Source organism: Gossypium raimondii, chromosome 10, assembly GCF_025698545.1.
Source record: "Gossypium raimondii isolate GPD5lz chromosome 10, ASM2569854v1, whole genome shotgun sequence".
In the NCBI taxonomy this organism is placed as follows: domain Eukaryota; kingdom Viridiplantae; phylum Streptophyta; class Magnoliopsida; order Malvales; family Malvaceae; genus Gossypium; species Gossypium raimondii.
In genome coordinates, this window is record NC_068574.1 from 48,033,120 (window position 1) to 48,105,208 (window position 72,089).

At 33.4% G+C, this 72,089-nt stretch overlaps 1 protein-coding gene across 5 annotated transcripts; it reads left to right on the forward strand.

Moving 5' to 3' along the window:
• The first annotated feature begins 47,050 nt into the window (after positions 1 to 47,050).
• On the forward strand, positions 47,051 to 52,774 carry LOC105777303 (uncharacterized). Of its 5 annotated transcripts, none has more exons than XR_001128243.2 (13): positions 47,052 to 47,685; positions 48,064 to 48,490; positions 48,588 to 49,239; positions 49,583 to 49,623; positions 50,093 to 50,161; positions 50,373 to 50,473; positions 50,636 to 50,714; positions 50,889 to 50,987; positions 51,101 to 51,169; positions 51,292 to 51,341; positions 51,463 to 51,544; positions 51,705 to 51,810; positions 52,253 to 52,774. XR_001128243.2 is itself a non-coding variant. In XM_012600488.2 (13 exons), exons 1-13 carry the CDS (start codon positions 47,240 to 47,242, stop codon positions 52,368 to 52,370), a joined length of 2,328 nt encoding a protein of 775 aa, XP_012455942.1. In that variant the 5' UTR covers positions 47,054 to 47,239; the 3' UTR covers positions 52,371 to 52,774. The 5 variants fall into 5 exon arrangements, 2 of the variants coding, with proteins under 2 accessions (XP_012455943.1, XP_012455942.1); XR_001128244.2 differs by having other exon boundaries at positions 51,292 to 51,379; positions 51,716 to 51,810; positions 52,253 to 52,307; XM_012600488.2 differs by having other exon boundaries at positions 47,054 to 47,685; positions 51,716 to 51,810.
• Positions 52,775 to 72,089: the final 19,315 nt, after the last annotated feature.

Here is a 72,089-nt window from a genome sequence, read left to right on the forward strand (position 1 = left end):
TTTGGGATGAAATACTAGGTCATTAAATTTACCTACAGCAACGTGTATCGATACCTATTCAGAGGGTATCGATAATTTTTTTATAACTAATACTGATTCCAGTGATCGTTGGAGCAGGAATATCAATATCTAAGGGATTTATCAATAATTTTCATAAACTTATCGATACCAGATTGATACCCATCAGAGGTTACAAATTCAAGAATGTCAATTTGGTATCAATTAATAGTGAAGGTATTAGTATCTTGTAGAATATCGATACTTTGACAACAAGTATTGATAGTTTTTGTCCTAAATCAATTATAATTTGTTTGAAAATGATTAAAACCATTTCAACTTAATTATATGAAATTGCTTAACTTTAATTTTATTCAAAAACAGTTTAATTTGTTTTATCAAAACATATTATGCAATAAAGCTTAGTTTAATAGTACCTCAGAAGATTGCTTGAAGTGCTAGGTATCTTTGCTTAAAGAATAAGCATATTAGTGGTGGATAACTCTGACATCTGTAACCCCGAGAGATTGGGTAAATTTGGGATTCTTCCAAACTGAGTTTAAAAAGAATATGTCAACCGATTATACCTAGAAAATAAGAAAATAGACTTCATGGAACTGAGATAGGGAGACATATTAGTAGCTGAATATGAGTGTGAGTTTATTCGCCTTAGTAAGTATTCCAGAGAGCTCTTAACTACTGAAGCAAAAATATGTACTCGTTTCAAGTAGGGATTGAATGAAGACATTCATATACTTGTGTGGGCATTAAAACTGAAAGAGTTTGCTGTTCTGTCTGAGCGGGCCTAGAAAATGGAAGATATGAGAAATGAAAAGAAACAAGCTAAGTCTAAAATTAGAGATATCGAAAAGCGCAGTATGACCAGATCTTTTCCAACACCTCCATCCAAAAAGACGAAAAACTTTCAAATTCATTTTTCCACTCCTATAAGAATTGCAAGAAGAGAAATGTCAAGATAGAGTCATCAGCCTGTTGGATCTAGTGCTTGGAGTGTAGTATGTTTGTTTGTAAACTTACAATTCTTTTTCAAATAAATTAATTAATAAAACAAGTTCATTAATTAAATTAATATACTTTGTATGATTGTCCTGAAATGGTTTTCGCACGCAAAGCAAAATCGAAGCAAATTTTGCTAAGTGGTATTACATGGTTAGATCATAATACAAAAAGACAACTTATACTAGTAGATGAACCTAAATATACCCTTAGTCTAATTAGAAATGAGCAAACCAATTGAAAGACTAATATGCCATCTATCAATTCCAATTTGGGAGATGCTTTGTCTTTGGCATTGGAGCGGGTAACTCCCAAAAGATAGAGACATAAAAATGATTGACTAGATTGACAGTACATCAGACCGGACCCAAGAAGAATAGATCATGAATCTTTTTATGGATTTATTCACTTGTGATGTTCATAGTGTGGCATACCTAAATCTTGAGTGGATAACAGCCTATGTTTACGTTACTCATACACTTTGATGTAAGTAAAAGCTTCAGTTCGAATTGATAAGGAACCGAAAGCTGGTGCGTAGAGCATACAACTTTTGCAGCATGTAGTGTCATTCAGAATAGTGGATGTCATAGCCTAAAACATGGGTAAATGATATCCTTTCATTGGCATTATATGGTTGATGAAAAGTAAACGTGGCCACGGGTGGTTCGTCTTTGTGATGGATGACTTGATCACTATATGATAGTGGTTGAGTTTTCATGAAGAAGGATGTAATGGTTACTATGAGATAAAATAGGACCATGATGGGAGAATGAATATTATCCCAAAGAGAACAAGGATATCCTATTAGGGTAACACACTTATGGCAAGGTCTTTGGATGAGCACTGAGTAGTTGTTTTCATAATGGTATGCTGTTGGAGAGAGCTTAGTCACAATACTATAGTGGAATTAATTTGTGACTAAATGAGTTTATAATTAATAGGAAAAAAGCTGGAACTTAGTTATAAATCATTTAAGCCTCAATTGCATATGTCCAATTAGTCCATCCGCTAGCTTATTAAAACTAGAATTGAATTGTGTGTTTGAATCAAAATGAACGGAATGAATAGAAATAAAGAAATGGAAAACATTCAGAAATGATTATAATTTTCTCTAAAATGGAGAAATGAAATCATTTGAAAATGAATGTGGTTTTCTCAAAATGGAAATGGAATTGAAAATGAGAAATGATTCATTTGCAAATGTACATGGGTTACTCAAAAGTGATCGAAAGAATCAATTTATGTTTTTGAGCTATTTCAAAGCTCAAAAATGAAAATAAACTATCATGTCATAGTGAACAAGTTGAATTGTGAAGTATTAAATATATTTTTTTGAAAATTTTACTAGGGGTAAAATTGTCATAATTGTAATGGAGATAAAATTGGGATGAGAAAATTATTTAAATATAAAATATTAAAGTTTATTTTGAGAAATAGAAAAATAGAATTAGTTGGATCAAATTACAAACTACTGGGTCGAAAAGTTCGAGAAGTACTTGTAATTGGATCCAATGTGAGAGAGGCCCAAAATCCCCTCATGGAACATGTAAGGGTGGAAACCCTAGTTGGAATACTAAGGGATGTCATCAACCCTGCTCATACTTTAAGTAGGAAGTTATTTTTTTATTGGAAATAAATCTCTCTAATTCAACAAGGGTTCTACCTTCTGTCCTAATAAATAGATGACACTGGTAAGGTTATAAAATAGAACTTTAAGATATTGTTTCTACCGAAAAATAGCGAGAATTTGTTCTCAACTGTTAAATATATTTTTCCAGAATAACATTTCTATTTGTTTCTATTTTGAATAAAGAATTTTCCTTTTCATCCAAAAAAAAAGGAAAACATTTTCTATTTTTGTGTTTTGATTTAATTGGTTCGAACCGACACTCGAAGTAGTTCGTGGTATGAGAATAGCGGAGAATGTCATTTGGTTGAAAGTTGAAAAATGTCAAGGATCCGCATATTTAAAAACACAAGTATGATTTTTGTTTAGGGTTTATTGTTATAAATATCACAAACTGAGTCAGTTTTCAAAATTTTAGTATTCTGTTGTGCAAGTAAATCATTTTTAAATCAATTTTTTTCTAACACAGCGATATCAAGCGACGTTAGTTGCTAGTATAGGGAGTGTTAGGAATGTGAGTAAACCAGTTTGCGAGCACTATTGTAAAATAATTTCTGAGAGTGTAGTCTGAAAAAGGGAGCCTGTTTCAAACGTGGTTCCACTGATCATTTCATGAAAGACTATTCGAGGAAAGCTGAGACTGGTATAGATCAAGCTTCAAAGCCAGTGTCAACTCCACAGAGGGGTCGAAGACCAAGAATTGGTGATAGTCTGGTATCAATCGAGGTGGAACAAGAGATACATCAGTGAGATCCGAGGCTCGAGTGCCTACTAGTACTTTCTCCTTATTTGATATATCTATGAATGCATTGATTGAACCTGGATGAAATCATTTATGCATTTGTAGCTCATTAGTAGCGGAAAGAAACATACCTATAGAAATGAAAAAATTTGATGTTCGGATAACTAACCCTTTAGGCCAAAGTGTAATTGTCAATAAAATTTGTAATAACTGTCCACTAAAATTCTAGGGCTGAGAGTGTCTAGCTAATTTGATGTTGTTTCCATTTGATGAATTTGATATAATAGTCGATATGGATTAGTTAACTCTTCACAATATTGTGGTCAACTGTAAACAAAAGAGAATATTGCTGTAAAGTGTGGATGGTGAAATATTAAATGTAGAGGCCGACAGACAGATTTAAATGTCCAACTAACATAATATCGAGAATGTCAGCTCGAGAATTGATTAGAAATGGGTGGAAGTGTATCTAGCCTATATTTTGGATATTAGATTTTTGAAATCCAAAATATATCAAGTTCCAAAAATTTAAGAATTTATAGACTTATTTCCAGAAGATTTTTCAGGTATACCACCTGAGAGAGAAGTTGAATTTGCTATTGAAGTAGCATTCAATACTACAATGATTTCTTTCGCATCGTGTAGAATGGATCTGACTTAATTGAAAGATAAACTGAGAGAACTTTTAGATTAGGAATTTATCCAACCGAGTGTGTCACTATAGGGAGCTCCAGTGTTATTTGTGAAAAAAAAAGACGGAACCCTGAGATTGTGTATCGACTATTGCTAGTTGAATAAAGTAACCATAAATAACAAGTATCCATGTCCCCGATTTAATGATCTGTTTGATTAACTGAAATGAGCAACCTTGTTTTCTAAGATATTATCAACTTAGAGTCAAAGAGTCAGATGTGCCAAAAATAGCATTTCAAACTTGATACGGACATTATAAGTTTTTGGTAATGCCATTTGGGCTTACTAATACCTCTGCCGCTTTATGGATTTGATGAACAAAATCTTTCAGTTGTATCTAGACCGGTTTGTCGTCGTGTTTATAGATGATATCTTGATTTTTTCGAAGAATAAAAAAGATCATGATCAACATCTGAGGTTTGTGTTACAAAATTGGAGGGAAAAGCAATTATATGCTAAGTTTAGCAAATATGAATTATGGTTGCGAAAAGTGAGATTTCTAGGCCAGGTGATATCAGCTCGATGTATTCGAGTTGATCTGAGTAAAATCTCAGCTATCATTAATTGGAAACCTCCAAAGAATTTCATCGAAGTAAGAAGTTTTTTTTAGGATTGGCAGGATACTATTGACAATTCGTTAAAAGATTCTCAATGATAGTCCTTCCGTTAACAAAATTTCTATAGAAGAATGTTAGTTTTGTTTGGTGAAAAAATTATCAGCAGAAATTTTAAAAGTTGAAAACAATGTTAACTAAAACTCCGATTCTATTCTAGCCTGAATCCGAAAAAGAATTTGTTGTGTTTAGTGATGTGTCACTCAACGATTTAGGCTATGTACTGATGCAAGAAGAGAGAGTAATTGCTTATGCTTCTCGACAACTTAAGTCGTATGAAAAGAATTATCCTACTTACAATTTGGATTTTGCAACCGTAGTTTTTGCTTTAAAGATATGAAGATACTATTTAGACGGAGAAAAATGTCACATTTTCACTTATCATAAATGTCTAAAGTACTTGTTGATGCAGAAAGAATTGAATTTGAGATAATTCAGGGGGCTTGAGTTGCTTAAAGACTATGATTTCATCATTGACTATCATCCGAGAAAAGCCAATGTTGTAAAAGCGATGAATAATTGTTCGACTTTGGAGTGAGGTGACTCTATTTTAGTTGAATTGGGAGCTATACTTGTATTTCTTCATAGGATTTGGGAATTGCAAAAAGATGACACTATGTTGCAAGTGAAACGAAAACGTGTTGAAAGCAACCAAACTAATGAGTTCGGTTTAGGTGATAATGAGAGTCTATACTTTTGAAACCATTTGTGTGTACCAAAAGATTCAAAATTAAAGCAAGACATTCTACATGAAGGCCAATTTAGTACTTATGCGATGCATCTAGGTGACAATAAGATGTATAATACTTGAAATCGTTGTACTAGTGGTCAGGAATGAAAAAGGAGATCATTGAATACGTAGAAAAATGTTTGCTATGTCAGCAAGTTAAAGGAGAAGATTACGTCCCATCAGGATTATTGCAACCTATAGTGATTCTTGAGTGGAAATAGGAGCAAATCACTATGGACTATGTATTGGGATTTTCGTTAACGCCAAAGAAGAAAGATGCAATTTAGGTAATAGTTAACAAGATGAAAAAATTAACTCACTTTATTCCTGTGAGAATAGATTAATCATTTAAAAAATTGGCTGAAATTTATATTTATGATATTATAAGATTGCATGGAGTGTATTTATCTATCATTTTAGATTGAGATCTGAGATTTGAGATTTACCTCTATATTTTGGGGTAAACTACATAGAGCTTTGAGCACTAAATTAAATTTAAATACAACATTTCACCCTCAGATTGACAATCAGAGTGAGTAATTCAAATATTCAAGGATATGCTACGTTGTTGTGTGATTGAATTTGAAGGCAGCTGGGAAAGATTCTTACCATTAGCAAAGTTTACTTACAATAATAACTATCAGTTGAGCATCAAAATGAAACCTTATGAAGATTTATATGGTTGTAATTTTTGAACTCCTCTAAGTTGGTCAGAGTTGAATGAAACGAAGTTAGCAAGAACTGATTTGACGTGAGGGACAAAAGAGAAAGTCAGATTTATTCAAGATTATTTTAAAGTTGCTTTTGACCAACAAAAGTCCTATGCTGATTTGGAAAGAAAAGACATTGAATTCGAGATTGGGGATAAAATCTTCCTGACAGTTTCATCTTGGAAAAGGTTCTACATTTCAGTAGGAAAGGGAAGCTCAATCTGAGGCTTATTGGGCCATATGAAATTCTCGAGAGAATTGGGCTTGTAGCTTATCGACTAGCTCTACCTTTAGAACTAAATAGGATTAAAAAAATTCATGTATCGATGCTATGAAGATATAGATCCGATCCCTCTCATGTGTTAACTCTCGAAGAAATCGAACGGTAGCTGAGAAATAAAAGCTTGGCATTAGTAAAAGTAATGCGATGACGTCATGGTACAGAAGAGGCTACTTAGGAGCCGGAGGAAACTATGAAATCTCAATACCTTCATCTTTTCTCAGGTAAATTTCAAGGATGAAATTTTTTTACGGGGAGAGTTGTAATAGTCTGATTTTCATTGGTATTGAGAAATACAGTTTTGGAGCCCCATTTTTGTAAATTAAGCTAGTAATTATTAAATATTAATATTTATGAGGATTTTATATTATCAAATTAAAGTTTGATTCGATAATTGTGTCGAATTAGTAGTTAATTAAGACTCAGGACTAAATTGTAAAAGTCCAATTGCAATAGGTTTTTAATTGGCCAAGACTTAAGGACTTAAATAGCAATAGCCAAAGGTCCAAAATGGTAAATAAATCATTTTAATTTATAAGATAGTGGATGATGATGTTGTCTTCCATTAATAATGTTAATGGTAATTAGAATAAATTAATTAAATATTTAATTAATTAACTAAGGTTAATTAAGATTTAATTACTGTATAAAAGAAAAAATTAATGGAAAAAGACATCATCTTCTTCATTCTTTGTTTCCTGATTGCCATCCATGGAAGGAAAAACTTAAGGGATTCTAAAACATTTGGCCATCAATTGGTAAGCTCAATTAAGTCATTTTCTTGTAATTTTTATGTTTTTGAGGTCATGGGAGCTTGATTTCTTGAATAATTAGGCTTGAAATTGTTAGATTTTAAGTTTGGATGGTGAAAAAGGACTATATTACAAATTTTAATTATTAGTTTTGTACATAGGGATTGAATTGAATAAAATGTGATTTTTTTGTGAAATTGTGGTATAAATAGAAAGTAGAGGGTCCCTACTGAATATATGTGAAGTCAAATTTTAAAGAAAGACTAAAATTGAAAGTTATGTCTATTTTGAATTGAAACTAAATTGACTAAAACGTAAAACTTTAAGGTATCGAAAAATGAAATTATATAGGTTTATTCGTGTCATGGCATAATATGAAAATGTTTGGTATTGATGGATTGTATAAGATAATTGTTTAGATCTAGATCAAAGCGTAGATAATCGAGGAAAAACTAAAATTGTTGATTAATCCCTAAAGAATAAACTTGTTTATTATTTTGATTATGTAAGTTCATATGGTATTTATTTACTTAGGTTGCTATGTATTTGATTTGTATATATATGTTCTATTTGATTTGGTATCAAAGGTAAGAAATAGATTAAATCGAAAAGTGACGTTTATATATGTAATAGATGTCTGTGTGAACTTAGTAAATGTTAAGATATGTTTGGCATGCTAATAGGGTCTTGTGTGCACTTATACGAGATTTATTACAGATGTTACCGAGGTCCAACATTTGTTACGGGTTCTCAAATATATGTGACATAGGTTTAGCTCAGATAAATGTGTTGTTATAAAGGTTTAACCTGGATGGGTGACATGATATGTATAAATTTAGCTCAGATGAGCAACTAGTGTGATGTAGATACCTGTGTATTTGAGTTCGTTTACTAGGGTTCATTGGGCAAATATATGAAATGAGAAATTGAAATGGGATGAAATGAACTTGATGTTCAAATGGAAAAATATTGAATGAATTGAATATGAAAAATGGTTTAGAGTAATTCCTTTCACATGTATGTGATTGTATTACCCATTGATTGAACGAGTTTTTGAGATTAGTTATTTAAAGTGACATGAATTGGCATGTTGAGTAATTGTGGTATCATACGGTTTTGATTATAAGTTAATGTTCACCTTGTTGATGTTTTGATTTGTCATGTCTAGCCAAACTATGCCAACTTAAGGTAGCTTGTAGTATCTAGATAAAAAGATAAAGTATTTCTTGTACTATACATATGAACATACTAAGAGTCCCATATGCTTACCTTGTTTGTTTTCCTTTTTCCTTATAGATCGTCACCTTGCAGAACTTGTTAAACTAGATCATCTCAAAGCTCACACTATGACTGAATCGGTAGTTATATGATCATTTTGAGTCTAGGGTTGTGGCATATAAATAAGTGTCTTGGTGTCGTCTTTAATGTATAAAAGTCTTAATGATTTGAAAACTGTGACGACTATAGTATATAATGATTTTGAATGTTGGCCATGGCATAATTTGGCAATTTTTGATGCTTTTGGGAAGGAAAGATATGGATCTATTTAAACTTGGTATGTTATTGTTGGTAGGATGAGATAAATAAAAATGGCTAAGTTGGTGCCTAGTTAAAAATGGTAAGTTTGATTGTCGTGCTTGAAATATGTGTTGGTGTATGGTTGATTTGGTTCACTTTAAGGTGAGAAGAAGTATGTATTAATATTTTTTGTTATGCTTTAGTGTGTTTTGGCATAGGTTCATTTGGCATTTGATTGAATGCATTGAAATGAATAGTTTCTATTTTTATAATAGGTTGGATTCAATCTGAATTGGTCTTGATTAGAAATGACTTATTTTGGTATGAAATGTCATGAGTTTCGAATGTTTTAGGTGAACATTTTAACACCACAAAATTGGACCTAGAAGTTTCGAGGGTATTTAAGAATTTTAGCCTATGTGCTCGAACTTTCGTAAGTTTGGTAACCGATAATGTTTTTGACAAAAGGATATTAGGATATTAAATCAATTTTTGAAAATGAGTTTTAAATGTCTTTAATTTTGAAAATAGGAATGATTTGTAAAAGAGTCCAAACTGAGAGTTTTTATGAAGATTTTGCCCAAAATTTTAAAATTGAACCTAATAAACCCCCATTCCTAGTATTATTTCACAATAGTATTTCCTCTTTGCTTGTTGTGTCATCCTTTGATCTTCTCTTGTTTTTCCAATTGCTTTTGCTTTCTAATCCCTAAACCCTATTGATTTTCAACATCCTTGGTACTATAAATCTCCATTAAAACCAAGAAAACACCCAAAAACTTCATTAATTTCATCATATTCTTCAAGAGTGGATTTGCCAAAATTTCTTCAAAGTTTATTTTTCCTGCATTCAAGGTAACCAATCATCTTCCTATTAATTTTAAATGTTATATAGACTTTTAAATTAAATTTTTAGCCATTAAATTAATGGTGGATTTCGGGTTTGTGGATTAAAACTTGGTTTTAAAGTCTTTTTCAAAATTTTTTAACTTAATTAGAAGGTTTCTAAAGTTACTTTAAAGTTTCGTTAAGGAATTCTCGAGTTTTAATGAATTTTCGTCATAATGGCTAAAATTTGTCGAAAAATATCAATACCTTGAAATGTGTAGTTTTGTGTAGTTTAAAGGTTGAGAATTAGATGTAGATGAATATGTAGATGAACATAATTTGTTTCGTGCTAAAATATTGAGTGTAGGCTGACATATTTGAATTTAAATCTTCCTCTGTTGAAGGTTTCGATTAATAGTGAACGTAGCTTAGGCTATTATTTTTTATTGTATAAGGTGAGTCAATGAATGAATGCTGATTGTTTGTCTGTGTGGTTTGTCTTGTTTAAGTGTCGAAGTCAATAAGAACTTCAACGAGTAGAGAGAAATGCAAAGAAAAGCTTGCCTAAGCTTTTCGCTCTTTGACGAAAGCATATTTTGGGTAAGTGTTTTGAAATTACTGCTTGTAGATGATTCATTATGTAATTGGAAATTTAGAGGTAGCCAAAACCCTTACTCTAAATTTTGAGTGTAAGTGTTCTCACGCTCGTGACTAAATGTGATTTATGTATGCTTGTGAAATTATGAATATGAGATGCTAAGATATATGCTAGAAGTTTATGATGACTGATGTCAAGATGAATACGAGGGTGTGTTGTTCATGCCATGTGACAGCAAATATGAGGGTATGTTATTCATGCCATGTGATAGTGATTATAATGTGCTAATGATGTGAATATGCGGTGAATATGTGCAAAAAATCGATAAGTAAATATGTGATAATAATGTGGATATTTTGGCCTTGTGATATTATGAAATCGTTGGATATAGTCTGCATGCTATAGGATTGTGAGTACTCACCTTTGTGATGTGATTTTTGGGGCGTTGAGGCCTAAGGATAATTTTCAGAGAGATAAGGGAATGTGAGCTAGGGATATGTGTGTTTGGTATGTTGGAGAGGCTAGCTATATGATTCACTTATGGGATATGTTCAACTCTATGAGTCATTTCGGTGTGTTGGAGATCTGTGTATTCGATGAGTGGTGAGAGTCCACTTTATGTTTCATGACCTCAAGAGCCAAACTATCATAACATGTGACTGAAAGTGATTAAATATGATTAATGTGTGCTATAATATATGCTTAAATATTCATGTAATTAATGTGTAAATATTCATGAAAGGTGATTAAATGTGTAAAATATGACGTAAGAGTAGAAGCTGTTATGGTTATGTTGCATGTCTACTTTGTTATTGCATAATAACCTGTTCGTTATTCTGAGCATTCACTGAGCTTGTTAAGCTCACCCACTCTTTATTAACCATTGCAGATAAGTAGTGCCAGTGTGAGCAATGTAGTCTCGAGGGGTGATCCAAGCCAGAGTTTTAGTTGCTATTAGTAAGTGTTCTTTTATTATTTGTGTTTTTAGGAATAAAACGCTATGTGGTAGATTTTATATCGATTTTGCTATGGTTTTTAGTTGATTGCATGCCTAATAAGCCCGATGATTTGTGGACTTAAAATATGATGTTTGGGACTACTATTTGGAACATATTGATGTTAAGTTTATGAGGTAATTGATGCATGACTTATATAACTATTTTGGTATGATTTATATGTTGATATATGCTATGTTTTTATGGTCTAGAACAGAGGTATTGATATTCGGGTTTTAAAAATGATACATCTACGATTTTCAAAAGTGTAGTATACAATTTTGTAAATTGGTATCAATATTTTATCATGAGTATTGATACTCGAGGTAAAATCATCTATACATTTCAGTAGTACCGATATTTTTCGAAAGTTGGGATTTTAAGTCAAGAAACAGTAAGCTTGTTTGGTATTGATTTTCCAAGTGGTATCAATACCACTTGACAGAATTATCGATACTTCTTTTCCAGTATCGATACCTACGTAATAGCTTTGAGAAATTTTCTTAAGTGGTCCTAATGTAAGTTTAGTACTTATTTTATGTTTATGTAACGAATGCTTGGCATGTTTTATTGATAAAAATTAAATGTATAACTTACAATTCATGTGAATGCTATGTTAAATAAAATAAAAAAAGATGCATGCGTAAAAAAAACGTGACGATTTAGAATGAACATAATGCAACACGGTGGTGTAGCGTCCTAGTATTCCGGCTTGACGACCGGATCGGGTATAGGGTCAGAGCCTATGTTCAATAACACTTGGACCTAGGTGATTGTTGTTGGTATGTTGATTGGGGTTTCGTAACCCATAGATTCGTAAAAAAAGATACATGCGTAAAAAAACGTGACGATTTAGAATGAACATAATGCAAGACGGTGGTGTAGCGTCCTAGTATTCCGGCTTGACGACCGGATCGGGTATAGGGTGTTACATTTGGTGGTATCAGAGCCTATGTTCAATAACACTTGGACCTAGGTGATTGTTGTTGGTATGTTGATTGGGGTTTCGCAACCTATGGATTTAGAAATCCAAGTAATTGAATTATACTCAATGTTTGAATTGCATGAGATATCTTTTGTTGTGATGCATGTGGGGTAGGAACGGAAACACATTGCTTTTAATCCTAAAATTTACTTGCAAGAATGAGACTTGGATCATTGCCTTCGCCACTCACACCTTTTTTTATTTGTTTGTGTATGTTAGATTAGTTTGATATGCCTCCTAAAAGTGTGAATACGAGAGCTAGTGCTCAGGAGGAGGGTACATCCTCTGCACCTCCTATGCCACTACGTAGGGTGAACATACCTAATGAGGGTGTAGGCCCTCTGATGGAAGCAATAATTAGAGCATTTTAATGGGTTGTTGGTGCTAACCCTACTCTTGCACCTGCCAATCATGCGTCTGTGAATCGTGGTTTGCCGCTTAAACGTATTCGAGTGTTAGGTGGTAAAGAGTTTTTTAGAGTTAAAGGGACTGATCCGACCATAGCTGAGTACTGGTTGGAAGGAGTTGAAAGGATCTTATAGTAGATATCCTGTTCTGACGAGGAGAAATTGGGTTGTACAGTGTCCTTACTCGACGGTAAAGCTTATCGTTGGTGGAATACTGTTAAGAGAGGTACGACTGTTGACCCTCTGACTTGAGATTACTTCATTAAGGTTTTTAGGAGGAAGTTCATGGCGACTAGTATATGGAAGCTCGTAAACAGGAATTTTTAGACCTTTTGCAAGGTGGTTTGTCTGTGGCTAATTATGAGGTAGAGTTTGTGCGCCATAGTCAGTATGCTCTTGAAATGGTTTTGACTAAGAATGATCATTGTAAGAGGTTTCATTTTGGGTTCAATCAAGAGATTCGGGTTTACCTGGTGGCCTAAAATGTTGAGTTGTTTGGTGAGCTTGTGGAAAAAGCTAAAGTTGTTGAGGAGACTTTGGCTGAGCCAACTCGTTTTGCAGTGGCTTAGACTGGTAAGAGGGCTTCTGATGGTGCTTCTAGATGATTTCCTAAGAGGGTGAGATAATTATAGTATTTGTAGGAGGCGAGATGTGGGTTTCGACTGAGTCAGTCTAAACAGTAAAGTAACATTGTGGCTAACACTAGCGGTTCGACTGGTGGTTCTAGATGACTGCTCTGTGCTCATTGTGACTGTAGGCATCTTAGAGACAGCTTGGACTACGAATTGTTGCTCACACTGTTGCTTCGCAAGTTTTATCTTAAGGTCTAGCTCTGGTTTATGTTGTTAGGGAACCTGAAGATCAAGATCTGACTGATGTTATTATAGGTACTTTCACTTTGCAATCTATTCTATTATTTTCCTTGGTTGATTTTGGTTTTACGCATTCGTATATTTTGAGTGAATTAGCTTGTAAGTTAGGGATTCCTGTGGAGGTGATTGGTTTGGGTATGACTGTAATTAGTTCCTTTGGAGATAGTGTTATGGTAAATAAGGTTTATCATAGTTGCCCCCTCATGATACAAAGGTATGTTTTCTTTATTGGCCTCATGGAATTTCCATTTTATGGTTTTGATGTTATTCTTGGATAGAATGGTTGATTGAACATAAGGCTAAGGTAGAGTTTGATACGAAGCGAATTACCTTGAGGAATTATAATGGGTTGGAAATTGTTGTAAAGGGTGAAAGACCGAGATTCCTGTCTAATGTGGTTTTCGCTTTGAAAGCTAAAAATTTGACGGGGAAAGGTTGTGAAGCTTACTTAGCTTATGTGATGAACTTGATTAGTAAGGAGTTAAGAGTTTAGGATATCCGAACCGTTAGGGAGTTTTCTGACGTGTTTCCTGAAGAGTTGCCTAGCTTACAACTGGAATGAGAAGTGGAGTTTGGAATTGAGCTTTATACTGGTACTGCACTGATGTCCATTGCATCCAATCGCACGGCACAAAAAGAGCTCAAGGAGTTAAAAATTTAGTTGTACGAGTTGTTGGATAGAGGGTTCATTTGATTGAGTGTATTACCGTGGGGTGCATCAGCTTTCTTTGCGAAGAAGAACGATGGCACGATGCGGATGTGCATAGATTATAGGCAGTTGAATAAGCTGACCATTAAGAATAAGTATCATTTGCCTTGGATTAATGACTTGTTTGATCAATTTCAAGGTGCGACGGTGTTCTCGAAGATGGACTTAAGATCTAGGTATTATTAATTGAAGGTGAAGGAGTCTGATGTGTTGAAAACTGCTTTTAGGACCTGATATGGGAATTATGAGTTTTTGGTGACACCGTTTGGATTAACTAATGCCCCTGCTATGTTCATGGGTTTGATGAATCGAGTGTTCCACTAGTGCTTGAATCAGTTTGTGGTGGTATTCATAGATGATATTTTGTTGTGTTCTCGTTCTGAGGAAGATCATGATGAGCACCTAACAGTTGTTTTGCAATTTTTGAGGGATAAATAGTTATATGCAAAAATAAGTAAGTGTGAATTCTGGCTTAAGGAAGTTACATTTTTAGGACACATGGTATCGACGAAGGGATTTGAGTGGATCTTAAAAAGATGAAGGCAATTTTGGAATGAAAGTCGCCTAGGAGTGTTACAGTAGTTCGAAGTTTCCTAGGTTTGGCCAGTTATTATCGTAGATTCAACCTGACTAAGGCACCTGTGTTGATTCAACCTAAACCTAGAAAATATTTTATGGTTGATAGTGATGTTTCGTATTCGGGTCTTGTTTGTGTTTTGATGCAATAAGGTAAAGTTGTGGCTTATGCCTCGGGATAGTTGAAAACGCATAAGCGGAACTATCCTACCCATGATTTGGAATTAACACTTAAGATTTGGCGTCATTATTTGTATGGAGAAAAGTGTGTGATTTATATAAATAATAAGAGCCTTAAGTACCTCATTGCCCAAAAGGAGTTGAATTTAAGGCAACGGCTTTGGATTGACCTTTTGAAGGATTATGATTGTGTGGTTGAGTATCATTCTGGTAAAGCAAATGTTGTTGTTGATGCATTGAGTAATGACAGAGTTGTGGGCTATGTTTGTGCGCTAGAGTTTGGCTAGTGATGGTGCTTTGTTAGCTGAACTTCAAGTGAGGCCGACTTTGTCTCAACATATTAAGGAGAAATAGCTGTTCGATGGAGATTTGTTGAAAAGGGTTCGTCAAGTTGAGCAAGGTGTTAGGGGAGACTTTGATTTTGATGCAGAAAGTATATTGAATTTTCGAGGTAGATTGTGTGTACCGCAAGATGTACATTTAAGACAAACAATCCTTACTGAGGCACATGGTACCCCTTACGCTATGCATCTCGATAGTGGTAAAATGTATCATGATCTCTATGAGAATTATTGGTGGCCTAGATTGAAGCGTGATGTTATGAATTTTGTGGCTCGATGTTCAGTTTGTCAAAAGGTGAAAGCTAAACATCAATTTCCTTCAAGTTTGTTGCAACCAATTACGATCCCTGAATGGAAGAGGGAAAGGATTACTATGGATTTCGTTTTGGGTTTGCCTTTGATACCATCGGAGAAGGATTCAGTTTGGGTTATAGTAGATCAGTTTTCAATGAGTGCATATTGCTTGGCAGTGCGTAGCAATTATTCTTTGTAGAAGTTGACAGAGTTGTACATTGCGGAGATTGTACTTCTTCATGGTGTTTTGATTTCTATCGACTCTAATAGAGATCCTCGTTTTACTTTAAGGTTTTGAAAGAGTTTGCAAGTGGCTTTGGGATCAAAACTTACTTTCAGTACGGCTTATCACCTCCAAACTGATGGCCAGTCTGAGAGGGTAATTCAAGTGCTAGAAAATATGTTGCGAAGTTGTGTAATCAAGTTTAGTGGTAGTTGGGAGTAATATCTTTCTGTAGCAGAGTTTGCTTACATCAATAGTTTCCTAGCGAGTATTCGCATGGCACTGTTTGAGGCATTGTATGGTAGGAAGTGTAGGACTCCTTTGTGTCGGACGGAGTTAGATGAAAAGAGGGTCATGGACCGGAATTAGTTTGAGAGACCGAAGAGAAACTGAAGTTGATATGTAAGAGATTGAAAGCAATAGAAAATAGGCAGAAATATTATGCGGATTTGAAACATCTAGACATCGAGTTTCAAGTTGGCAATAAGGTGTTCTTGAATTTTTCTCCATGGAAAAAGGTTTTAAGATTTGGAAGAAAGGGTAAATTAAGTCAAAGATATATTGGGCCTTATGAAGTTGTTGAGAGGATTGGACTAGTAGCGTATCAACTTAAGCTGTCGCTAGAACTTGAGCGAATTCATGATGTTTTCCATGTGTTTATGCTTCAAAATAAACGTTCAGATCCGTTGCATATTGTGCCAGTAGAGGGGATTGAGGTTTGATCTGATCTCACTTATAATGAGGAGCCGATGGAGATTTTAGCTCGTGAAGAGAAGGTTTTCCAAAACAAAAGGGTTCCATTGGTTAAGGATTTGTGGACCAACCACAAAATTGAAGAGGCTACTTGGGAAACCGAGGAAGCGATAAGACGTTAATATCCTTATTTGTTCAGTTTAGGTAAATTTCGAGGATGAAATTCTTTTTAGCGGGGGAGAATTGTAACACCCCAAAATTAGGCCTAGAATTTTCAAGGGTATTTTAGAAATTTTAGCTTATGTGCTCAAAATTTCGTAAGTTTGGTAACCGATAATATTTTCGACAAAGGCTATTAGATATTAAACCAATTTATGACAATGTGATATATGAATGCTTGTGAAATTGTGAAATTATGAACATATATGAGATGCTATGATATATGCTATAAGTTTATAATGACTGATGTGAAAGTGAATATGAGGGTGTGTTGTTCATGCGATGTGACAGTAAATATATGGGTATGTTATTCATGCCATATGACTGTGATTATAATGTGCTAATGATGTGAATATGTAGTGAATATGTGCGAAAAATTGTTCAGTAAATATGTGACAATAATGTGGATATTTTAGTCTTGTGATATTATGAAATCATTGGATATAGTTTGCATGCCATAGGATTGTGAGTACTTACCTTTGCGATATGATTTTTGGGGCGTTGAGGCCCAGGGAAAGTTTTCGGAGAGATAAGAGAATGTGAGCTAGGTTTCATTCACCGGGATATGTGTGTTTAGTGTTTTGGAGAGTGCTAGTTATATGATTCACTTATGGGACATGTTCAATTCTATGAGTCATTTTGGTGTGTTGGAGATCTGTGTATCCGATGAGTGGTGATAGAGTCCACTTTATGTTTCATGACCTCAAGAGCCAAACTATCATAACATCTGACTGAAAGTGATTAAATACGATTAATGTGTGCTATAATATATGCTTAAATATTCATGTAATTAATGTGTAAATATTCATGAAAGATGATTAAATGTGTAAAATATGATGTAAGAGCAGAAGATGTTATGGTTATGTTGCATGTCTGCTTTGTTGTTGCATAATGACCTGTTTACGTAGTCGTTATTCTGAGCATTCACTAAGCTTGTTAAGCTCACCAATTCCTTTTTAACCATTGCAAATAAGTAGTGCCGGTGTGAGGGGTGTAGTCTAGAGGGGTGATCCAAGTTGGAGTTTTAGTTGTTATTAGTAATTGTTCTTTTATTATTTGTGTTTTTTGGAATAAAATGCAATGTGGTAGATTTTATATCGGTTTTGCTATGGTTTTTAGTTGATTGCATGCCTATTAAGCTTGATGATTTGTGGACTTAAAATATGATGTTTGAGACTACTATTTGGAACATTTTGATGTTTAGTGTATGAGGTAATTGATGCATGACTTATAGAACTATTTTGGTATGATTTATATGTTGATATATGCTATGTTTTTATGGTCTGGAATAGAGCTATCGATATTGGAGTTTTAAAAATGATACCTCTGCGATTTTTGAAAGTGCAGTATACAGTTTTGTAAATTGGTACTGATATTTTATCATGAGTATTGATATTCGAGGGAAAATCATCTATACTTTTCAATGATACCAATATTTTTTGAAAATTGGGTTTTTAATTCGAGAAACAGTAAGCTAGTTTGGTATCAATTTTCCAAGCGGTATCGATACCACTTGAGATAATTATCGATACCTCCTTTCTAGTATTGGTACCTACGTTACAGTTTTGGGAAATTTTGTTAATTGGTCCTAAAGAAAATTTAGTACTTATTTTATGTTTATTTGATGAATGCTTGGCATGTTTTATCGATAAAAAGTAAATGTCTAACTTACAATTCATGTGAATGCTATGTTAAAAAAAAGATGCATGCATAAAAAACGTGATAATTTGATATGAACATGATGCTAGCCGATGGTGTAGCATCCTAGTATTCAGGCTCGACGGCCGGGCTAGGTATAGGATGTTACAAACTTATTGAAAGGTTTGATTGGAAACTTTTGATTAGGTACCAAATTGTGCATTTTTGCCAAAACTAGGGTCCACCTCGCAAAGACCACCCTTCCTCTTCACTATGTCTCCAGACAGTGAGGTCGCGACATCAAACGACATAAAGTTGTGACGTGACTTACTATTTTGGTGACATCACAATGTAGAAGTGATGAAGTTACGATGTCGCTCCTGAATTTTTAAAACTTTTCAATTTGGTTCTATTTCATGCTCGGGTTGTACATGAGACCCCCAAATCATTGTTTAACATAAATTGAATGTGATTGAGGCATAATTGTACATGTTGAATGATTAAATCCTACATAATTTTCTATTGTTGTTCCGATAATCAATGTTTTTCTATTGTTGTTCCGATAATCAATGTAGCATTCCGTAGCTCGAACTTGGCGATCAGATCGGGCTAGCAGTGTTACAATCACCCAAAAAATTGGTCGAAGCATCTTAAAAATTGCTTTCAAATGTTACCTTATACAATCTATGATATTGATTTTGAATTCTCACGTAAGTTCAATCTTTTCTTTCAACCAATTGAATCTTCTCTACTATTCTTTAACTTACGAATCATACAATGAGTTTACATCATTCCAAACACAAACACATGGTTTGAATCGGAACTTTCTAAAGAAAAAATGATTCCTGAACAAACTCTCTCTTTTAGCTGTATAAGTAAATTGACAACTAAGGATTTTTAGTTCTTATCAATTCATTATTTTTCATCAATCATCAACCTTTTCTCTTCGGCCATTATGAGATATTTATAAAGAGATGACCTGAGTTGTAATTATTTGGAATTACTAATAAAATAAAAAAGAATATTAGTTTGAGTATTGTTAGAGTATACCCAAAGACCAATCATGAGATGGTTGTAATTACATACTCATTTTACCTCGTTATTAATATAAGGCATTGACATTATTATTCCAGTTTCTCTTTAAGTGTGCTAGGGAGTCTAATTCGACATATCAAATTACAACAGATCATGCACTTTATATTACCTTCGAGTGCTACATTTACATGCATCTTGGTGTGGTGTAGTTTATGCTCTTATGAGCTTTTTGGTGTGGTGGATGGATATTTTGGCTACCTTACAAGTTTAGAACTTCGGTGCTAATTGGTGTAGTGGAGGAATCCTGTGTATTCGAGTCAGTTTTACTAGAGTTTACTATGGGTGAAAATGACTTAAATGTTGTAAACTTTAAATGTTACTATAAATAAATAAAAGCAAGAGTACTTGTTATAAAGTAAATGTCTTGTAACTAAAAGAGATGAAAATAAGGTAAATGAATCTGTGAGACAAAGAGAATTTCACATGATAATGAGCTTTAATAGTATGCAGCCTAGTGAGCTTACCTTAAATGATATTAAAGAAATTGATGATTTAAGAATGCTACAGTTGAAAAAGATGAAAAAGATGTATATGAATCACTTAAAGAGCAACAATTATAAACAGGAAATGTGAAAGAACATGACAAGATACTATGGACTCTACTTAAGAGTCTTAAAAAGATATTTTCATTAAATGAATTGGTTAACAAATTGTTAATTTGTAAGTTAATCCCTTACACTTTGATAAAACAAAATGAAACAACGAATAGTACTAAAATGTGGCTTGACTGAAACTAGCATGAAATCCAAAGGATGGGCTCAACACTAATAAGGACTAAGATAAGCAAGTTTATTGTAACACCCTAAACCCAGCCTAGGAGTTATGGCCGAATCTGGCGGTGTCACATTGAGGTGTTTAGCGTAAAACTTGTTGTCGTTGAAATCTTTAAAATCAATTAATCATTTTGTTATTAAACGGTGATTCCAAAACGGGTTGTTTAGTTCCAAGTGCGCATCATTAAAAGCTAATCACTTTTAAAACGTTATAAATTTTCCAAAATCTCATTTATTGCGAAAGTTTTTATTTTTTTAGAAATGTTGCAAAAACGTGGTGTCTTTGAAAATAGTTACCTTTTGAAAACCCGTCTTTTTCTACAACTAGCAATCTATATCAAACTAAATAAATAAAAATCTCAATTTAAAGTTTATAACTTTAAAGAGGCCTTTTTACGTAAAAATACCCAATTTTAGTTACTTATAAATCAAAAGGTAAAAACGAAAGCTGATGCGATTGTGTGGCGATCATCGAGTCCCTCGCAGCACCGACCCGCCTACAACTGAGGATTACCTGTACAGTTAAACAGAGGGGTGAGTTTAGGAAAACTCAGTGTGTAATCCCCTAACAAGCAAACAGTCAATTAAACAGTAGATAGATGCAGTTTGGGCCTAAGCCCGTTACAGTAGTAGTCCAGTTCAGTGTGGGCCTAAGCCTTTTCCCGTAACAGTAAACGATTGGGGCTGATCCTATCACAATGCTAGTAATCAGTAGGGCCTTTGCCCAATTTCAGTAATAGTATCAGTGGGGCCTTGGCCCATAGCAGTAACAAATATCAGTCATGCAGTGAACAGTATGTAATATCATTAATCGATGCAGTAACAGTACAAAATCATTAATCAGTACAAATATGCAGTTAGAAATCCTACCCAATCCAGCCTCTACACACCACTCCGTCCCGCCAAACACACCATGTGGGGATAAAATCGACCCACCCAGCCAGACACACCAAGATTAGCACCGATTGTGGCACTAAACAATATTATAGCAAAGCTGCCAGTAAAATAAACGGCATATAGCCATCAGTAGGTCCACAGTCGTCTTGGGTGACCCGTGCAACCTTACCAGTACGGTACACTTCCTCCAAATATAACAACCCATCCCCATGCAATATATCGTGACATAATATCATACGTGTATGCAAAATGTTATGCTTAATCATAGTCATACATATCATAGAGCAAATCAGTCATACATAACATAAGGCCACAACAATCATTTCATTTCTTAAGGGTATAACAGTCATTTTACCCTATGGGGGTATTTCAGTCATTCTATCTTATGGGGGTATTTTGGTCATTCTACCCTATGGGGATATTTCGACCATTTTACCCTATGGTGGTATTTTGGTCATTTTACCCTATGGGGGTATTTCGGTCATTTTACTTTATAGGGTTACCTTATGGGGTATTTTGGTCATTTTACCTATTTTGGAGTCTCGGTGCAAATATTAACCTCTCGAAAGGTCCACAGTCGCCTCGAGCGACTTAGGTAACCTAAATAGCCATAACAGTATAAATGGGCCCAAGGCCCATTACTTGGCCCAAGTGGGCCCACACGCTCATGCGGCCCGTTTAGCCCAGATTTCGCCACGGCTATGAGATCTACATAACCCAGTCCATTATTTTCCACAAATCGTAAATTTCATCTGTGTGGGGCCCACGATCCCATTGAGCCCACACGGCCCATTTCGGCCTAACGTGGCCTATTACGACCTAAGCCCATGAAAATGCTCATGGAGGCCTCCATAGTATATCGCCCATGATTCGTGGGTTTTACTTACCACACGAGCGATCGCACGCTCGTGTGGTCTCAAACGCCGTATTTTCGGCTTTTCAGCTTTTGTCGTTCTACAGTTACAATGGGGTGTTTACATACCTGATGCGATTTCCAGATTCCCTTCGTTCCGAACACTGTTATTCTGAAAATCAATGATCATCACACTCTTGGTTCCCACACAATGTGCATATCAACCTCGACCACCACCTACACAAAAGTCACCATCTTTATATTAGACTCATACTTGACAAACCATCTCAATTGCACCCCACTTACCACTCAATATTGTTTCTCAAAAAGTAACAGATGACTCCTTATCATACCATAACCACTTACCAACAACGATAAAACAGATTTTAGATTAGAGATGTAGCATACAAAGAACCGAGAATCGGGATTAATCTCTCAGTATTCGGCCAATAGAGAGTACTTGAGGGAGAGGAAGAGAAAAATCGTGCGCTCCCAATTGATCAACGAACCCTTGCTAAAGCTGAGAGCTATTCGACAGGGCTTAAAAAAAGAAGAAGGGAGAATCGACTAGGAGAGAAAACCGAAAAGAAAAATGGTGAGGGAGGAGAGAAGCTGTATTCGGCTAAGGTTGAAAAAAAAGGAATGAAACCCGAATTCTAACTCTCACCAAAACGGTAAAAACCCCAAATCCCAAAAATCCCTCCTCCAATTCGGCTACACACTCTCCATCCACTTCCTGTCCCTTAATTTTCTACTATTATCTCTCCACAACAACAACCTCTCCAAATCCCAATATTCTCTTCCTTAAATCTCTCCAAATATCCCTCATCAATTCTCTCTATGACCAGTTTAAACTCCATTTAGCAGTATTTCAATCTAACTCTACCACCTACACAAATTAGGCAACAAAATAAATACTCCTTTTTTGATGCACCACCACTCGAACCTTAAACCCCATGTACACTCCACATTCCCCTTACCACTAGACCAACAACTCCTCTATATCATATTTTAACAACAATAATTTAAGAACCTACTATCTAGATCCAAAGATTTTATTCACTTAAAATAAAAATTTTGCATAAGCCAAGGCTTGAACCCCTAACTTCTCAGACACTTCCAAACACTCCTAAATCACTTAACCATTGAAGTAGACATTCATTTATGTCATTTCCTTGCACAACTAAATATTTATGTGCAGTCTCCTAACTGTTCCCTTGTTCAAAACCTATTTCTTCTAAGCCCAAAATTCGGGGTGTTACATTTATCCCTGGCTACTTATTGAGCTTTTTAAGCTCACGCATTATTTGTTTAAAACACGTAAGTTTAGACTTACCAAGAAGTGATGTTGTTGTCTTGGGAGCACTGCATCATCCATCGAGCTTCTAAGGTTTTAATTTAAGTTTTTAAATACCATTTGTATTTGATTATTGACATGTATACAAATTCTTAGATTACTCAAGCAATTGTAAAGTTAAATGATGAACTTGAGCCTCTTTTGCATTTCTTTTAAACAATTATGTGTCTTTTGTTTTTGATGTGTTCATGCTAAGGTTTTAAGCTTAAATGAGTTTAAGTTTTGAGTTATAACATGATTTATGTTGGAATGATATGGTGATGTTTGGGATATGTTTTAGAGTGATTTTAAGTGTTTTGGGTGAACTAAGTGAGTCACGCCGCGACCTCAATGCTCGACGTCAAGACTTCTCTTTTCTCACACCGTGACCTTATTAAGTTAGTCATGTCGCGACGTCAAATGTTCCTCTTCAAGACGTTGTACCTATTTTGGCATTGCTCTATTTTAATTGGTTTTGAGTTCCAACCACCTCCGGTTAACTCTGAATAAATCCTAAATGATTTTAAATTGTTTTTAAAACTTTAAATCTTGTCTAAAACATATTTTAATTATTTTAGAAAAAATTTTAAACTTTTAATTCTTAAATAAACCCAAGATTTCTTACTCATACATGATTCAATGACATCTGCCATCTGTAACGATCGTTTGAAATGGGTGAGGGGTGTTACACCTAATCTAGTTCCTCCTATGTCTATGATTGGCTCGAGCATGGAAGAATCTAGAGTTGAGGTTTTCATACTTGAGCCAAGCCACTCTAGATCTTTGTCACCAATACTACTCATCTTTATCATGCAAATTACCCAGACCTTGTTGCACTTCAATTAGCATATCCGAATTACGACCATTTTGTGGAGGAATCATGAATTGATTCAACTGATTTTTAAAATAAAACATTCTCCCCCTCGAATCATTATAACTCATTTGTTGTCATGCTGCTACGTTAGATCCCACAACGTTTAGTCGATTTATAACCTCCCCAACCTGGCTCGAAAGTTATAACTGAATAATGGAAATCACATTAGCCATCGAAATGGCCCAATAAAACATTCAATTTTCAATAAAGCCAGAAATGCCCATTAAGTAAAAGATTCAAACCTTACAATTCTCAATTTTAGTTCAAAATAGTCTAAAACAATCGTTAAGGAACAATTTAAATAAACCGAGCATAAAACATGTTTAAAATGGAAAACTTTCAAATATCCACAAAAGTATCGATACCAAATAGAAAAGTATCGGTACTTATTTAAGTATCAATACGATTTGGGCATTCTGCCAATTTGAAATTCTAAAACACGATCAATCGGTATCGATAACTTTTATAACTATCGATACCAATTTGGTATTCTGTTTGTTTTGAAAATTGTTTATTTAGTCAAGTATCGATACCAAATGCCAGGGTATCGATACCTTTTCTCAGTATTGTCGAAAAATCAATTTTAGAAAACAGTTTTGGTTTAGTCTCAAAAATGCTTATTAATTTAACCCATCTTAGGAAAAACATTAGTTTAAATAAGTTTAGAAATTGTAGAAAAATCATATTTGAACCGTTTTTTAAAATAATTTGCCATTCTTTATGTTTTTAACTAGGTTCAAATTTAATATAAAAAATGTACAATGCCAAATCCCCAAAACTTATGAATAATAGAGTCCATGCCACAATCTGTTAAATAAATCAAAACCAAATAGTTTATAAATGGTTTAAAAAGCACATTTAATTAAAACCGATGACCGTGCTTCAAATGTCGAGACCAAGCCTTAACCTCACAAGTTATTTAGAAAGTTGGGAAACAAAAGGATGAGCTATAAAGCTCAGTGTGGTATTAACACACAAGCAATAAGTATATAAAATAGTAGATAACAACATACAGGTTCGCAGAATTCAATACATATATTAGATTATTAGTCTCATAGTGATGCCAGTAAGTATGTATGAATAATAGTAAAATTTTCCCTACCCATCCATCCGCTACACTCCACAGTAAAATTTCTCATAACTCCTCCATCCATACACACCATAATAGGTGCGGGTAAACCGCCAATAGATTACAGATGAAATGCCGGTAAATTTATGGATAAACCGAACCGCTAGAACTCCATACTGGCATTAAATGCCTACAAAACTCCACGCTCACCCAACCCCATGCAATAGATTGGCATATCATGTGAATGATAGAATTAGTAACAGTATTAGCATGCTCTTAATCATGTGATCATTTTCAATTCAGTGTTCAAGCAACATTAGTAAGCATTTATCCCTATAATTTTCAAAATCAACACCAAAATATCATCAAACACATACTCATCAATAACAAAACAGAAAAATGGCAGCAAACTCAATCAAACTTACGACACTCAATTGAGTTTTCAACCAAACAGAACTCACAGTTTTTCAGAATCTTAACAGCGAATGTACCCTTTTTAGATCCGTTGCTACTTGTTGCAACTAAAACTGTTAGAATATTATACTAACTCAAATAGATAAATTCAACATTTGTAACTCAAAAATAGGCAGTTATACACATGGTCAAACCATACACACACGACAAAAAACACGATTTAGACATACACATGAAAACACATATTATCAGATTTGGCATAAAAGTATCAAAAAGATCCCGAAAGAATCCGCTTAAGTAAAATGGAAGAGAGCGATCCATAACTCTGTTGCGCATTCAGAAATGAAATCTAACCAATAAAAGAAATCTCAGTTACCAACCTACCGCAATTGGGAACTAAATTAGAACTAAGTGATCAAGATGATTCTGCCAAGAGAGTGAAAAAATTGGCGACAACAAGGATTTTAAACGAATGTGGTAGATATGGTGTTCGAAATAGAAAGAAAAGAAAAAGGAGATGAGAAAAGAAGAGAGAAGAGGATGACACAAGGAAGTAGAAGGGAAAAGAGAAGAGAAGAAAGGGAAAACGACTAGGGAAAGTGTAAAAGAAAACAGAAGGGGTCGGTCAAAGAAAAACGAGGTTTAAATACCTAGGGTTGGATGGCACACTAGGGTTTACTACACTAAAAATTACAAAGGGATCGATACTCGTGGGTAACGTATCAATACTTATCGATAAAATTTTCGACATTTGATAGACCAAGCCAAAACAGATACCCAAAAAGAAAATTAAAAATAATCTGATAGTTACAGATTTAATTCCAAAAATTTTAACCCACATTTCGAGGTGTGACACGATCAACTATTGTTCTCTCGGCCTTGTGTGCCCAACACATTGCCAAGCTTTCCCTGTCGGCTTCTTCATTTTCCCAACACTCTTCAAGTAAAAAATCTCAAAAGTAATCAATAATAATTGCCTTAGTTCTTAACTTGGTGCTGACCTTAGAACCACTGCCATAATAAAGACTCTTAATCTAGTTCCTCCTCGATCTACGATTTGAGAATGAAGTTGCAGTCTCTATACTTGAGTCAATCAACTTTGGATCTTTACTGCTAGTACCAACCGTCTTTATCAATCAAATTAGCCAAATCTTGTTGCAATTTACGTAGCATATAAAAATAAGGTCCCGTTGTGGGGCATTCAAGAATCTATTTAACTGATTTGTAAGATAAAAAATTCTCCCCCTCGACTCATTGTAATGCATTCTCTACCATGATGCTAAGTTATGACCCATATCGTCTAATCGATCAGTCATTGGTTTCTTTGCTTCGTGTGCTCAACTTATAGCCATGGTTTCCCTACAGTCTTCTTCCTTTTCCCAACACTCCTCAAACCAAAAACTCCCCCTCTACCTATACTGAATAGCCATGTGCCCTATGGATTTTCTATCCAACCATATAGTATGATGATTTGATACAACCTAATAAAGAACCTCAACCCTTGAATTCAAGTGAGATAATAACCAATCCATAGATTTTATAAATCTATCTAAAGTTTGTTTTACCAATGTGATCTCCTTACGATAATTTGTCAAAGTGAACCAACCCACATCATATTTATTTTCCACTACACATGCTTCTTCTAAAGCATTATTGAATTTTTCCAATACCACTCTCACTTTTTGGTGTCCTTCTTGTTTTTCACAATTAGAAAGGATCTCAACCACAAGTCACCCAAGGGAGAGAAGAATGCCCCTTAAGTGATCTAACTAGCTACCAAGATTCCTCACGATTGTTAGCATCACAATTGTAACACACCTTACCCAATTCAACAATCGTCATGGATAACTAATCTCACATTAATAAAATTTTTACTTTAATAAAAATTTTATTTTATCAGAATCAAAATGTGCGACTTAATAAAATCCCATAAATAAATTTCAATATTTTCAAAGCTTTAAACACATTTTAAAATCATATGAAATCATTCTCGGAGTGCTAGGACAAAGTGAAGACATAAAGCGAAATTTCAATAGCTCAAAATGACCAGAAATGCAAAATTTCAATATGTCTTGAGACATGATCTTGGGGTTGTAGCGTTCAAGCTACTGACTTGTATGTCTCAAGACCTAGGAGTAGGAGACTAATTTTTTTAGACTGCAAATGACATCCAGATCATATTGAAACTTAGATATATCGTTCCAACTTATTGCATATCAAAGTAGGCACTAAAAGGCCAATAAGTTTGCATGTTCATTAAATGATTATCACATAGGCAACCATGTGACATATCATATCATCTCTAAATCAAGCCATGCAAGAAACAACAATGCGTTAAGCAAATTTGCTTTGTAAGAACTCATGAAATTTACTCAACTTATTCGGTGTGTGATATTCAAACTTATACATGAGAATAAAAATTCAAATAATATCATGAACACAATTATAAGAGCTTAGCTACACTATACCAAATAAACACTTTAAAAATAGCCATGGTTGTTAGTTACACTTAACACCTACAATAGCTCGTTTTCACTGGTGTTAGAAACAGTGGTTTTGGAACTCCATTTCTGACATATGAGACAATAAATATTATTATTTAATATTTAAAAAATTAGTATGAATTTTAATTAGATTTTGTTCCTTTAAATTTTTTTATTGGATAAATAATTTAGGTACAAGTGTAACAACCCTAAAGTTAGTAATGTTGGAAAATAAGGTAACGGGCCTCATTTTCATAAACCGAGCCCATAATTATTTTTATTATATATTTAATAAGTTATTATATAGGTGAATTGAAATTTGGATAGGTAATTTTTCCAAATTAGTGACTAATTAAGTACAATGGACTAAATTGTAAAAGTGGTAAAAGGTTCATCACTATAGATTTTAATTGCTTAAGGACTTAAGTAAAAATTAGACCAATGAATAAAATGGAAAATAAGCCATTTTAGACATTAGTGGATAGTAGGTGATGATTTTAGTTAAAATGTGTTAAATTATATTAAAATAAAATATTATAATAAGTATAATAAATAAAATAAAAGAAAGCAAAAGAAATTATTCATCCTACCTTTTCCTTCACCAATTCTATGGATAAAAATAAATAAGGTTCTTCACGTCAAGCTTTAGGTCCCTAATTCTTAAGGTAATTTTAGTCATTTTCTTGTAAATTTTATGTTTTTAGTGTCCTAGGAGCTTGATTTAGCTAACCCGTTGATTAATTTGTGAAACTGTTAAAGTCTTAAAAAGTTTCCATTGATGATTTCTTGAAGTGCTTGATGTTATTTGGTTATATTTGAAGCTTATATATGAAAAATGACTAGTTTGTAAAGTAAAAACTTTTAATTTTGAGCATAGGGACTAAAGTGTAAATATTTCAAAATTTACATGAAATTTCTATAATTATTGAGATTAGAGGGCTCTAGAAGGATTAAATTGAGATTGGTTTAAAAATCAAAGCTCAAATTTGAAAGTTATGGCAATTTCAATTTTAGGGACTGAACTAAATAAATTGCAAAACTTGTGGAAATATCCAATAGAAGAAATTGAACTGATACATAACTATAGTAGGTTGTTAATTGATGTTTGGAATTGATATTTAATTGAATTATGATATAGATCGAGATTTAAACTAATCGGAGGATAATCATGAAAAGAGGAAAATTACGGACTAGTACCTGACACCTTATCGGTTGTTGTTTTTGCCAAGTAAGTTCATATGGTATAATTATGTTTAAATACTTATGTATTTAATATTTTGAATATAAGTATGTTTTATTGAAATTTGAGGATTAAATTGAAAAGGAATTAATATGAACTTGTACGATGGAAATTACCTTAACTAAACTTCGTAAATGTATCTTACACATGGTTACAGGTTGATTTTCGATGATTTTGATCTCCAGCATTTGTTGCAAACTCGAAGATACATGTGACATAGGTTTAGCTCGAACGAGTTACCTAATTTCATTTTAAAGGTTTAGCGTGAGCAGGTAACCTTACATGTATATTTACAGGTTTGGCCAAGCTATTTGATATGTTGATCAAGGTTTAACCCCAAACAAATAATCTGACACTAATATATGTATAGCTTGGATGAGCAACCTAAGTTCGTTTTAAAGGTTCAGCTCGGATAGGTAACCTAACCTGTATATTACAACTTTAGCCAAGCTATTTGGTGCCAGTGAAGGTTTAGCCCAGACGGGTAACCTGACACAATTATATGTTTAACTCAAACGAGCAATTGATATATCGAAGATACTTGGGACACAGAATTAGCTCGGATGAGTAATTTGGTGTCGTTTAAAAGGTTTAGTCCGGATGGATAACTTGACGTACGTTCATATATTCATACAACTTAGATAACTAGGGTACTAGGGTAATTGTGCATGATATGAATTTGATATTTTAAAGCGGCTAAATGTTGACTTGATTATGCATATAGTATCAAAAAGTTGATATTTGATTGAATTAAATTGAACTATTTAAAATACATTGTTTGGAATGTGTTTGGACATGTTTTGTGTAGGTTTGGAAGTGTACAAATGCACTAAAGGTGCAAACTGTCAGAAACAGTGATTATGAACGTAGTAGATATGTTTATATTAAATAATAATATTTACGAATTTACTCGTCAGGTTTGGTGGCCGCGAAACCACTATTTTCGACACCACTAAAAAATGGATTGTTATAACTCTTCCCCTTATAAAAATTTCATCCTCAAAATTTCTTACCTAGTACAAGCTATTAAGTTAAGCCTCTCTTCCACCTTTTCAATTGAAGTCCATAAAAATAAATCATAACTCATATCATTTCCAAACTCATATCAGAAATCATTTTAGAACTTGATGCTATACCTGAACTTAACTAAGTAGCTCTGATGTTCTCCTGACATCACTCTATCATTAGTAGTATAACTACCGAGAAATTTCCAGTAATCGTCTGTCAAAACATAACCGAGAAACCTGAATTATCAGACTATGACTGATGTTCTGATGTGGTTGCATCTATAACTTTCAATTGATATTTGTTCCCCTTTGATTAAAACAACTGAGTCGATTTTATCTATCAGATAATAACATCTCAAAATAATCCCTTCTTCTTGTTGTCAAGACAACCCAAACATACAATCTATCACAATTCCCTCAGAGTACTAATCAATGATCCTTAAAAACTGTATTAACTTAAACGAAAATAACATCTCGTTTTAACTTGTTGACATTAATCAAGATTACCTGAGGAATGAAAACCAATATACAAGTTTGAGCTCAATCTTCCACTATAACACCCCAAACTCGGCCTAGGCGTCATGGTCGAATCTGGTGTGCCACATTGAAGTGTCTTGCGAAAAATTAAACTCGTTGGTAAAAATTTGTTTCTAAGTTTAAAATAAACCCCTTTATTATTACTAATTAACAAACCAACTAGTCAAAATGTTTGTCTCGTTATCCGTTATTGATTTAATAAGTTGGTCTAAAATCGCGGAAGCTTTTTAAATTCTTATTGTTTAAAGCCCGTGTATTTGAAAATAGTAATTATTTAAAAAAAAACTCATCTTCTTCTAAACTAGCAGCTTAAAATATGTAAGCAAAAACCCAATTAAAATTTTAAACCAATTTAAAGGCCTTATTACAAAAACAAAACCCAACTTATGATTTAATTTAAAATAAAAGCAATTGTGAATAGCAACAATTGTGTGGCCACCTCTGAGTCCCTCGCAGCATCGAATCTCCTAAGCCTGAGGATTACCTGCACAGTTAAAGGAGAGGGTGAGTTACGAAACTCAGTGTGTATTCTCCTATCAGTCAATCAATATACGACATGCAATGACAGTTTGGGCCTGAGCCCTAAGCAGTAACAGTCTGGGCCTTAGCCCTAAGCAGTAACAGTGTAATGTGGGCCTTAGCCTATTTCAGTAACAGTGTGAGCCTTAGCCCAATATAGAAACAGTACAGTGCAATAATGCAACCCAACCCAATCTAGCCAACACACCACTCCGTACCACCAACACACCATGTGGGGATAAAATCGACCCACACAGCCAACACACCAATATCACAAGCAGAGTCGCCAAGATAGAATCGCAATAAGTCAAGTAAGATAAAGATATGTGGCAAAGCCACCAGTATAGTATACTTCCTATATATCAGAATCCCAACCCTATACAATATGTCATGTCATAAATCTTACGTGTATGCAGTATGTTATACTCAGTAACAGTCATATATATATCATAGAGCAAGTTGGTCATACACACATTTCAACTCCCAGGGGTATAACAGTCATTTTATCCTATGGGGGTATTTCAGTCATTTTACCCTTCGGGGGTATTTCAGTTATTTTACCCTTTGGGGGTATTTTGGTTATTTTACCCTTTGGGGGTATTTCGTTCATTTTACCCTTTGGGGGTATTTCGGTTATTTTACCCTTCGAGGGTATTTCAGTCATTTGCCCATGAATCGCAAGTTGGGCTTGCCACTCGAGCGATCGCACGCTCGTGTGGTCTTAAACACCGTGTTTACGACTTTTTGACTTTTTGTCGATCAACGGTTGTAGTGGGTGATTACACACCTGATTGTGATGACGCACCTAGATCCACGAACACCCAAAATCTGCATTCAAACACGTTTCCCATTATTCGCTAAACAATAGGGCTAATCTCCTTCTTTTACATCCTTAACCAAACTTAAACTAGTACTTGCCTCGACTAACAAAAATGGCTTAGCCCACTTTTACAACCGATGAAGATTGAATTCAAACTTTTTGACGGATATCTGCAGTACAACAACTTCATTAAAAGTATTGTTTAATCATGTGATTGAAATCCACACATGATCATATAGAACCATAGGAATATTCGGCCTTCACTTAAAAGAAGACTAGCCTACTTACCTTGATCGAGGGATGAGAGAGTGGTTTCGACGACTTTAACAACGCTTACACTGTACCACTCCTCGAGGAAAACTCTAAAATCGCAACAAGCAACACATCGAGAGAAAAGCATCAGCAGTCAGTAATCAAAGATTACAAAGGAGGGTATTCGGTTTTAGGAAAAGAGAAAGAAAAGAACAGAGTGAAGAGCATAACACTTACCGGTAGTCGACAACTCTTGTAGCACTAGAATGAAGAGGAAAAGAAGAGAAGAGAAGAGAAGAGATAAGAAGAGAGGATTTGGCAACAAGATAAAGAAGAGGGAAATGCAATGGACAGGGGAAACCACCAATATTCGACCAACACCCAAGAGGAAAAACAGATGAGCACAAATGTAAAGGCAAAAACGAATATTCGGCACCCAAAAACGAAAAGGCAAAAATGCAAAATTGACCGAAACCAAACTGATAGAAGAAAAAACAACTTCAGAAACCGATTCCCCTAGTGCCTACTGACCAAATTCGGCACAAGCACACCCCCCAGCCGAAACTTCTAGCTAGAGTTTTCCCCAAACATCACAACTCTCCTCACACAACAACTCCTTGAATTTCTCTTAAAATCTCTCCCCTTATCTCTCCTTGATTCACTCCACCCAATCACAATCCCACTATTCTCTCCATGATTCACTTCTCCATTCAAATTCCACGGCATTTCAGTCAAACTCCACCACCTCACAGCACAAGTAATAAAAATAAACACTCCACAATGCAGCACAAGACTCAAACCTTAGACCTTAAGGGTACTCCACACGCCACCTACCACTAGACCAACAAGCTCTTTTTGTCATAAAACAAGAACTAATATTTATAAAGCCTATATACCAGCGTCCAGATTCATTTAAGGGAAAAACTAAATATTCTGCAAATGCCAAGACTTGAACCTAGATTTCTCAAACACTCCTATACACACCCAAATCACTTAGCCAATAAAGCAAACAAGCAATTTATATAAAAACATGCAAATATTAACGACTTAGATTTTTGAGGCGTTACATCCACCGTCTACTCTTTTGCCAATGTTAACCCTTTCACAAAAACTAGAAAGGGATTATATATAAAAAAGCTATTTCAATTATTGACATTGAAGCTTTGAACTATACCGAAGGCACATCCATCAGATAGATTAAAAACCATAGTGCTATAATAGGACCGACATTTCAACCATATAGATAGAACAATACTTCAACATTAATAGTGCACTCCAAAATAGAAGAGGAAAATCGAAAGTAGTCCCAATAAAAACCAGTGCAGTAATACAACTTCTATAATCTGAGATCCATATCAGCGAGATCCCATGATCGAACTAGGATTTATAACAATAATAAATATAATTACCTCAACTAATAAATATCTTTTACAGATGAACCATGTTTGATAAATTAAACAATAAGAATGATAAGAAAATCGAGATAATGAAATCCAAGATGTGAAGCTATACTGAATGTTTGAGAATAAAAACCACATTGAATGATAAAGAGATCGATGATATCCCAGAGAAAGTCCAGAAGAAGAATAAAGCTCATATGCACTAGAAACAATTGTGACAGACATAATGTAAATTGCATATATGTAATTCAAAACATCAACCAGTAGAAGTAGAAAATAGCTTCATATGAGTCTTATCATCAAGTTTTCTATCTAACATAATGGATTAGAAAACTAAAGAAAGATAGAGCAATGTCGATCATGAATCAACCAGACTAATAATAATTTCGTCTAACATTATGATTAGCTAACCTTTCTATATGATAAGAATCATATCTGAAAATGAACAGTTACATATATCTCTGAGAATAAAAGAACATATAGAATACCCAAAAGAGATCACTATAAGATACTCAACTATAACAGCTGCATTCAGATATCTTTGCAATTTCACTGACTACTACAGTCATCAATGATCCCACATTATCTCAATCACTAAAGAAATCAATTCAGAAGAAATTTTGGTTAACCCGTTCTTTAAATACCATACCTGAATAAGTTGATTACTCGTGAATAAATTCTTCCTTAATAGCGACATTACGTATCCCGAATAATCTTCCAAAAAATATAATATCTCTTCTAGAATTCTCTTTACTTGCTAACCCATCCTCGGCTCTGGCCACATTATTATTCATTCAGCTATTGAACTCTTCAGTTTCACACTTGTAAGCTTAATGAATATAAATATTGTAAATTTCATTGTATAAGACTGTACAGATGAGGGGGTGAAGGTCGTAAAACCTCAAAATTTGACTCTCATATATACACACGTATAACATAACATCTATCATCAACATAATCATTATAACCATTCGACATTTTCAACTATAAAACAAAAACAAATATATCAACATCCAAATCCCGACTCAATTCGACTCAATTATGGCATGTACCTCTAGACTCAATTCTAAGCTCGATTTAGTTTGAGAATCGGCTAAACTTGTAAAGCTCTGATACCACTAAATGTAACACCCCCAACCCATATCCCTCGCAGGAACTGGGTTACGGAGCATTACTGGAGTTTATAGATCAAATAGACAAAATTTAAACATTTCATATCATCAAAACAAGTCATCAAAGCATCATTTTAATCCAAATTATAAACATACCAAATTCAAATCAATTTGCCTAGTTCATGAACACTTAAACATAGAATTAGATTCATATGCACCTATCTAGATTTAGTTCAATTTACCATGCCATAATATAATTTCAAAAACAAACTCATATTTATATGTATAAAACCGACCAAAATTAAACTTATAACCTCATTTACAATCAAACCACAAAATACCTATTATTTAGACACCCTAAGTACATGCCGACACAAAGGATAAATATCACCACATTTGAGTTCAGGATTGTTGTTGGATGCTGAATCGGTAATCAAAAGTTAAGTACCTAACCTGCGTACGGAAAACAAAACAGTACGCTGAATAAAACTTAATTGTATTTCTATAATTCGAATATTTAAAGATAAAACAATATAATATGTATAATAAAATGTTAAGCACAATTAAGTATTTAAAAACCATACAATACTCAATTTCCATCACTTGCTATAGAAATAGCTTTTTACAATTTAACTCACATTTCATTTATACAATTGCTTTATTCATTCCATACTCAATTCACTATTTCATTTTCATTTCTCATACCATACCATTTTAATATCAATTATAGAACTTATTTATTCATTTACCCCTATTAACACGACTCGGACTTGGACGGATACACAGATCCAACCAACACAACAGTTTGGCACCCAATGCCTCATCAGATAATTCAAAGTAATAATTTGACACCCAATATCTCATCGGCTAAATCGAAGTAAATTGACACCCAGTGCCTCGTCGAATTAATCTGAAGTAGTAAATTGAAACCCAGTGTCTCATCGACTCGAAGTCGAAGAAATCCCTAAACTCTTCCAATCCTATGGCATGCCATCTATATCCGACTCAGCCCGATACAGTTAATAGGGTTTAATTTCACTTTCCAAATCCAACCAATATTCAATTATCATATTTGCACATATATATTTATTCCAATTCAAATAATCAATTCAATCCATTCAATCAACTTTTAATTCAATTCAATGTCAAAGTGTCAAATACTCACCTCAACCACTTACCATAAGCATTAAATCAAAATATAACAATTAATAACGAGATTTAGCTTATAGAAATACAAACCAAGAATTCCGAGCTATTCGACATCGACTTTATCTTTCCCCTTTTTAGTCAAGGATTCCGGTACGATGTTAGCTATGGAATTAAAACAATTAAAATTCATCAATACAACGCAATTCAATTTCATATTGCATATTTCAATTTTTGCTCAATATTTGTCTAATTTTCAATTTAGTCCCTAAATCGAGACTAACTTTATTTCTTTACAATTAATCCTATATTTTCACACAAATTTCACTTTAAACTAAATTTAACTCCCTATGCTCACTTAAATCCCTAAATTTTGAATTTTTCACAATTTAGTCCCTATTACTCAAAATTTACAATTTATTCTACAATTTAATATTTTTTCATTTCTAGCTTAAAATCTATCAATTTAATCCCTAATACTAAAATTATTCAACATTAACAACATCTAAAAACTCAATAGTTTCTAAAATTTTGACATGGGTTGGATAGTATTTAATACCGGGATTCCAAAAACATAAAAAGTACAAGAAAAATAAATTAAATTGACTAACCAATTGAACTTTGAACCCAAGAAGTCCCTAGCCTTACGTCTTTCTTTCTCTTTTTTGTTTCTCTTTCTTTGTTTTCTTTTGGTTTTGGCTTTGCCTTTCTTTTCTTTCTTTCTTTTTATTTGTTTTATTATAATATAATATATATACTTATTTATTAAGTAAACATATTTTATTATAATATATATATTAAATTTATAAATATCTGACCTTATGTCGCCTCATTAAAGAACAATGGCATAGTTGCTTCTTTAGTCCCTTTATTTTTTCTTTAATCTATAATTCAACTTTCACCCTATATGCAATTTAGTCCTTATACCTAATTACTTGTAATTCAAGCAAATTCACTTAACCGAAACTTAATTAACTACATAACTAGCTTCGTAAATAATTTTAAAAAATATTTATGAGTCTGATTTATGGGAACGGAGTCCCTAGAATAATATTTACGAGTATGATTTATGGGAACGGAGTCCTAAGAACGCATTTTTTTTAATTTGGTCCTTTTTAATTAATTAACTATCGAAACGTTAAAATTTCTTAACGAAAATTTAATACCACCTTAATGACACTCCATAAATATTTATAAAAATATTTATGGCTCAATTTATAAAATTAAAGTCCCGATACCTCATCTTCTAAAACCACTTGAACTTAATAAATCACTTATATAATATAAATTATCAAATCAAAAACTTTTTTTAAAAATCGCATTTGACTCGTAAATATTAAATAATAATATTTACAAACTTGTCGAATTTGGTGACCCCGAAACCACTGTTTCTGACACTATTGAAAAACAGGTTGTTATAGTATCGATACTTTGTAATAAAGGTATTGGTACCAAATTCTAAGTATCGATACTTGTGCATTTTCATCTTAAATTTCAAACATCGAATTTGAAAATGGTATCAGTACCTGAAGTGGGTATTGATACCTGTTTCTAGATTTTGAAAATTTTTCAGATTGGTTCATATTCATGCTTGAGTCAATCTAAGAGCTTTCATAAGCTCGTTTGAGACTTGGTTTTGTTTATATTTCATATTATATATGGAATCATAACATGAATTGGAGTTTAGATTAATTAATTGCTATAAATTGTAAGTAATTTGCTCTGATAACGGTGGTAGCATCTCGTGGCTTGGGTCCGACGAACGGACCAGGCGAGGGGTGTTACAGTACCAATAATTCAAATACAATTCAATAAAAATCATAACTCTTTATCTAATACACATTCAATGAGCATGCAAAAAACAAAGCCATGTTATTAACAATTTTCAATGTGCAATTAATGAAATGAAGTTATTATTACAATTTAAGATCGTAACCATTAGTAACCTTAATAAAATAAGAGTTAAACACTCATTATTATTTAGTTGAGTTTCTTACATATAACACTAATAGTGCATCTATTCTTAACACCAACCAATTACACATATAAAAGGGGCCAACACATTGCACATCAATGCTATGCCATAAGGCATCATATCACATTGTCATTCCAATACCATAGACTGGTCCTAATCACACAATTAATTTCTATTGGTATACCAATTGTATCCTAGTCATTTTACTAAGTTTGCTAAGGCAATGCACATGATCTTTCCATGATGTGCATAACATTTCTCATATATTAGTGCACACATATGTGCATTTGATAAACAAATCACATAATCATTTCACATTGATTGTCATATATCATATTTCACATATATGTGATGATGAGCATTTGAATATTTTCATTTGAAGCATTAACTTATTCTTTAGACGCTCAGATCACCATTACTCACATTTCAGTTTTTTTTTCAATCTTATATTCACATATTCACATTCTTTACTCTTATCAATGTTTCAATAGTTTGTCAAATAATATGATTTTCATAGTTCAATACACACTATCTCTCATCTCAATTCACATATACAATTTAATATTGATGTTATTCAATTCAAAATTATACAATCAATTTAAACAACTTGACATGGTTGTCTAGTTGTATACCGATCACTAAATCATTTATATCTCAATCTACAAAATTTAAAATCAAGATCAATTGATGTTTTGGAAACTATATTTAAATATTCAATAGCATTTTTCCCATTAAAATTTAGAATTTATTACCAAGTACATAAGTACCATTAAATTTTAAAATCGACTCAAAAGTTGTTGTGTGGCAGCTTGAGTCTTCTTCACTGAAATTTGATTTTTTCTTAACTTATAAATTAGGCTCCTCCTTCGTTTTCTCCATTTGAAACTACTAATTAATTTTTTCGAGCATATAAAGGTCTCCTAATTCAATTTCTATAGTTTTTGACAAATTTTTAAAAATGTACCATTGTTGTTGTTATATTTTCTTTTAATGAAATTTGTTTCAAACTAAAGTTTAAGTTATTACAATTTTCATTCAATTGTTTTTAAACTAAATCAAATATCGTTTATATAACTTAAGTTTCACACAACATAACTTAGTTTACAAAGTATCAATTTTACAATTTTGTTCAATTCACTTTGCTTTATTGCTTTATATTAGCAGTTTATTTTAACATTTTACATATTAATATAGTTATCTAAAGTCTGATAGTCATTTCCACCTAGCCATTTCTATTAATTGAAGCTAATTAATAATACCTATTATAAGGTAGGGAAATTTCCATGAGTACTTACCTATTTGGATGAACAAAATAAGACAAAGTTCTATTTTCCTTCTCAAATCTATAACTTTTCCTTTTTCTTTGCCATTACTTTCTCTGTAACACCCATGCCCAACCCGAACCACTGAGCCCGGATCTTAGGTATTATATCACGATACTTAAATTTTCAAAACAGACAATGTGTACTCTTGATTTTAAAGCATATTTCTTATTTATTTTGTAAAAGGTCTCATTATTAAAGAAAAGTATTTAAAATACGTCAAACTTATCATAATTTAATTACAACACAAAGTTTTACTAAAGGCTAACTCTAAAAAGTGTAATCCTACTATACGCTACTTTTCCAAATTGGCCACTGTATGCATAATAACCCAATTTGCCCCTTCCTTGGCGCATCCCTGGCGTCGTCCTCTTAGCGTAATCATTCATAACAATACCTGAAACATAAACATAACATTTGTAAGTTATACAAACTTAGTGAGTTTAAGTACAAAATACCTTTAAACTTTTCTTGCTGAATTCTACAGTCTGACTCTTTGGATTACCATTTTTGTCTTTGGCGGATACCTTCACGACTTCAGATATCTATATATATATATATATATATATATATTATATACTTACATCCCACTTACCGTTCTTTACTTATTATCTTTCACTTGACTCTTTGGTTATCTCTAGATCTTACCAGACGGTACAATCTCTTCTATTATCATCAAACAACTTTCAATGTTTATTCCATTGGTACTATTCTCTTGGCAAAACTACTTACAGATCTTTCATTTGGTGAATACCCTTACTAAGTCAGATAATCATATCATATCCTGTCTTAGACTAATGCATACTCATACCGATGAAAATTATTCCAGATTATTTAGAAGAATTCCAACACATCCTTGTTGCAGAATACCAGAATAAACCAATATGAAAAACAACTCAAATTCCATAAGATTTCAGAAAGAGCCATGATACCATTTAGATACGATGAATACCAGATACTCAAGTTTCAGCACTACGTAACACAGATGAACTCAGGTTGACAAATGTTTATATCTTTCATGACTAAAAATACGCCCATATTCTAGACTAATAAATTACCATACAGATACAAACTTCTTTTCAAAAGTCTTCCTTTAAGACTTATTCGATTACATCATGAAACTAATTACCAAATTAACTTCAGACGTATCATACACTTACCATATACTTATCTATCAAAGAATTCTCAGAACTTATCCAGAACTTACCATAAGGGTGGATAATCACATTCTATCACACATATATCATCGAATACTCCATTATGATGATATAGGACTTGCCTCAAAGGCTTAGCAGATCACGCCATACAGTCAAACATACGGAATCATGTGTTTATTGTCCCAGCAGACTTTCATAAAAGGTGCCATGGGTTTCTCCCTCATGGACTTAAAATTAACTTCATGTTTTGATCTGCCAGTTCGATCTATACATTACCAAAGGTATCACCATGAATATTTATACAGTCATATATTTCCATAGATCTCAGCCACATGGACTTACACATTCTCATGTTGTGATCTATCAGCCTAGCCTTCATCTTATTGGAGGTTACACCATGAGTGTTTTCATATCATACATTGCCATAGGTCTCAACTGCATAGTCTTACAATTTTTTCGTATTGTGATCTGCCAGTCTAGTTAACAATATACCTGCCCTACCAAAGGCATCACAAGGGACGCTTTGTCTAGAATTTACTTACCCAAATTTTTTCACACGTAGCTAATCAATTTGTATATTCCTATATTAGACTTTACCTGCATACTTACCAATCACTGTCTATTCATGCAATAGTTCTTACATAATATCATTACACACACATAGCATCTTTACTATGCTTCACCCACTTACCTGTTATTTGCGATACTATCATTATATATAAGTTTTTACCTGAACAATTAACATGTAGGAGTCAAAATAGAGACTCGCCTAAACTACTATTCAAAGCTCTAAACTTGGACATCCATCTCGACCTAGTAGCAACAACTACTTAAAGAACACAGATTCACCATAAAAACCCTTTTAATGCAAATTGCTACTATCCTAATCATAGATAACCTCCATGCAAGACCTTGTATTAATAACTTACTGTTCTTATAATTCTTAACATCTTTAGTCCTTCAAAAACTTGACATGTAGAGATATAATACTTACCAAGAGGTAGAACAACCATTGATTAAATCAAGAACCTTAGCTTCCAACTTCATGAGAAAAATATAACATTTAGATTTAAGAAAAAGGAAGTAGAGAGTAATACTGAAAGAAGAAGAAAACTTCCTCACAAACCCTCCCTACCCACATATATATAACCAACTTCTCTTGTTGGAACTTGACAAGAGTCGACTGCATCTAGAATTTGTCATTCTTAATGGCCTACACATTCCAAGAGAAATATAAATGAGCATATTATATAATTGATATTTGAATAGTCAATCTAGTTGACTCCTAACCAGATCTCATTACAAAACCTAACTAACACAGTACTCAGGCAACTAAGCATACCATGCATATGGCGGTAACTCACTCAGCTTATACTTCACCTGCATACTTGGTTTGTTGGCTTGATTTGACGAGAGTGAAGTAAAAAAGCAATAGAGAAATCTCTCTTACAAATGGAGCTACTGCGTATGGGGGAAGATGAGAAATTTTCATATTTTGCCTTCTTTTATTTCATTAAAACGAGTTAAAGTCAATCCTAATAATTTGGCCCAAAATGCACCCTTGTTTCTAATACTAATCCAATTGCTCAAATTGCTTCCTAATGCTCAACACATCTTAATTTTAAAATTCAAAATATAATCTTACGTGAAAAGTCCAAAATACCCCTTTTAATAATCCTCACACTCATTTTACCACTAAAATCTTTTTATGGCAAAATTACAACTTAATTTCATGAACTTTTCACTTTTATCCAATTTAGCTCATACCTAAAATTTTCAATTCCACATTCCAATATATTCTCCATTTCTCATTTATGCAAAAATAATAATTATAGAACTACCTTTTCCTTCATATGGTCAATTTGCATTTTAATCCTCATATTTTCGCCAAATCTTTATTCAATTCCTTTTCTGAATATCTAATTAATTCTTTTAAAGGAAATCATTTAATAGCCTCATTTCAATTTCTTAGGAATGTTACTGTATACATTCTTGGAACAGTACCATTTATTGTATTGAAAATTTGAGGTGTTACAATTGTGCCTATATAATCTTGTAAACTGCATGTTATATACTCCATTGCAACCCACTCTCGTATCTATATGATTCTCAAAGTAGCTTAGAAAATCAAGCATCTACCCGCTCTTCCACATGACAGTTAAACCACCACATTTTTAACACAGTCAACCACAAAGCAACCAATCATATCACATTACCTTCAGATGCGCTTCATTTCATTATTCACCAACCACGTCTCACAAGGGAATACAATATAGGAATCTTAGCGAAGATCATTCTCCTTAAGGCCTGAACTATTTAGGGACTCCCAAGCCACTGGCATCTCTAACTTAAGAGTCCCATGACGATCAGACAACCTCCATCTCTTCATCACTAGAGCTGGACATTTCAAGTCTTCTTTTCACAACACTACCCCTTTGCTCAGCTTCTACATTATCATGCCCAACCTTTTATCGTTCTCTCTATGCCCATCCCATTTAAACTTTAAGGTGACCTTGCGGTTGCTCTTCTAATTCCTAAATGGAGCCATGTTCCTATAAAACTAACATGTTCCATTCTAAACTCATTTACCCAAACGAATCCCAGAAGCTTTTCCCTTTCCCACCTTAGGTTGCCTATTAATCAAATGAGAAGTTTCAACACCCTCTTAGGTAACTAACTTACCTTTGGTCTTCAACCTTGAGGCGAATAAGGAATTAGTACCAAAGTCAGCTTTCGACCTCACTTGTCTTGCATTAAGCACTTCAATGCCCCTGCTAACTGTAGGCTTATCCTCTCTACTCTGCCTCTAAACCAAAATAGCCGTCAACTAGTTCTTAAAGTGTAATTCATCCTCAGGTGTTTGCACATGGACTTTAACTATAGAGCAATAACCCACTAAATACCCATAACAGAAATTTAGAAGCCTTTCATAATTAAATAAAGCTAATCATTCAACTCAACCAAAATCAGTAAGCCTAACTACTCTACGCAAATGCTTTGAAATATCCATTCTAACTCTGACCCAAATATACTCTCCCCATCCCCTTTTACTTTCTCTCCAGTCAATTGCCAAAACCTCACCAATAGATCCCTAAAGTTGAAGGGCAATGGCTCGACTCATCCTAGTGAGAGGGACATTGTAGAACCACAACAAAAAGGCACCTTAGCAGGTCATATTCAGCCATAGAGAGACCATCACTATATTTAGTCATCACAAACAATGATTTATCAAAAATCCAAGGGCCTAGATGGAAAAATTTCTTCCTATCCTCCATAGAGTCAAACTTGACTAGAATCAAAGAGGGAGATAAAAAGGAAAATTACACCACATGCTCTTGAAAACACAAAAGAGAGCCTTTTTTTTATTATAAGCATTATTAGTGACCAACTTGCCTACCGTCTAAGCCTTAGAACCCATGTAAATAATGCATCATGTTTTGAGACCGCGACCCTTATATCCTTTTTTTTAGTAAATTTCATCTGTCACATCAATAATATCTTAAGCAAGAAGGAAACATAAAAGTTTTACGCAAGAAGATAAGACAAGATGATCATAAAACAGAGCAAGAATAAGGAAAGAGATCAAATTCACAAATACTTGGTTCTAGTTCGAACTTAGGGTCTCACGACACAATATTTAATTTAGGCCCTTATTTTCTCTCAGTTGGGCCACCCAAACACGCACAAGATCGATCCTGCAGCGCCTATATCCGACATTAATTTTTAAATTAAAAGAAAATGGATGTAAATTAAGAGAATTTAACAAAACCGCTTTATAAAAGTATTGCCTAGATTTATGCTAGCCATGTAAGTATTCAAATAGCACACCATACATGCAATCATATTAAATTATGAATTATCCAGGCTATGGTTGAAAATAACAAAACCAGATGGGTCAGTTTAATTCATTGATTTATATATTACTTGCTTTTATTATTCAATAGTAAAATGGGAGAATTGTCCCAACCCAATCAAAATCTGAAAGCTAAAAATCAATTAAAATCCGCAAAACCGATTGTTTAAAATCAAATTTCTTTTTCTTCATTGTGTTTCTTCTTTTATTGAGTTTTCACCTTTTATTATTTTATACTTTAATTTTTCAATATATTTTAATCATTTGACCCATTTGGTTGAATTGGAAATATAATATCCATTGATTTGGTTTTTCAGTCTTTAACACAGTTAATAAATATTAGTTTCAACTACATTTAATTTAAAATTTTTAATTTAAGCACTCATATTATATAGTTCGATCATTTTGGTCACTCTTATTAAAATAAGAAACGGTAAGTTGATATGACAGTTAAAAATCGATATAATAAAAATTTAGCTCTCAACTTTTACATATTATATTGATTTAGTCATAATTTTAATAAATTAACTCTCAAAGTATACAAATATTTTCAATTTGATCCTAATTTTAAAAAAATTTAAAAAAATATAAAAATACATAAATATTTTCAAATTTTTTTTAAATTTTATATTAATGTTTATATTAATATGAAATAAAAACAGTTATATTAATATTAAATAGAAAGAAAAAAATCCTCCCTCCCTCCCCACCCCACCCTGTCCCTTTCCCACTCCCACTCCCCCTCGCTCAACACCATCCCTCTTCCTCTTTGCTGTTGCTGCAATTTACTCAAAGCTATTAGTTGGAAATTGTAGGAAACAGTGAACAAAATAATATCAATCTTTAGTCTGAAAAAGAAAAGAAAAAACATAAGTAGGAAAGACAATACAAGTCATGAAACATAGTCGAATGTTTATATACGAGAATGAGGACGCACAAAGACAAATGTTGGTTGATTTTTCATGAAAGGATAACTATTTTTAAATTGTCAAATGTTTGAATGCCCAAAAATCAAATAAAGTAAAATAACCATAGTTACAACCAACTGGGTCTCACTTTGTTTTTTCAGAACAAATATAGAGAAAATCTAGTGAGAAAGCTTTGGGACCACATGTGCCATTAGATAACATAATCTTCATCTTATATGGAAATGCCCATATTTAAATTGGGTATGTTAGGGAATTTGAGGCAAAGAGATATAGGAAGAAAAAATTTCCCATGACAGGGCGGGTAAACCAAGGATAAACATAATGTAGACACAATTCCTTCATTTGCAGTAGCACACAACGTGAGAGAGGGGGATGGTAGTGGGGGAGGGACCCGGTGAGGGAGGTTATTTTATTTTATTTAATATTAATATAAAATTCAAATTTATTATTATATCTTTTAATTTATGTATTTATATATTTCTTTAATTTTTTTAGAATTAGGATCAAATTAAGATCATTTATAAATTTTAAGGATTAATTTTAAAAATTATGACTAAATTGATTTAATATCTTGAGGGTTAAATTCATTATTATAGTGGCTTTTTAATTGTCACATTAACTTACTATTTGTGGTTTTGACGAGAGTGAACTATGTAACATGAGTGTTTAAAATGTAAATTTTTATTTTGAATGCTAAAATGTAAATTTTAATACTTAGATGTTTAATTGTATAGTTTACCCTAGATAATAAATTATGTGACACTTATAACAACACAAAAGATTAAAGTGGTAAACAAATCTTAAATTTTCAAATTTATCATTAATCCATTTTAATTTTTTTAAAATTGTAATTTAAATTATTTAGTGCAAAAATTATAAAATTAATGAATGACATAAATACTCTTTATTATTTTAACTTCAAAATATTTTAATGTGAACAAACCGTGGCTGAATGGATGGGTGTGGGGATGAGATGAGGTTAGGTTAGGTATTCCGTATTCCATGTCAATCTCTCATTATATTTTTGTCGACAATGACAATGGTTTCCCAAAGCTTTGGACTTTACCCTTTTTGACATTCATGGAATAACCCATTCCCATCCTTTTTAGATTAATTCCACAAACATCCATATATTATCCTCAAAATTATAAATTCATCCTTCAAGTTCAAAATAGTTTGATTAAATATTTAAACTATTAATATTATATCAATCATATCCTTCTACCAACTTAATCATTTATTTGGGTTTTAGATAGTAGTATCATATCTATCAAAGCCTTCCAACAACTTAATCCTCTATTTAGGCATTAAATGGTAGTTTAGACTTGACGTGGAACATATTTAACTTATGGGGATCAAATTATAAACTTGTCTCGCAACTATCAAATAAACGGTTTGGATTTAATGTGTTGATAAAATAAAATTTAAGAGAGCAAGTTTTTAAAATATCAAATTCAAACTATACATACAAGAAGTGTATACATGTTCTCAATTTAATCTACGTGTTAAATGTTTCATGAGCCTTAACATCAAAGTTAATACTAGGCTTGAAGAACGATCTAGTTGATATTGATATTGATATTGATATTGATATTGATATTGATATTGATATTGTGAGGATGTTTTAAAGTTGGAGACCAATTTAAAATTAGATCATAGTTTAAGGATGGTCACGTGAATTAACCCCTTTTTATTAAAGAAAACCATAGCATTAAAAATATCTTCTGAATAATGAAAATATCTAACATAAAAAAGTTAGCCGCTTACCAACCGAAACAGAGAAACCGCCCGGAAAGAAAATATTCGGTCTTTTAAGTCTTAGAGTTTGACCTGTTGAAGAGGAAAGTTTGTAACACGCACAGAGAGAGGTTGAGAAATCTTTATATGTTATGAACGATTTGAAGATCCATGCTTTGAATTCGATTGTTTGAAGGGAATATGGAAACCCCTTCAGCAGAGGAGCTTTTGAAGAAGATCCAAATACTTGAAGCGGGACATGCCGATCTCAAGCAAGAAATTTCTATTTTAAAACAATCCGGTGGCGATTCCAAGGCCAATTCAACTCATCAAAGATCTCACTCTACTTCCCCTCGACGTCCGCGCTTCCCGGGGAACGCGGCGAAGCTTGCTGCTTGGAAGAAAGATTCAGCTTCGTTTCGGCACTCCTCGCCGTTGCGAAGAGAGAGCAGAAACAATGACACTGTCAATGGCGACAGCGGCACCGGAGGAGATTTAGGAGTAGGAGGAAGAGGAGGAGCTATCGAAAGAACCGGGAACGTCGGGCCAGCAGCCGTCAATTTCACTAACAGCCAGTATTTGAATATATTTCAGTCTATGGGGCAATCTGTTCATATATTTGATCTTAGTGGCCGTATAATTTATTGGTAAGCGAAAAGGGTTTCGCTTTTAAGATCATTCAGTTGCAAAGACCAAGTTTTTATGTTCTAAATTAGTAATTAGTGATGTGGTTTAACATTGTTTATTAACTACTTAGTAGCATTATAGAGAATGGGGCCTTTGGCTTAATGGCAAGGAGGTTAGGGAACTTTGAGCTCCAAAGTTCAAATTTCACTGGGTTTGATCTTATATTTATTCTGATGAGTTAGTTTGAGTTGATTTAGTTACTTTTTGCTTTTAACTATTAATTATGGTTGTAATTTGAAGTAAATTGTAACTTAAATAGAAAAAAAGTATTAAGTAAGCATTATCATTTGAGCATAGTTTTTCATTTAAAAAAAAAATTATGCTTTTCTTTTTTGCAGGAATAAAGCTGCCGAAAAACTTTATGGTTATTCAGCAGCAGAGGCTTTAGAGCAAGATGCCATTCAACTTCTTGTTGATCATAGGGATTTCGCTGTTGCACTTAATATTGTTCATTGTGTTATGACGGGGGATAGCTGGACTGGACAATTTCCTTTCAAGAATAAAATGGGGGAGAGGTTTTTGGCTGTTGCAACGTATACTCCTTTTTATGATGAGGATGATGACGATGATAGTTCATTAGTTGGAATCATTTGTGTATCCAGTGATACTCAGCCTTTGCAAGAAAGGAGAGCTGCAGTGTTGGCTGGAAAGCAACCTGAAGGAGATTCAACCTTTAGCCGGTCTAAAAATGCTGTCTCAGCTAAACTTGGTCTGGATCCTCAACAACCTATGCAAACAGCAATTGCATCAGAACTAACAAATTTGGTATTAGTTCCTTAATTTTAATGTGTTGGAAGTTGGATTTTAGTGTTACTATATATATTTGTAGTTTGGCTTGGATTGATTGTTAAGAGTTATGCAGGCGCTTAAGGTGAGCAACAAAATGAAGTCCAAATTTAAGATGGGAGAGTATTGTGTCGATCGTGAAGGAGAAAGTGGAGATGGTCATTATTTGGAGCATGGTTGCTCCATTGCAGCTCATTCTGATCTTAAAGAAGATGCAGTTTCCAGTGGAGCTTGTACACCTAGGGGAAGTATTTACCCATCTGCCTTTAGTGTATTTTATCCGTTGGATGAAAAGTCCCCCATGAACACCTCTCACAATTCTGGTGATGAGAGTGAAGGAAAACCTGCAATCCAAAAGATTATGACCTTAGTGGGTAAAAAGGGGATATCGTGGCCTTGGAAAGAGAATGATCGAGCAGGATCAGAGGCAAGAACTACTCGTTTTGTATGGCCTGGATTGGCAAATGATCAAGAGAATGATTTATTTGTACAGAAAAGCTCATATTCTGCTGCAAAATCTGAAGGCCACGTTAATGAAAATAATACCCCTGTCAATAATGAGCCATCAGGCTCGTGGTCATCCTCTGTTAATGTTTACAGCACCAGCAGTGTCAGCAGCTTTGGAAGTACTAGCAGTAGTGCAGTTAATAGAGCTGAGATGGATGTCGATTGTTTAGATTACGAAATCTTGTGGGAGGACTTGACAATTGGAGATCAAATTGGGCAAGGTAATTTTTTTCGAGTGAGCACCTAGGAGTCATAAAGGAATTATGAACTTGTTCCTAACTGGAGCCACTACTTTTAAGCGTAGAAGTATTGAACTTTACACTGATTCACCACTGTTCATCCGTTTTTGATTTGGGTAATGTCAAAGCACATGAATGGAACCCCAAATGCCCACTGGATACCCCAAATGCCCACTGGATAATCATTTCAATGGATGAGAACTTGGTCTTTGACTTAAGCTTGGTCCATGCTTTGCTTTGTTTCTATATTCTGTTGTATTTATTTCTGGGTGATGTTTTCCTTAGATATAATAATATTTACTTTGTGTTCCTGCTTTCCTCACAGGTTCTTGTGGAACAGTGTATCATGGTCTGTGGTTTGAATCCGTATGTTCTACTCCGGTGCCTTCACTTTCGGGAAGACGTACAAAACATTATAGATGAATATACATTAAAAATTTTGGGATAAGATATATCATGATTTGCTTTTGCTTTTTTCCATCAAATCATATTTGATACACTCATGTAAATAAGAGTGTGCATAAAATGGAAAGATGGTGACAAGGAGTTCCTCAGCCAGTTTTCCATATGTTATTGTATGATGTAGGCTCATTGAACCTACATATGATGCCCAAGTCTAATATAGACCGTGCAATATGAAAAATGCTGAATCCTTTTTGAGGATCTTATGCCATTCTTGTGGTAAATTCCAGTTCATGAAACTGCTCTGTCATTGCAATAAATGAGTCCTTGTACTCTGTAGTTATTTGTTGGTATTAAATGGCAAATGGTAGAGTGCATGAAAAAAATTGTAATAATCTTATTCGTGTAAATTACCATGTTCACATTATTTCAGGAGGTTGCAGTCAAGGTATTCTCGAAGCAGGAATATTCAGATGATGTAATAAATGCCTTCAGAGAGGAGGTGTGCTTTACTGTTAAATTAGTTTTCACTGTGTTCACATACTTAGTCATATCTTTTTTTCTCTTTGGTGGTAATTGTAGAATCATATGATTCATTCACCATCAGCACTTTCCATTCGCCAACTGATTGAAGTCACTGCATTTATTATTGTTTTGAGTTTCTCTCTTCCTCTTCCAAATGCTGCTGTAACTATTTTGCTTTTGCTTTGAAGGTATCTCTTATGAAAAGACTTCGGCATCCAAATGTTCTGCTGTTCATGGGAGTTGTGGTTTCATCTCAACGTCTCTGCATTGTCACAGAGTTCCTTCCACGGTTCAATCTCAACTTTCTTTTAGAAGTTCTTTCTGTGCTGAGACTTTTTTCTTTTTAAAAAAACTTCACTTCCATATTTGTTTCTCTATGGGACATTAGTTTTATATATTATATATATTTTTGGGTTGATGAATGATTAAATTTTATATTTTATTGCTGCAGTGGGAGTTTGTTTCAGTTACTACAAAGGAATACTACCAAATTAGGTTGGAGACGGCGTGTCAGTATGGCTTTGGATATTGCAAGTATCAAGTAGATTTTATTTTAACCTTTTAAATTTTATGATGGTTTTCCAGTTACAATGGATTTAATGCCATCATATGTTGGTCTGCATTCATTATTATTTTATTCTTGCTTGTATCACTGCGGTAGTCATTCCCTCTGTCAGTTCATCTTACTGATTGAACTTTCTCAGGCACGAGGCATGAATTATCTTCACAATTGCAATCCACCTATCATTCATCGTGATTTGAAGTCTTCAAATCTTCTAGTGGATAAGAATTGGACCGTGAAGGTTTTCCATAGTTCATCCTCTTTATCTGCAAATCTAGTTTTAGCTTATGTCAGGGTGTTGAGAATATTTTTTGTTTACTTGAGGTAAAAGGTAATGTAGTTCTATGTGATCAGGTTGGCGATTTTGGTTTGTCACGTCTCAAGCACAAAACATATCTCACAACAAAGTCTGGGAAAGGAACGGTATTTACTTAACCCTTCATTAGCTTCATCAATAATATTAATCTAACAGAGTCTAAATCATTTGTAAGGATGCATAACTTTCTAGTTTCTCAGTTGACTTACAAGTACCGTGTCTTTTTTAGCCTCAATGGATGGCGCCTGAAGTTCTTCGCAGTGAACCCTCAGATGAGAAGTATGTTGATCCCATTCCGCACCCTTTGAATTGCACAAGCAAGTGCCCTAGCCCTCAGCCCTATCACGTTTGCCTTTCTTTCACTGCTGACCTTGTATTTCTCGTTCTTTGTGGGACTTAGGTCCGACGTTTATAGTTTTGGCGTCATATTATGGGAGCTAGCTACCGAGAAGATACCTTGGGAGAAACACAACGCAATGCAGGTATGGTTTTCATTAAAAAGATTTTAAAGTCATTTTTATCTGAAGAGGTCAAAATCACCAAACCAACTGCTCTCTTCTAAAGACAAGCTATGTTAGGTTTAAATGGAATATTCCTTATTCACCATTGTATCTCTGCATATATGAACAACAATTTGTTTAGAATATTTGCAGTTGGTTGCAGCGGTGGGGTTCATGAACCAACGGCTAGAGATTCCAAAGGAACTAGACCCACGGTGGGCTTCTATAATCAAGATTTGCTGGAACAGGTGCTCATCTCCTTATACTGTTTGTATGTTTTCTTTTATTTTTCTTATAAATTCACTGCTAAAAGTTTAGCTGTAGTTTACCAATATGCTAGTTAACTCAGACATAGCATTTGGGAGTGTCAGTTAGGAGTCTCAGGCCCGGCATTGTGTTAGTCAAATTCGAAACATGTGCACTAAGTGCATGATTAAAGTTACATCCACAAGTAGTATGGACTAGGACTTCAAATTCGATTTGCAATCATCATGATGGCCTTGAGTATTTAAGTACCATTTAGGTTAGTGGCATCTGTAGCACTTCTAGTCATTAATTAATAAGGAATTATCTTCAGAAGTAAAGCCAGTTTTCTTTCTACGTCTCGTCTAGTCATTATGTTTTCCAATTATGTTATAACTTACCATTTTGGTGTCTGATATATGGGAATTACAATTTTGCAAAAACCAGTGATCCAAAGAGCCGGCCAACGTTCCAGGAACTACTTAACAAGCTTAGAGATCTTCAAAGACAATATACTCTCCAACTTCAGCAAGCTCGTAACTCGGCCGAAGAAAAGGAAATATGAATCAGATGCTTGTGGCATTGGTTCCATATTCTTTCATTCAAACAAAAGATGTAGAGAAGCATGGGCAGTGAGCCACACGAGAAAGATAAAATGTAGGTATTTAGTTGGCAGTATGTGAGAGAAAGCAGCCCAAGTTTGAGGTAATGGGTTGGTTTCGGCAGTGGATTTGGAGATGGGGATGATGTCTCCTGTGATTTTGAAACATGTCAGGACGACTAAGGAAATTCGTACGTAATGCACAATCTACGTTTGAGTACATAGGCTGAGATAAATATCATGCTTTGTTTGCTATTTGTTAAACCACTCTATAATGGGGTCCCTTGTCTGCTATTAGTTACTCTGTTGTTCTCGGAGTCCATTATTATTATATACAAAAAGCTTGCAGCTTGAAATTTATAACTAAATTTGTCTGATGTCAATATTTTTTTAATGCTTGTTACTCCAGCTTATTGTACCTCATTGTACTAAATTTAGTGAACTATATCGCGATCGGTCCCAAATGTTTCATTTTGGTTACAAGTAGTTTTTAATATTTTATTTCGTCACGGTCCTTGGCCGTAATTCCATTAAGAATAACATACATCTTCAACACTTACGAGTGAATCAAAACATTAGAGATGACAAATGGGTAGGTTTGGATTGGGTTTACTTTTTGGAATTTTTCAGGTTCATTTGGATTCGATTTCTTGGGTTTGGAGTATTTTAGACTTGAGCTCTTATGAATTCAAATTTTCCCAGACTCGGATCAAGCTAAGTGTGCTTTGATGGATTCAAATAAATTTGAACATTTTAAATTATAAATATTTTCATTTTAAATATAATAAGTCATTTTATTTTTATATAATGACAACACAATTCAAATTTGTTATATGAAAAAATATTATATATTTTAAATAGAGTTTTTTATATAAAATAATTTGTATGTAAAATTTATTATTCTATGATATTATATGATTTAATGATTTTTATTGTTTAATAATATATTATATTGAAAATTGAATAACTTTTTTTTATCTTTCTTATTAAATTTACAAATCTAATACTCATATTCTAAAATATTTATTACAAAGCTCAAATATATTATACTAAGTCCAAACCCAAGCTCAAATAATATATTTATTATTACACAAACTTTAAATAAACTAATTATAACTCGTATCTCAAGTCCAAAATAAAAAGAAATTAAACCTAATATCCCAATACAATTTGTAAAAGTTAAAGTCCAATTCAAAATCTAATTTAATAAATATAATATTTTATTAAGATATTAAATTTTAATAATATTTTATGTATTGCTAGTTATACTTATAAACATTTATATTAATATACTAAATTACACATAACTATTGATGTTATATCTTCTATTATAATAATAGTCATATATATTAATACTTATAAAATATATTATTTCCTTATATAAGATTATATCACATACTATAATAGTAGAGTAGTACATAATATATTAATTATTATTATAGATTATTGTTTTTATTATCTTGGTTGAAATATGCTCCAAGTCTCTATATTTTTCATACATTTGAAAGTTAGTCCTACTACTTTATTATATAACGTTATATCATATTATATTGTATATAATATGGGAGGATCCATTTACAGTGTAAAACAAAAATTGTTTTACACTTTACGTATCTTTTATACGATTAATATTTTAATGATCTAATCGTTGAATTTATCAATATAATTGTACTTGTCATACATGTAAATTTTAAAACTAATCCGATATCTCTATTATATGGATCTACAATTCTCAATATATTAATATATATTCAACGATTGAATTTGTTTTACATAAAACAAATAGTTAGAAATTTTAAAGTTACATCAAATTTGACATACATGATCTATATGAATGAAATATTAAATTTAACGGTTAGATCATTAAAATATTAATCATATAAAAAGCTAAGAAAATGTGTAAAACAACTTTAATTTTACACTTCGTAAGTGGGTCCCTCCCCATACAATATATTAATAGTTTATATATATGCATCAATGATTAAACATTACAATATCATGTAATACTATATCTTTTATTATAATATTTAATATAATAGTAGTACATTATATATTAATTATTATCATATATTATTGTTTATTATTATACTAGTTGAAATATGCTCTAAATCTTAATACTTTTTGTACATTTGAAAGTTAGCCCTCCTACTATATTATTTAATGTTATCATATATTATAAATTATTAATAGCTAAATTTGAAAAAAATGTTTATTTAAAAAATACTTAGGGAAATATATTGTTTCTTTCGATATTTAGGGAAGTAGGTCAATTTTGGAGAGAAACAAAAAACATGTCCTACAGAAAGAGTTTTATGCTAAAAACACGCCCCGTAAGACGCATTTTCACTAACGTGTGAAAACGTGTTCTACAAGACGTGCTTTCTGATTTCTTTAATACATTAGCTCATTTAGTTAAGTGGTTAATAGATTGAAATTTTATGATGTTAAAAAATTTATAGATCCCATGTCACATTCAGTGAAAATTTATGATACATGTATTGGGTGTACTCAATGTGTCTGAGCCTGCCCCACTGGTGTGTTAGAAATGATACCTTGGGATGGATGTAAAGCTAAGCAAATTGCTTCCGCTCCAAGAACAGAAGATTGTGTTGGTTGTAAGAGATGTGAGTTCGTTTGTCCAACGGATTTCTTGAAGTTAAATTTTACTGGTTTTGTCTTTAAGTTCTTGGGTTGATTCCTCCCCTACTTACACTTGTATTTTTATTTCAGCTTGTTTCAAACTTTACTTTTATTTTTAATTACTGTTTTCTGATTAAATAATAGTGATTTTATCTTTGATTCCTAAGTTCGATTCCTCTTCCAAGCACATTTGTATTTTTCATTTAATTTTTTCAAGCTTTTTATTTTAATTAATAAATATATTGTTTTCAAGTTTTTTATTTTAATTCATCTTTTAATTAATAACTCTTTTATTTATTAAATCAAATAATTATTTTCAATTATATAATAAAAATATATTTTGATAAAATTGATAATTATCTTTATGTTAAATATATTTTATTTTTTAAAACATCAACTAAATTTTTGATATATTTTTTCTCCTCCTATATTGTGTAGGTATGGTGATTCCTAATATTATAAAATCAAATAACCATTTCAAATATCATTATTTAATAAAAATAAATATTACACATATTACACATATAAAAGTTATATTTACTAAAAATAATGATATTTGACAATAATTATTTGATTTTATAAATAAAAGATTTATTAATTAAAAGATGAATTAAAAATAAAAAAACTTAAAAACAATATTTTTATTATTAATTAAAAATAAAAAAAGCTTGAAACAACATGAAATAAAAAATACAAATGTCTTTAGAAGAGGAATTGAACTTGGGACTCAAGAAACTTATGTATTGAAATTAGTAATTAAAAATAAAAGTAAAGCTTGAAACAACATGAAAAAAAATACAAATATGAGTAGGACAGGAATCAAACCCGAGACTCAGATAAAATCACTAAAGTCAAACCTGTTATGTTGCACTGATTCTGTACAGGGTTTGACTTCTCCTTTTAGTTTAATTCGTTGGTTGGTAAGTTCAATTTAAAGTTTTGGTGTCGAAAGTTCTTTGACGTAATTTCGATTTTGAAATGTTAGTTTTTAGCGATTTGACTGCGAGTTAATCATTTGTTGGACAATTGCTTATCGTTTAAGGATGGGAACTTATCCTTGTTGCTTTTGCTTCAAATCCGTATCAGGTGGGTACCAAAAACCCTTATTCTTTGAATTTCAGTCGTTAAAAAAAGGGACTGTCGAAGCCACATGGTCGTGTGCCAAGCCGTGTGGTAGGCCGTATGACCATACAACCATGCGTCAGGTCGTGTGGCAGGCCGTGTAACTCACTTTTCACAAAAATGGGAGGCACACGGGATAGGCACATGGGCGTGTGTCCAGACTGTGTGTGGTTATGAGATGTGTAGGATTCACACAAGCCAGTGACACGAGTGTGTCCAAGTTGTGTAACTCACTATTTGCGAATTAGGACCACACAGGCAGGTGACACAGGTGTGTGTCAGGTCGTGTCGGACACATGGGCAAGCATATAGGGGTGTGTCAGACTGTGTGAAGTCACATAAGCCAGCTTCCCAGGCCGTGTGAAACCATACAAGCATATGAAAAAATATTTGGAATTTTTGCTCGGGCCACAAGCGTCATTTGAAACGAATGCAGGCCTACTGTAAGGTATGTACAATCTGAATTAGACTATATAACTTGATAACTGCTAATCTGACGATGGACAACTTGGGAACGGTACGCATGTCTATTATGTTGAGCCTAAGTACGTAAGATCTGTCAGAACGTAATGTGCTATTGTATAATGTATACAAATTATCTAGGTACGATCTGTATTCTGTTAAGTTTACTAGTACGTCTCTACGTTACTCTGTTGATGAAGAATGTGCAATATCTGAATATATTGGATTGATGGTTACTGATTCTAATTTATAACACTCTACGTTACTCTGTTGATGAAGAATATACGATATCTGAATATGTTAGATTGATTGTTACTGATTCTGATTTATAACCGTGCATGTGACTTCATGGAAAATCTGATATGATCTGTTGAGGTTTGATAAGTCTGTTTTACAAAACATGGACTCCTATGACTACTGATTCTATTATTGAATGATAGCATGACTTACATACTCATCACTCTGGTTCTGTTTATGCATGCCATGACACATTGCATGGGATTTGGGTTCATGTGAAAGGAGGGAGTTTCTGGCAGTTTAATGATCTGCATTTTCTTGTGGTTTATCCACACTGTTCTGGCAGCATGGTTGTAATATAGTGGTTTGACCACATATATCTAATATGGCAGTTTTAACTACGAATATTCTGGAGGAACTGTCCACAATTATTTGTTGGTGTGATTTGGCTGGACGAGTTCTAGGGGAACTCTATTTTGGTGTGTAGCGGAGTTGGGTAGGATGTTTTCTGATGAATCTGCATTCTGATCTGTTTGAAAAATACTGCATCTACATAAACGTACATGCTCTGCTCTGTTATGTTCAATTCTACTCTGCTCTGTTATGTTTAGTTCTACTCTGCTCTACTATGTTATGTTCTGCTCTGCTATGTTCTATTCTCTTATGTTCTGCTCTATCCTGTTCTGGTTGGGTTGTGTTGTTCTATTATATTACACTTGCTATTAAGTTCGCTGTGTTTATTCTGATTTATATATTATGTTTTGTTAACTATAATTAGTGTTGGTTATACACTAGGTTTTATAGTTCACCTTTTGGTTTTATCTTTGAGTGTTTAGGTAAGTCTCTAACTTAGGACCGGATGGCGTGTGGGAGCTCGGATTGTTTTGCAATAATGCAGAAATGTTTGATCTTGTGGGTTCTAATCTGTTTCTAAGCTCATTTTGGTTTTTGCTAAATTCGTCAGTAGTTGATAATTTTTAATGTGAAACTACAAAATCACTCAAGTCGACAAAATGGATTTTGGTTTTCAAAATAAGACTCTGAAAAGATTTTCCACTAATAGTCAAGTAATATTTGAACGTTTCTGGATACTTATTGAAATTAGTTTTTGATGTGTCGATGTAACTCCTCCAGACTTGGTCTTAACTTCTAAGTCGGGTTTAGGGTGTTACATTATTATATATTAATGCTTATTATTATACTAATTTAAATATGCTCTAAGTCCATATACTTTTCGTACATTTGGAAGTTAGTCATCCTACAATATTATATAATGCTATATCATATCATATAATATATAGTTTATATATATGCATTAATAATTAAACATTATAATATCATGTAGCACTATACCTTTTATTATAATCTATATCTATACTAGACCTGTCCATGGGCCGGGCCGGGCCCTGAAAAAAATTTCGGCCCGACTCTTAGACTCGGGCCCGACCCGGCCCGAAATATGGGTCTGAAATTTTGCCCAGGCCCGACCCGGGAAAAAATTAATAAGCCCGAGCCCGGCCTGGCCCGGCCCGGTATTTAATAAACACAAAAAAATATTTTAAAAATAAAAAAATAAAAAAAAATTTTAAAGTATTTTAAAATTAAAAAATAAAAATAAAAAATATATATTTATTATATTATTTGGTGGTTGGCCGGCCTGAGCCAAAAAGTTGAGCCCGAGCTCGGCCCATTTTTTAAACGGGCCTCGTTTTTTTGCCCAAGCCCATATTTCGGGCCTATATTTTTACCCGAACCCTCCCATATTTCGAGCGGACCGTCGGGCCGGGCCGGGCCGCCCGGCCCATGGACAGGTCTAATCTATACTATTAATAAAATTCTAAAGCGAGTTGGTGTCACCCTCAACCGGCTCACCAACTCGGTTGGGAAGTTACAAGAATGTCCTTCCGTAATTAAAATAAGTAATATTATTTGATGGTATTTAAATATTTTCACTTTAAAAAAGACAAGTAAAAATATGCATATAGTGGGATTTAAACTCACCTTAATTGCATTAGCAAAACATTTAATTTATCACCCAGCTAAAGTTTTATTTTTATACATTTTAATTTTATTATGCACACTTTATTAATAATATATTTGTATTAATAATGTATTTTATTGAGTTGGTGTCACAAATTAACTTGACATCGACTCTAAATTGATGACAACTCCATGATAAACAATTTAATATTTTTTCATTTTAATAACCTACAAATTTCATGTGTTATTATTAATTAGTTTAAAATCATATGTTTCATTATTTATTATATGTTATTTTTAAATGACATTTGTGTTCTAAATATTTTGTTCCACACGCATACAAATGTATTAGTAATATTTTTATTATTTTATTTTATGTATTAGTAATATATTAATTTAGTACATAAGGTCGAGTTAGGTAATCAGTTTTGGTTTTAGTAATAGTTATATAATATATTATTATATTATCATTAAAATTTAATTTTATAGATTTTAATAATTAATAATAAATAATTTTAATGTTTATTATTCATATATAATTATAGCATTTAAAATATTTTATATTAAATTAATGTTTTTAAAATTTATTTTACTTTACAATTTAAGATAAAATTATTATTAATTACATTTCCTATTAATAAAATTTTAATAAAAATAATTATTTATTTATATTTTATTTTAAGTACTATCATAAAATTATATTAATTATTAATGTCTATTATGATTGTTCAGTTATAAATTTTGACTTTTTCGGGCTTTTGGCAGGATTTATCTTGGCCTCGAGCTCAAATCTATTGAGGGCCTGGGCTTTCTCGGGTTGGTTTTATTATGGGCTTGAGCTTTCTCGAACTTGGATCATTACGGACTCAGATTGACAAGGGTGAGGTTTTGGGCTCGAGTCTTTTTTACCAGCTCTACAAATCATGCGATGTGACAAAATAAATTTAAGCTATTTTTTTTCTTTTTTCTCCTCTTTCCTCTCCAAGCCTAGCTTTAGGGGTCGTTCGAAGGTATAGCTGCCCAGGGTCCAATGCTAAAAAGGGTCTAAAACATTATTTTTTAGTTTTTAAGGGGCTTTAAAAAAATTTTAACTTTTAAAGGTCAAAAAAAAGTTTTTACCAACTTTTAAGTGGCCCAAAAAAAACATTAGCTTTTAAAGGCCCAAAATTTTTTTTACCAACTTTTAAGAGACCTAAAATTTTTTCTCCAACTTTTAAGGAACCTAAAACCTCATATTATTGTTTTGCCTAGGACCCTAAAAATGTCAAGAACGAGCTTGTTCCTCTCCTCGTGTTTCTTTCCTTCTTTTTTTTCTACTTCCAACTCTCTCCCTCTCCCTCTCCCAACCGTTGCATTAATGGTTAGTACTGCTCAGCTTTGTTATGTATAAGAAAAATATGTAGATTCCATGTGTTACATGCAATGTAGACCAAGAAGGTGGATTTTACAAGAAAAATCATATATCCTAGTACCCTACTTGCAATGGTAGGAGTTTAATAGCGCACAGAGATGGACCAAACACCATGTGAGCAGTTTCTACCTATATTTATTATTATCCAAGATAGTTGGGTCACGGGTTCCAACATATGACTAATATGGTTGAGCTTATACTTCACTACTATGCATTTTGTCAATGAGCCATATATGTGTGTAATTATCTTTCCTAATTTGCTACCCAAGTGTTCTATGTTTGGAACCAGGGGCGAAGTCAGAAAATATTTTTAGGGGTCAAAATTAAATTGTAATTTTTACGATAGTAAAAATGAAATTTCACCATTTTACTAGTCTATATCTTTATAATTCTTAAAGGATTAAATCAAAATTTTATCTTTTTTAGGTAGGTCAAAGTAAAATTTTACCTTTACTAATTTAAAATTTTAAAAAATTTAAAGGGCTTAAATAGAATATTTTTCATTTTAAGAGGGGTGGGGCACCTGCCAGCCCCCTAGCTGCGCTCCTGTTTGGAACTTTTGATAAATCAATTGTTAACTTTTCAAGATCATGCCTGAGTCTTTGATCTACTTCACTATTTTTGCTTGACATGTGAAAAACCTACAATGAAATGCAAATTCTCCATCCAAGTGCTTGCAACCCAAGAAAAAGGCTATTCAAAAAATTAATTTTCACTGAAACTAGATATTAAAAAAACCAAGGATGAGAATAAATTTTGAGGTAAAATTCATACCACCAAGAATCAAAGTCTTTTGAAGCACTAACAACATCAAGATATTATAAAAATAAAAGAAAATATTGTTGGAAATTATCCATGAAATTTGTAAATGCATGACCCACATTCATTGACCCAAAGAGACCTACTCAAAAATTTATTTGCCTGATAACAATTAATGGAAATATAATAAGAAATGAATATAGTCTATCACAAAAACTGTTTATCATTTAATAGTCACAGAATTAGAATTTTAGTCTCGCAATCCGTGCAGCATTAAGTGATTTCTTGGGCTCAATCTACCTAAGTCAGCCTAACTTTCATAAAATGAGAATTCAAAATAGAAATTCTCTAAAACACCAAAAATAAAGTGGAAGCAACTCAAAATGAAAGAGCGACAAAAGAACAGAAATATGCCACAAGAAAGCAAAAGGACGCCAAGTGTTTGAGTAAATGCTCTCAATAATATTCAATTACTATGAAGGATTATAGCTGAGTGATTACAAATGAGAGGGAAAAGCTCTATTTATAGTTGAGCTCCTCCAAAACTAACGGTACAGATTGAGTTACATCGACGGTCAAGATTAGAGCCTATCTACAATTGAGATGCTTAAGGGATTGGCTCAATCCTTTAAGATTACAAAATCAAATCTTATCAGATTACATTTCTTCTAAAATTAGTTCCCCTATTTACCATGGTAGCCCTAAATTTCCTTAAGTGCGTCACTTGGCCACCAAGGCTTCAAGTAAATGGATTTCTCCACATGTTACATGAATCAGGTCAGTTCAAGTGGGTCAAATGCGCCCTATTTTATCAATTGACCTCTATGGGACACTCTATGCACATTCGTCGTGAGCTCAAATCTGCAGCCTGTGACATTCTCCTCCATCCATTCTCGCAACGTCCTCATTGTGTCCTTGGAATGACATTGGCTTGACTCGCCTCAAAACTTTCTTGATGCCTTGATCAATTCTTGACTAGCCTCTCTGTAGGTAGTCCAGCCCTTTGGAACATTAGCCTTGGTTTCTATCGTATCCTAACTTGAACCATTCCTGTACTCTTTGGTACATCTCATTCCAAATATTCCGCCACTCTTACTTTCCCACATTGTGTGATACATGCACGGATGAGGGAAATTTATTAAATTCCATTCACCGAAGCTGTCAATTTTCAAGTTTGAGAAATTAGAATATTTGTGACAACTTTTTGTATAGGATATAGGAATATTTGGGTTGATATGTCTTCATGGAATTCGAATATCTATCTCTTAGCTTCGAAACACACTTTGAATCACTCAATTTTGAGTTTGGGAGCTCAAGTTATGATCATTTTAGTAAAGATTGCGCGGGCAGAATTTCTGGACGAGATTATGACAAGAATTACGAGTTTTGGGCTTTTAATTAGAGTTTAAATAATATTGGGTTTAGGTTTTAGGTTTAATTTTTATTATATATAAGCCAAATATTGTATTTATAAGCTCTTATTATTTTATTATTCTGAATTTTTTATTATTATTAAGTATTTTAAGTTATTTAGGAGTTTTATATAAATAAGAAAGTTTAGTTTAAAACTACTTCTTATTTAGGTTAATTAGAGTTCTAGTATACTTAAGAGTTTTATATAGATTTATTTAGCTAGCCTATATAAGGGCTTCTTCATTTTTTATTAAGAAGACAATTGTTTTTCATTAATAAAGTTTCAAACTCTGGGAGTTTTTTTATTGTGCAAGATTTCTTTCTTATGATTTTCAAAAGTAGTTTTCTTCTCGATTTTCTTCAAGGAGTTGTGGGAATTCATTCTTCACCCTCTAATTTGCTAGGAATTATTTCTTGGAAGGTTGATTCGAGCCATTAATTGAGTTTGTTGAGATTTATATCTAATGGGTTCAATTGGACTTTATCCTTCTATCCATCATAATCATCGGCTTATTCAACCCATCTTCCACTTTTAAATTTTGTATATTTATTTTTATATTATTATTTGTTTTTTTATTCTTAAATTTCTTCTTTTATTGTTTCCAACTTCTTTATTACTAAATTACTTTATTTCTTCTTTTCAGATCAGATCCAAATCTTTCCTACTTAAGTCAAACAACTTGAATTTGATCCTTCTTCCACTTCCTCCGCTTCAACCCGTATCATTGTGACTTGTCTCGATCGAGATCCCCTCGATATGCACAAATAGGCTTCAGTTTGCCCACATTGAATACTAGGTTAAACTCGAGTTTTCTCACCAACTCCAGTTTGTAAGCCTCTCAACTTATCCATTTCAATACACTGAAAGAGCCCCTAAGTCCTTGCCAAACCAATAGTAAGTCAAAATGAAAAACACTAGAAAAGTGTTTGAGATATACCTCACTTGTCATATTTACTTGATTTGACTGCCTAGTTTGCATCACTTCTTTGCCCCCAAAGTTTGATGCATAACCCACCTCTCTGATAGGTGGTTGACCACCTATAAACATGTTATCGTTTATAATAAAAATCTTACACCAAAAATATAAGAAATTAAATCGGCAGTGTCCACAAGTATACGAGTCAAATTTTAATATAGTGTATGTATACAATGGAACACAAGAAGTATTTCGAGGATCGTACCCAAGGGAGGATGGAATAAATCTATAGAAAATCTCTTTACAATAATAAATCTAAATAGTAACAATTAAATCCTATATTACGAAAAATCATAAAAGATATTAATAAGAGAATTTAAATAACTAAAATAAATAAACGAGAAAAAAAAACAACTAAATTGATTAAACCAATGAGGAAGATTAACTCATTTTAGGGTTTGTAATTAACTTCGAATTAGGGTTTTAGGGTGGATTAGCTATCAATTAACAAATTATTACCTCCCGACCTCTAACTGATAATTTGATTGGTTGATACTCATTTATCTCCCAACCTCACTTTCTCAACCAGGATAAACTATGATTTACTCAGTTAGACTTATCTCTCGATCTCATTTAACCTATGATTACTTCATAAGGATGTCAAGCCTAGGGTTCCGAAAAGCATAATCTATACCAACTAATCCTCTCGAGAAACCCTAAATCCTTCGTTAATCACATCCCCCTCCACTCGTTAATCTTCCCTAAGGGATTTATCCACTCATATTATTTATAATCTCAAACTCAATTGAATAAAACATGTAATTAACACAATTGAATTGAAAGAGAAAAGAGATTAGAATAATCCTAGATCTGATGTCAATTGAAAAAGAGAATAGTAAATCTCTCGATCGGAATAGCGAATGTTGTCATTCGCAAAGGAAAATAACTGAAATACTTCCATATTATAAAAGAACTCTTGGATCGAAACCGATTCCAAAAGGAAAGAACAAAGAGTTTATGAAAATTAAGTTTAACCCTACTCCTTATCTACGAGGGTTATGAAGGCGTCTAAGATGACTTAGTTACATCAAACCCCTAAAGTCTTATTTATAGGAGTGTTGGCAGACCGAATTAGGTCTTCGGCACAGCCTAGGTCTTTGTATAAAGTCAATTGTGTAAACAAAAATAGCTCTGACAGACTTGTGCAACATGTCGACCTATGTTGCGCCATAGACCTTGCATGGGGCGACACGAAAGGTGTTTCATGCCTTCTTTGGTTCGTTTCATGCTTTAATGACTTGGGAAAGTTGTGCATCACTCGACCCCTACTACCATGTCAAATGGGTTTATAATTCATCATCCTACACACTCCATTTAACATATTAACACTACTTAATACTTGTGTCGGCTTAATAGGTCAAAACACTCACAAAATTTGTTAAAAACATTTATTCTTACTAAATTTTAATCATAAATACTAAATACTGGAAAGATAATAATAAATACTAAATTTCCAAGAAAACAAGCTCATTAAGTGTGAAAATAACCCGAAATTACTACTATATTTGGCGGTAGGTCAGTGGTAGCCCCACTGATGACTCAATAGGCTTCATATCGATTTGTTGCCCCTTTAGCATTTCTAAAAGGGTCCCCATAGCACTCCGATCTACCAGGTCAATGTTATTTCCATCATGAACACCCTTAGCTAGCTGAATTGCTGACAGTACCTTGGTTCCACCTGTCTCATCACGACTCGCCGACACCATGCATTGTTGTTGACGGGTATTCAAGATACATATGCGATCGAAAAAAGAAACCAATAGCATTAATCTTGTCAAGGAAATTTAAGTCAACCTCAAAGTCATAATCATCTAAATGAATTACCTTGAAATCTTCATTTCCTTTCCACTCGCTGATTTGTAGCTCCACTCTTTGTGCTACTCCCACAATTGAGACCTCTTTGGCATTTACCATCTTGATCCTCTTGGTTACTTTGCTAACCGGGAAACCAAATTTACCAATGAATTTCTCTTATATGAACATATTAAGTGCCCCCGTATTGACAAAGCTTGAGCAAAATTGAGTGTCATTGATCCAAGCTTTAAAACCTCTCTCTCTGGCTCTGATTCATCTTCTTTAATGGCCATGGACATATTAGATTGCTCTGGACAACCTCGCATCCTATGTGGACCATAACATAAGAAGCACTTTACTGGCTTCTTCTCATTCTCTTTGACCCTCTTGGCTTTGACAACACTCACGATTGGACCAAGCTTAATGGGCACTTTTTTTTGCTCATAATCCCCTTTAATGATAGAAAAAATGGATCGTTTCAGATAGTCCCTTACCATAAGCGAACCGACACATAAGAAGCATTATATATCGTTTTTCTTTTCCTTCGAATTTTTAGGTTTCCCTTCCATTCCGTGGTTTCTATTGCCATTATTACCGTTGTTATACTAAACTTTTCCTTCTTCATCTTTTGTACCATTTCGCTTCTCTTTGGGTTTGGAAGACTCTAACTTTTCTTTCCTTGGAACAAGCTTGGTCAATGACTCTTCTACTATCATAGCTTTCAACAATCCTTGGACCCCTTGACAATTCGATTCCTATTTGACCTATAAATTCAACCCATCCATGAATTAGAATAATGCTTCTTTCTCACTCAGATAAGTGATTTAGAGCATCAGTTTGCTAAACTCCTTCATATACTCTCAAATTGTGCCTTGTTGCAAGAATTGATGTAACTTAAATCGAGCCTCATTCTCAGTATATTGGAGGTAAAATTACTCCTTGAACTCTTTTTGAAACTTCTCCTAAGTCCCAATTGTATCCTGACGATCCTTTTTATTTGTGGACCTATGCCACCATCATAAAAGAGCAAAATCAATAAAACATCTAGCAGTAATACCTTAACATCATCATCCTTGATGCCCACAAAACAGAAGTATTGCTTCATCTCCCACAAGAAGTTGTCCACTTCCCTTGAATACCTTGCCCCTTAAACTTCGTTGATTTAGGGACATCTATATCATAGTTTAGTGTTGCAGCTAACACTTCTTTACCCACGGCAGTTCGACTCACAACAAGCTCTCTATAATGCCCCAAAATTTTTGGTTTTAATTTGTGCAAGCATGTCAAGTAATTTTTTGTGGTGTGTTGGCTTAGTGTTTTGTGTTGTTCGCCTTAGTCTTGTGTTCAATGCTTTGGGGAGAGTAATTAGGGATATATTTTTACAAACTGGTACTTATGCCACCCAAGTGTTGTGGTTAGGTTAGAATTTTAATTTGATAAGTTGTTGGATGTGGGGATTAGTAGTTATTTTGTTTGAATTATTTTAAAGTAAATCCCTTGAAAATCCCCCATTTTTCCCAAGTAGTTTCACGTGCCTTTCTTACTCCCATTCTCTCTTTCCCATTGTCACGTTTCTCCCTCTCTTTTTGGCTGCTTGTTTTCTTTCATTTCTTTTTGTTTTTCTTTCTTGTTTATCTTTCTCTTATTTTCCTTGATTCTTGTTTTGTTATCAACGTATGTTTTAGTGGTTGGGTGGAGTTCGATTGTTGGGGCATAATCTGAGCAAAGTGTAAGTGTTGTCGAATCAATTTTCTGATATTAAGATTCTTAATCGTTCTTTGTTCAAGGTAGAGATTATTTTAGTGTTGGTTTTGTTCTTAATTATGATAAATGTTCTTATGCTTTGGTTAGGAAAAAGGGTGCACAAATCAAGATCTTCTAGCAGAGAAGGTTCGATTTTGGACGTGGTTTCGGAGGGGTAGAAACTCAAATTTTTGTTTTGGAATTTGAAATTTTAATTTGAGTATATGATTTTCTATGGATTTTCTTTTGGTTAATTAGTACAATTTTGTAACGCCCCAAAATTTAAGTCTTTAATTTTTGCATGTTTTGACACAATTGGTTGTTTGCTTCAATGGTTAAGTGATTTGGGTGTGTATGGGGGTGTTTGAGGAGTCTGGGTTCAAGTCTTGGCTTTTGCAGATTTTTTTAGTTTTTCCCTTAAATGAATCTGGATGCTGGTTATAGGCTTTATAAATATTAGTGTTGGTTTTATGTCACAAAAAGAGCCTGTGGTTTAGTGACAATATGGTGTGTTGTGTACTGTGAGGTTTGAGGTTCAAGTCCTGGGTTGCGCAAGAGGGTATTTATTTTGCTGCTTGAGCCGTGTAAGTGGCAGAGTTGGAGTGAAATACTGCAGAAGGAAGTTTGAACTGGTCATAGAGGGAGTTGAGGAGAAATCGGTGGAGTGATAAGGGGAGAGATTTGAGGAGAAAATCTAGGAGTTGTTGAGAGGAAGAGTTGTGTCGAAATTGGACTCTGGCACTCTAGGAAATTCAGCTAAGGGGGATTGCTAGTGTCGAATTTGGTCTTTGGCATTTTCAGTAATTAGTGTCTTGCGTTGTTTTCTCTGCTTGTCTCGATTTTGGTCAATTTCGTATTGCAGCTTTTGGTTTTTGGCAAGTTTCTTCTCGAGTTTGTACACTTTCCTACTCCGTTTTCTTTTTCTCTTCTCTCTGCTGACTGAAATACCTTCGAAGGGTAAAATGATCGAAATACCCTCAAATTGTAAAATGACCAAAATACCCTCGAAGGGTAAAATGATCGAAATACCCCCGAAGGGTAAAATAACCGAAATACCCCCGAAGGGTAAAATGATCGAAATACCTTTGAAGGGTAAAATGACTGTTATACCCCTAGGAATTGAATTGTGTGCATGATCGACTTGTTCTATGATATATATATATATGACTATTATTGAGTATGACATACCGCATACACGTATGATTTATGACATGACATACTTCATGGGGTTGAGATTCTGATATAGGGAAGTATATCGATTGGTGGCTTTGCCACAATATCGTTATTGGCGACTTTTGTGCGTTCACATCGACATCGGCTCTCTTTGGGTTATGTTAGTGGCGCTTTGTCGCATTACTATTCTTGGCGCTTTTTTGCGATATTAGTGTGTTGGCTGGGTGGGTCGATTTTATCCTCACATGGTGTGTTGGTGGTACAGAGTGGTGTGTTGGCTGGATTGGGATGGGTTGCATTATTGCATTTGTACTGATTACTATTTTAGGCTTAAGGCTCACATTTATCAGATTGGGCTAAGGCCCACACTCACATCAGATTGGGCTATGGCCCACACATCGCTATTGTATAAGGCTCAGCCTGATCGATTCTCGCATGTTGTATCTCGTTGTTTGGTAGAGGATTACACACTGAGTTTTGTAAACTCACCTCTCTTCTAAATGCAGGTAATCCTCACCATAGGCGGTTCGGTCATGAGGGACTTGAGGTGGCCACACGATCACTGCTGTTCACTTTAGCTTTTGTTTTTATTTTAATTAATAAGTTGGGTTTTGTTTTTGTAATAAGGCCTTTAATTTGGTTTAAAATTTTAATTGGGTTTTTACTTTCATATTTTATACTGCTAATTATTTGAAAATGGATTTTCAAAATAATTACTGTTTTCAAAGACACGAGCTTTAAACCTTAGAGTTTTCAAAATGCTTTCACGTTTTAAAGCAACTTAATATAACAAGAAGCAGTTAACAAGGCAAACATATGATTAAGTGCTCTGTTAGATATTAATAAGAGGTTTCCAAAAATAAGAAACAAGTTTGTCAACAAGCCAAATTTTTGAGAGACACTTCAATGTGACACACCAGATACGACCATAATGTCTTGGCCGGGTTTAGGATGTTACAAATTTGATGAAAAATTTTAGGTCTTCATGAGTTCCAATTGAACGGTTGATCAAATCAACAAGTGTGAAACTAACTCGGTTTATCACTTGAAACTCGAGAAAAATGTAAAAACATGAGCTATTTTAGAAATTGCCCAGTGTCATACGGTCGTGTTCCAAGCCGTGTAGAGCACACGAGCATGTGTATTTTTCCAGCCTGTTTGGCTTGGCTATGTGGAGCACACGACCGTGTGAAATCTTGTAGCCCATTTGGGTAGGTCGTGTGGACCACATGGGCTATCTTTTTGGGTTGTGTGGGCATTTTTCGCCAATTTTAGGGCCTGATTAAGGGTTTTTTGAGGGACTCAAAAATTGGGTCCTTAGGAATTATATGGGGTCGGAGCATAAGTTTTATTACGTAAACATACATGGGTAAGCTTAGGAGGTATGCTAAATAAATATCTTACATTATGATTCATAGGAAAATATATGTGTTTGTATGCCATATGATTTATGATGTGTATACGTTGATATTATAATTATGTTTATGAGTATGCTTATGTTTTGGGGTGGGTTATGATATGATAGAGGAAGTGTTATAAGGCATTTTTTACTGCAATTATGACGGTTAAACCGTAAATTTCTATTTGGCAGCTATCCTACATATTTATGTGTGGCACACCTGTAACATCCCTAACCCGTATCCGTCGCTGAATTAAGGTTACGAGGCATTATAGGACGTAGCACAATCATTAAACACTCTTTATGCACCAAAGAATAACTAAAATTTTATAACATTGTCAAACTTAAATATCTACATATCAAAATATATTAAATCAATTTACACATGAACTTGCCATGACTGAAATCATACGCATAAACATAAACATAAACATATCAACTATGTTTCATATAGAATAAGCTAAGGCCAAGTTATTAAAAGCAAATTCAATAAGCACATAATCAAGAAATCATACCACCATAGCCGAATATACATAATTAACAATATATGAAATACTTAACTCTTTGCCTACATACCTTAACCGAACCTATATAATACCAAAACCAAACATACCATACATATATGAAATACTTACTAATACCAATCCACACACACATTCAACTTAATATTGTTCTTTATAAATACATTCGGTATTTAGTTTATCTCATAGCCGAATCAATCCAACATTATATGCATCAATACCGAACTCAAACAAAAGTAGATAAGCCACTTTCGGATGGCTATTAATTTCATATACAAATTGACCCAAAATCAACATTTCGACTATGCTATACTTGCCATATATTCAAAAACAACTTAATAAAGTACCGAAAGTAACTGTCGATAGTGTGATAAGGCTTTCTGACGATCCCTAAGCTTGTAACGAATTCCAAAATCTATAAAACGAAAAATAAACATACACACAGTAAGCTTTTGCAGCTTAGTAAGTCATAAGCAGACATTATTCATTCTAACATTAATATCAAACCAATTTACCAAGTTAACCAAATCAAATATAAGTAAACATTTAACTTTATGAAGCTTAATAAACAAATGCTCAGATACTTGTACACTTAACAATTTATAATTTAAGACTATAATAATAGGCCAAATCTTCTTATATCACAAATGCCACTATAAGCCAAATTACTTATAATCACGAATATGCTCAGACATTATTCATATATTAATTAACTTTGAATCATCAATTCAATATACAACTTACCTTAATTTCATAGCATGATATAAATACATACCTGAACCCTATTATTTCGATTTCACATTCGGTCTTCACTTAACATTGCCCGTTGAATTGTTCGGAATTAAAAAGGATACACGGATAACCAGAAAGCTCGTACAATGCCATCGTCCCAAACGTGGTCTTATATGTAATCACATATCGATGCCACTATCCCAGACAGGGTCTTACACGTAATCAGATATCGATGCCGACGTCCCAGACGTGGTCTTACACGAAAATACATATCAGATTCCTATGTCATGACATAAGTATCCTATCTATTCCTAGGGTTCGTAAAGGGCTTTCAGACATTGATTATCGATCGAATCAAACTCGAAACAAAATCCCTATTCCAAAGCATATAACAAATAAAATATTTTAATTTATCACTTATTATATATATTCTTGAATTTAACAACATTTAAATGCTTATCGAATTACCTCGGATATCGACGGACACAGTCGACTACTCGACTACTTTCAACTTCCCCCAATCTAATTCCGTTTTCTTCTGTTCTTGATCTAAATAAGTTCAAATTTAAATAATTTAACGACATATTCATTCAATTAAATCCAAAAGCACATAAATGAGTAAATTACACTTTTGCCCCTAACATTTCACATTTTTCACAAATTAGTCCCTATTTAACAAAAATACAAAAAAAACAAATTTTCATTGCACAATAGCTTAGCCGAATATACACTAAGCTCATATAAGTCCTTGCATGTTATTTATTTCACATTTTAGTCCCTCAACTTACACTTTTCTTAATTTAGTCCTTAATACACATTTTTATCAAAATTACTAATTAAAACATGAAAAATCTAACAACATATATTTATTTTCCATCATCTAACAATAAAAACAACAAGCTCCCTTCAATGGCATATCACAAAATACACAATCAATTCAAAAATTCAAGCATGGGCTAGCTAAAACACAAAGCAACGATCTCAAAAACGCAAAAATTATCAAAAACCGAGCTAGTTACATACCTTAATCAAACTCAAAAATGGCCGAACCCTTAGCTTGTTCTTTTCTTTTTCTTTTATTTTACATTCGGTTGGTAGAAACAAAAAAAATGATAATGGCTTTTTAACTTATGTTTGTTTTTATTATAATAACTTTATAATATATTATTTATTATTAGAACCTTTATAATTATTATAAAAACTATATAATATATACATAGTGCCGTCCATTCATTAATTCAATGGAAAAATTGCAACATGAAACCTTCATATGAAAAGAACAACCACTATTTGGCCCTTCTAAAAATAACCACTAAATTT

What these genes read in the sequence shown, in the direction of transcription:
- LOC105777303 (XM_012600488.2), top strand. Translation starts at nt 47,240, where the DNA reads ATGGAAACCCCTTCAGCAGAGGAGCTTTTGAAGAAGATCCAAATACTT. An exon ending in TGGAGATCAAATTGGGCAAG is followed by an intron (nt 49,240 to 49,582) that starts GTAATTTTTTTC and finishes CTTTCCTCACAG; the next exon opens with GTTCTTGTGGAACAGTGTAT. An exon ending in AGAAACACAACGCAATGCAG is followed by an intron (nt 51,545 to 51,715) that starts GTATGGTTTTCA and finishes GAATATTTGCAG; the next exon opens with TTGGTTGCAGCGGTGGGGTT.